Source organism: Triticum aestivum, chromosome 1A, assembly GCF_018294505.1.
Source record: "Triticum aestivum cultivar Chinese Spring chromosome 1A, IWGSC CS RefSeq v2.1, whole genome shotgun sequence".
In the NCBI taxonomy this organism is placed as follows: Eukaryota; Viridiplantae; Streptophyta; class Magnoliopsida; order Poales; family Poaceae; genus Triticum; species Triticum aestivum.
Genome location: NC_057794.1, coordinates 197,242,392 through 197,314,480, shown reverse-complemented (window position 1 = coordinate 197,314,480; position 72,089 = coordinate 197,242,392).

Below are 72,089 nucleotides of genomic sequence, written 5' to 3'. Positions count from 1 at the left end.
GAAATAATTGATCTCTCATGCTTCACTTATATTATTTTGAGAGTCCTAAACAGCATGGTAATTTTCTTTGGTTATGAATTTAGTCCTAATATGATGGGCATCCAAGAAGGATATAATAAAAACTTTCATATAAAGTGCATTGAATACTATGAGGATGGTAATATTAGAGTCATGCTAGTGAGTAGTTGCAAATTTGAGAGATACTTGTGTTAAAGTTTGTGATTCCCGTAGCATGCACATATGGTGAACCGTTATGTGATGAAGTCGGAGCATGATTTATTTATTGATTGTCTTCCTTATGAGTGGCGGTTGGGGACGAGCGATGGACTTTTCCTACAAATCTATCCCCCCAGGAGCATGCGTGTAGTACTTTGTTTCGATAACTAATAGATTTTTGCAATAAGTATGTGAGTTCTTTATGACTAATGTTGAGTCCATGGATTATACGCACTCTCACCCTTCCACCATTGCTAGCCTCTCTAGTACCGCGCAACTTTCGCCGATACCATAAACCCACCATATATCTTCCTCAAAACAACCACCATACCTACCTATTATGGCATTTCCATAGCCATTCCGAGATATATTTCCATGCAACTTTCCACCGTTCCTTTATTATGACACGCTTCATCATGGTCATATTGCTTTTCATGATCATGTAGTTGACATCATATTTGTGCCAAAGCCACCGTTCATAATTCTTCCATACATGTCACTCTTGAGACATTGCACATCCCGGTACACCGCCGGAGGCATTCATATAGAGTCATATTTTGTTCTAAGTATCGAGTTGTAATTCTTGAGTTGTAAGTAAATAAAAGTGTGATGATCATCATTATTAGAGCATTGTCCCGGTGAGGAAAGGATGATGGAGACTATGATTCCCCCATAAGTCGGGATGAGACTCCGGACGAAAAATAAAAAAAAAGCGAAAAAAGCCATAAAAAAAGAAAAGGCCCAAATAAATAAAAAAAATAAAAAATGAGAGAAGAAGAGAGAAGGGGCAATGCTACTATCCTTTCACCACATTTGTGCTTCAAAGTAGCACCATGATCTTCATGATAGAGAGTCTCCTATGTTGTCACTTTCATATACTAGTGGGAATCTTTCATTATAGAACTTGGCTTGTATATTCCAATGATGGGCTTCCTCAAAATGCCATAGGTCTTCGTGAGCAAGCGAGTTGGATGCACACCCACTAGTTTCCTTTGTTGAGCTTTCATACATTTATAGCTCTAGTGCATCTGTTGCATGGCAATCCCTACTCACTCACATTGATATCTATTGATGGGCATCTCCATAGCCCATTGATACGCCTAGTTGATGTGAGACTATCTTCTCCTTTTTGTCTTCTCCACAACCACCATTCTATTCCACCTATAGTGCTATGTCCATGGCTCACGCTCATGTATTGCGTGAAGATTGACAAAGTTTGAGAACATCAAAAGTATGAAACAATTGCTTGGCTTGTCGTCGGGCTTGTGCATGATTTAAATATTTTGTGTGGTGATGATAGAGCATAGCCAGACTATATGACTTTGTAGGGATAGCTTTCTTTGGCCATGTTATTTTGAGAAGACATGATTACTTGGTTAGTATGCTTGAAGTATTATTATTTTTATGTCAATATTATACTTTTGTCTTGAATCTTATGGATCTAAGTATTCTTGCCACAATAAAGAGAACTACATGGATAAATATGTTAGGTAGCATTCCACATCAAAAATTCTGTTTTTATCATTTACCTACTCGAGGGCGAGCAGGAATTAAGCTTGGGGATGCTGATACGTCTCCAACGTATCTATAATTTTTGATTGTTCCATGCTATTATATTATCTGTTTTGGATGTTTATGGGCTTTATTATGCACTTTTATATTATTTTTGTGACTAACCTATTAACCCAGAGCCCAGTGCCAGTTTCTGTTTTTTCCTTGTTTTAGAGTATCGCAGAAAAGGAAAATCAAACGGAGTCCAATTGACGTGAAACTTCATGGAACTTATTTTTGGACCAGAAGAAGCCCACGGAGTATCGGAGATGGAACAGGAGAGTCTCAGGATGCCCACGAGGGTGGGGGCGTGCCCACCCCCCTGGGCGCGCCCCCCTGCCTCGTGGATAGCTCGGAGATCCACCGACGTACTTATTCCTCCCATATATCCCCATATACCCTAAAACATTGGGGAGCACAAAATAGATCGGGAGTTTCGCCGCCAGAAGCCTCCGTAACCATAGAAAACCAATCTAGACCCGTTCCTGCACCCTGCCGGAGGGGGGAACCCTCACCGGTGGCCATCTTCATCATCCCGGTGCTCTCCATGACGAGGACGGAGTAGTTCTCCCTCGGGACTGGGGTATGTACCAGTAGCTATGTGTTTGATCTCTCTCTCTCTCTCTCTCTCTCTCGTGTTCTTGAGGTGATACGATCTTGATGTATCGCAAGCTTTGCTATTATAGTTGGATCTTATGATGTTTCTCCCCCTCTACTCTCTTGTAATGGATTGAGTTTTCCCTTCGAAGTTATCTTATCAGATTGAGTCTTTAAGGATTTGAGAACACTTGATGTATGTCTTGCGTGGGATACCCATGGTACCAATGGGGTATTCTATTGATCCACTTGATGTATTTTTTGATGATCAACTTGCGGGTTCTGCCCATGAACCTATGCATAGGGGTTGGCACACATTTTCGTCTTGACTCTCTGGTAGAAACTTTGGGGCACTCTTTGAAGTACTTGGTGTTGGTTTGAATAGATGATTCTGATATTGTGTGCTGCATATCGTATAATCATACCACGAATACTTTAGGTGACATTGGAGTATCTAGGTGACATTAGGGTTTTGGTTGATTTATGTCTTAAGGTGTTATTCTAGTACGAACTCTATGATAGATTGAACGGAAACAATAGCTTCATGTTATTTTACTACGGACTCTTGAATAGATAGATCAGAAAGGATAACTTTGAGGTGGTTTCGTACCCTACCATAATCTCTTCGTGTGTTCTCCGCTATTAGTGACTCTGGAGTGACTCTTTGTTGCATGTTGAGGGATAGTTATATGATCCAATTATGTTATTATTGTTGAGAGAACTTGCACTAGTGAAAGTATGAACCCTAGGCCTTGTTTCAACGCATTGCAATACCGTTTGTGCTCATTTTTATCATTAGTTACCTTGCTGTGTTTATATTTTCATATTACAAAAACCATTATCTACTATCCATATTGCACTTGTATCACCATCTCTTCCCCGAACTAGTGCATCTATACAATTTACCATTGTATTGGGTGTGTTGGGGACACAAGAGACTCTTTGTTATTTGGTTGCAGGGTTTCTTGAGAGAGACCATCTTCATCCTACGCCTCCTATGGATTGATAAACCTTAGGTCATCCACTTGAGGGAAATTTGCTACTGTCCTACAAACCTCTGCACTTGGAGGCCCAACAACGTCTACAAGGAGAAGGTTGTGTAGTAGACATCACGACACATGAAACACATCGTGCACATTTGCGAAGTTGGATGGAAGCTCAAGTTGGTAGGCGAGATCGCCTCTTTTGCCAATGATCTTGAAAGGACCCATGTATCTAGGGGCAAGCTTCCCTTTGATACCGAAGCAACGAGTGCCTTTCATAGGAGAGATGCGGAGGTAGACATGGTCTCCGATCTCGAAAGCCAAGTCACGGTGCTTGCTATCATAGTAACTCTTCTGGCGCGATTGCGCGGCTTTGAGATTTTCGCGGATGACTTTACACATTTCTTCAGCTTCTATGATTAAGTCATTGCCAAGAAGTTGGCGTTCACCACTCTCTGGCCAATTAAGAGGGGTACGACACTTTCTGCCATAGAGAATCTCGAATGGGGCCTTGCCCGGACTTGCTTGGAAGCTGTTGTTGTAGGAGAACTCGGCATATGGAAGACAATCTTCCCACTTCATAGCCATAGAGAATCTCGAATGGGGCCTTGCCCGAACTCGCTTGGAAGCTGTTGTTGTAGGAGAACTCGGCATATGGAAGACAATCTTCCCACTTCATACCGAAGGAAATGACACAACCCCTGAGCATATCTTCAAGGATTTGATTGACTTGCTCGACTTGTCCACTAGTTTGAGGATGGAAGGCTGTGTTGAAGCGAATGTTGGTGCCCATGGCCTTCTGGAAGGAGTCCCAGAACTTAGAAGTAAAGATGCTTCCATGATCTGAAGATATCAATTGCGGAATGCCATTCAAGGAGACAATCCTGGAGGTGTATAGCTCCGCCAGCTGACCTGCTGTGATAGATTCTTTGATAGGAAGAAAATGAGCCACTTTAGTAAGCTTGTCGATGACAACAAAGGTAGCGTCATTTCCACGCTTGGAATTGGGAAATCTAGTCACGAAGTCCATCTCAATATGGTTAAACTTTCGTTCTGAAATGGCGAGAGGTTGGAGGAGACCAGCTAACCGTTGGTGTTCTACTTTCACCCTTCTGCAGACATCACATTCATTCACGAATTGAGCAATTTCTCGCTTCATTCGAGTCCACCAATACGACTGCTTGAGGTCATGGTACATCTTTGTACTTCTAGGATGAATGGATAGGAGGGAATTGTGAGCCTCGTTCATAATGACTTTCCTTAGATTGCCTTTAGGAACCACAATTCGATCTTCGAAGAAAAGAGTGTCTTTGTCATCAATGCGATAGCACTTGTACTTGGGTTGGCTCTTGGCAATCCCATTTTTCACCTTCTTCACCATGGCATCAAGAAGTTGAGCCTCACGAATTTGATCTTCCAAAGTAGGAGAGACTTGTAGGTAGGAAAGGAAGCCTTGAAGAACAACTTGGAGGTTCAGTTTGCGGAAAGCTTCACAAAGGTCCGGTTGGAAGGGCTTGAGAAGTAGGATGTTGCAGTAAGCCTTCCTGCTCAAAGCATCTGCAATGACAGTGGCCTTGCCTAGAGTATATTTGATACTCGGATTGTATTCTTGAATCATTTTTACCCAACGAGTCTGTCTGAGGTTGAGGTTGGGTTGAGTGAAGATGTACTTGAGGCTCTTATGATCAGTGAAGATGTCCACTTTCCTTCCCAACAATAGATGTCTCCACGTTAATAGAGCATGGACAACTGCCGCCAACTCGAGGTCGTGAGTGGGGTAGTTCTTTACGTTGGGCTTCAACTGGCGAGAGGTATAAGCCACAACTTTCTTCTCTCGCATTAACACAGCACCGAGACCTTGCAGGGAGGCATCACAGAAAACTTTCGAATGGTTTGGATTCATCAGGAGGAGTCAGAACAGGAGCTGTGACTCACTTCTCTTTGAGGGTCTTGAAAGCGATGTCACATTCAGGCGTCCAGACATACTTGACATGCTTTTGGAGGAGGTTGGAAAGAGGCTTTGCAATCTTAGAGAAATTCTCAATGAATCTTCGACAATAGCTTGCAAGCCCAGGAAAGCTGCAGAGTTGCTTGACATTCTGAGGCGGTTCCCAATTCACAATAGTAGACACCTTCTCAGGATTAACGGTGATGCCCTTGGCTGAGATGATATGGCCAAGGTAGAGAACCTCATCAAGCCAGAACTCACACTTTGAAAACTTCGCATAGAATTGATGCTCTCTGAGTTTGTCGAGTACCAATCTCAAATGCTTGGCATGATCATCCTTGTTTTTGGAAAAGACCAAGATGTCATCGAGATATACCAAGATGAAATCATTTGTGTAAGGGTTGAAGATGAAGTTCATCATGCGAGAGAACGTTGGAGGAGCATTAACAAGGCCGAAAGACATGACAGTATATTCATAAGAACCATTGCTTGTTCTGAATGTTGTCTTGGGAATATCTTGTTCACGAATGTGAACCTGATGATAACCCATACGGAGGTCAAGCTTGGAGAATACTTGGGCACCCTTAAGTTGCTTGAAAAGCTCATTGATGTTGGGAAGTGGGTACTTGTTCTTTATTGTTTTCTTGTTCAATGGATGGTAGTCGACGCAGATTCGTTCCGTTCCATCCTTCTTCTTGACAAAAAGAACACCACAACCCCATGGAGTTGAACTCGGTCTGATCAGACCCATGCGCTCTTGTTCATCGAGTTGTTTCTTCAACTCCTTCAACTCTTCTGGTCCAAGCTTGTAAGGACACTTGCAAACAGGTTTCGTGCCAGGCCCAAGATCGATAACGAATTCAACTCGCCCAGTGAGGAGGCATTGCCGGAAGCTCTTCTGGAAAGATGTCTTGATATTCACACACGACTGGAATCTGAGAGATGGCATTCAACTCGCCCTTCTCATTGAGAGAAAACAGTCGAATAGTATCATCACAAGTGGCATAGATGATCACCTCCTCAAAAGAGTGTGTCAATTGAATCTGCTTGGCAGCACAATCAAGCTGAGCCTTGTGCTTAGAAAGCTAGTCCATGCCTAGAGTTAGATCAATATCCGAGTGGCCAAGAACAATTGGAGAGGACAGAAATTTATAGTCACCCATCTTGATAGAAACATCCGGAACCATGGAGTTAGCGTTCATGCGTTTACCCGGTGAGACAACTGTAACGGACTAGGCAAAACTTGGAAAGCCAAATCATGCTTTGATGCAAATGGTCTTGAGATGAAACAAAGCGATGCACCAGTGTCAAAAATAACTTTTGCAGGAATATCTTTAACAGGAAGATTACCCATGATTACTTCTGAAGAGTCCTTTGCCTGAGATGCGTTCATCATGTTGACCTTTGCAAACTTGGAATTATGCTTGACCACTACATTGCTAGCAGATCTCACAGCAGGAGGAGGCGGAAGGCACCGTTGGTTGAAGCATTTGTTTGCATAGTTCCCTTTCTGCTGACACTTGTTGCAAGTAACCTCTGAGAGCGGACGGTGATAAGGAGCACTTGACCTTGGAGCATGAGATCGAGCTTTGTTCTGATAGCCTGGGTTGGGTGGGTGGGAAGATCCATTGCCACCCTTACTCTTCTGCTGGTAGGGCTGACGGAACGGAGGAGGAGGAGGCAACCAGAACTACTATTGCTTAGCTGCCATTTGAGTTCAAGAAGAAGATTGAGCTGCATCCCTGACTCTCTTCTTAGAAGCATCACACTTGGGCTGAGCAGCTTGTTGCTTTAGTTCCATGTTGTAGAATTCATCATACTTAGTCGGCTCAAGAAGCACGAGAGCTAATTGCAGATCTTCTCTGAGGCCACCTCTGAATTGATAAATCATGCTCTTTTCATCAGGGACGTCTTGTTTAGCGAAGCGAGCAAGCCTCTGAAACAGGATACTATATTGATACACAGACATGCTGCCTTGCTTGAGATTGCGAAACTCCTCATGCTTACTCTCAGCAACACTTTGTGGAATGTGGTGAGCTTTGAAGTCTCGGCGGAATTGATCCCAGGTAATCACATGACCTCCTCTGGAATCTTTGTATTGTTGAAACCACTCAGCAGCTTGGTCTTTGAGTTGGAACGAAGCAAACTTGACAAAGTCCTCAGGCCTGACATTGCTACACTCAAAATGTTTGCAGATATCCACGAGCCAGTCGTCGACATCTATGGCCTCGACATAGTTGCTGAAGGACTTCGGCTGGTTTTGCGAGGAACTGATTGAGGGTAGCAAACTGAGGCTGATTGTTGCCTTGGCCTTGATTTCCTTGGTTGTCTTTCCCTTTGTTGCGCTCTTGCAAGAGTTGCAAAAGCATCTGAGTGTTGGCGTTGGTGGCTGCCACGACAGCTTTCCATGCCTCCGGAGGTGGAGGTGGTGGCGGAGGGTCCGGATTATGACGCGTTGGAGGAGCCATCCTGAAGAAGTTGACATCCGTTAGCATCTTGATAGACATATATTCAAGCTGATTCAACGGATCAAAATTCCAACATATAGCCTTAACATTCGAACAAGAATGAACGAATGAATTCCAAAGTAAATCATCACACTTTCCATAAATTGAGAATCCACTTAGATAAAGGTAGATGAATAAAGCAACAAGGTATGGATATGAACAAATAATTGGTAAGGATTACCCAATCAAAAATCATGTATCTGCGGGAAGAAATACTAGAGCTACTTGAATTCCCACCTATGAAACTCCCGAAACTTTCTGGTTATGCAATCAGGTGTTGGGGATACAGGGGAAGCATAATATCTCACCCAATACTAGCAAATCCTACATCCAGGTGTATCCATCCTTCAACACATAACCAAGAAAGCTTCGGAAATCATTTATCTCAACCTTCGAAAAGCATCCATTATATGAGTTATGGCAATACTCCTGAACTCCCGCCCCAGTACTGGGTGGCGTAGAGGTTATCTCACCAACAACTACATAAAAGAAATTTTCGATGTCGGCGAACTCAGGTATTCCAGAACTGCGACGATAAAATTGTGGCGACAACACCTCGGAGCTCAACTCCCTGGGACACTGCCCCAACCCCTAAATGTCAGGAGGCACCAAGAACAATGTTCTCGTCACAAAACCATTGGAACAATTCCAAGATACCCACGTGATCCTAAGAAAATTTCGTGAAATTTAAAGAGAGAAGAGTGAAAACTCTATGTCAGGAGGGCTCACCAGAGCGACGAAGGGATTGAGGAGTAAAAAGGATCCTACTCTCCGATATATATAATCCTTAGACTCAAAACATTTTGTTCTAGACTCAACAACGTCAACGATTCAATCAAGCAGGGGGCTCCTAAGTCGGCGAAGGCTCTGATTACCAACTTGTAACACCCACAATGCGGCTATATCTCCCATGTGTCGGGGCACGACTTAGAGGCATAACCACATGGTAGGCATGTCGAAAGAGGGGTGATCTTTACACATCCCATGTACTGAATAAGAAAGGGATAAAGAGTCGGTTACAATCGCCACTTCACACAATACATAAATATAGCGTACATCATCCAGAATACAATCAAGGTCCGACTATGGAACCAAAATAAAAAAAGACAACCCCAAATGCTAGATCCCCGATATCCCCAACTGGGCTCCTCTACTGATCATCCAGAAAAGAAACATAGTAACAGCCTGAATCCTCGTCGAACTCCCACTTGATTTCGGTAGCGTGCCCTGCACTGGCATTATCGGCACCTGCATCTGTTTGGAAGTATATGTGAGTCACGGGCACTCGGCAATCTCACACCCTCGTGATTAAAACTATTTAAGCTTAAGGGTAGGAAAAGGGTAGTGAGGTGGAGCTGCAGCAAGCACTAGCATATATTGTGGCTAACTTACGCAAATGAGAGTGAGAAGAGAAGCAAAGCACGGTCGAGAAGCTAATAACGACCAAGAAGTGATCCTGAAGCTACTTACATTCAAGCATAATATGAGACCGTGTTCTCTTCCCGGACTCCGCCGAAAAGAGGCCATCACGGCTACACACGCGGTTGATTCATTTTAGTTAAGTTAAGTGTCAAGTTCTATACAACCGAACATTAACAAATTCCCATCTGCCCATAACCACGGGCACGGCTTTTGAAAGTTCAAAACCCTTCAGGGGTTTCCCAACTTAGCCCATCACAAGCTCTCACGGTCAACGAAGGATATTCCTTCTCCTGGGAAGAACCGATCAGTCTCGGAATCCCAGTTACAAGGCATTTCGACAATGGTAAAACAAGACCATCAAAGCCGCCCAAATGTGCCAACAAATCCTGATAGGAGCTGCACATATCTCGTTCTCAGGGCACACCAGATTGTCCAAGATTCCAGTAGGCCAACCCAGATTTTCCCCTGGTGGCCACCGGCGGCTGACAGGTTGGACCAACACTTAGAGAAGCACTGGCACAGGGTTTAAAATAAAGATGACCCTTGAGTGCGCGGAACCCAAGGGAAAAAGGCTTAGGTGGCAAATGGTAAAACCAAGGTTGGGCCTTGCTGGAGGAGTTTTATTCAAGGCGAACTGTCAAGGGGTTCCCATTATCACCCAACCGCGTAAGGAACGCAAAATCAAGGAACATAACACCGGTATGACGGAAACTAGGGCGGCAAGAGTGGAACAAAACACCAGGCATAAGGCCGAGCCTTCCACCCTTTACCAAGTATATAGATGCATTAAAATAAACAAGATATAATAATGATATCCCAACAATACCTATGTTCCAACACGGAACAAACTTCATCTTCACCTGCAACTAGCAATGCTATAAGAGGGGCTGAGCAAAGCGGTAACATAGCCAAACAAAGGTTTGCTAGGAAAGGTGGTTAGAGGCTTGACATGGCAATATGGGAGGCATGATATAACAAGTGGTAGGTATCGCGGCATAGCAAAAGAGCGAACAACTAGCAAGCAAAGATAGAAGTGATTTCGAGGGTATGGTCATCTTGCTGCAAAGTTCTCAGAGTTGACGAAAGCTTGATCCTCGTTAGCATACTCAACAGGTTCCTTGATCACGTACTCGTCTCCCGGATCTACCCAAAGCAAGAACACAAGCAAAGGAACCAACAATCAATCATGGGGCAATGCGCAAGCAACATGATGCAAGCATGGCATGATATGCGAGATGTGATATGCAATGCATATGCGTGCTCCGGAAGGAAAAGATTGAACCAGGTATCAACTTGGCAAACCAAGTGTGCCGCTGGAAAGATGAGATGATTTCGGTCGAAATCGATATAAAGATCACTGGAATCGGATGCACGGTTTGCAAATGGCAAGCAAAACAAGAATGGCACAATTCTGCGATTAACAGCACTATGCTACCTAGAATTCAACAAGAAACTAATCTACTGCACTCCAACATAACAACAAAGCACATGTCAGTGATCTACTTCAAATGCTTGACAAAACATGAACACTGAGCTACGGCTAAATCACACAAGAGCAGGTTCAAACAAGCATGGAAAAAGTGCAAAAGATATCAGCTTCACAGACTTGGTGAAAATACTAACATGCCAGGAATAACATCATGAAGCCATGTTTATAGGAAGCTAACAACAAGCTACAGGAACATCATAGCAAAACAAGCCATGGCATGAATCTACTAAATGATAGAACAAAAGTCCCTCACTGATCATGAGCCAAAAAGGCACATAAGATATGATGGCACCCATGTAAACATAGCAAGTTTTATTAACAGATTCAGACTTAGCAGAAAACTGAGCATGGCATAAACAGAATTATGAAGGTATCTTTGCGAGCTCAAATCTCTCATCACAAGGCATTGCATGACAAGCTAAGCATACCAAAAGCAAGAAGACATGTTCATGAAGCTAACCATGGCAAGAGAAAGTTCATAACATGTATGGATCAACTACAACAACAATAGAAAAATTGATTAACATGTAAACAATCTGCCAGGAACATTTTATAGCAAAAGTAGAGCAAGATTAAGACATGCAAGGGCACTCCATAATTGCAAAAAAGGGACATGGATGGATAGAGCATAACCATATATCCAAAACATCCTTACTGAAGCAACTCAAAACAAGCATGGATCTCACTGTAGCATCTAGTTTACATGGCATAAAAATAACAAAAGGAAAAGGACTTGGCAAAATCCAAAGTCCCTGAAATCAGCAATATCACGAAGGCTACTTTGCATGCCTGTTCTAGTCACAAAAATACATGGCAAGCACCCCTGTAAATACGGCATGGCATAGATGACAACGCATGTAGAGCTCATGCCCATATGCAGCACACAACAAATGTGACAAAAAGACAAATCCTCATAATCTTCTAAGTAACAAGAGGAAACATTTTATAGCACTCTTGAATCAACTATTTGGGCATAACGATGGAATAAAACAAGCATGTCACAATGGAATGAAATGAATAGCATATCCCAATGAACATTTTGATATATCATGCACATGCAATAAACATGGCATTAAAATGTTAGGGGAAATCAGGGACTTGGAAGAAATAGACCTCGCCCAGATCTAGGGTTGGCACGAAATTCGAGGCACGGACGGGGTTCTCGTCGGAGCACGACCGGAGACGGAGGCGATGGTGGCTAGGAACGATGCAGCTCACCGGAGAGGGCTCGGGGGAGCCGGATCAGCGAGGAGGCGGCGGCGGGACGACGACCTGCGACGAGACAGCGGCGGAGGAGTGCGGCGGGCGCAGTCGCCGGCGAGCGGAGCCACGGCGGACGAGGGCACATGGGCGCGAGCCGGTTCGGGCCCGGCGGGCCGGATCTGGGCCCGCAGGAGGCGGCGAAGTGGGCGCGGGGGCGGTGACGTGTCGCGCTGTGGTTGATCGCGGGCGGCGGCGGGTTTTGTCCGACAGCGGCGGATGTGTCCGGTGGCGGCGGGGGCGATTTGATCTAGGGTTTGGACCCGAATTTGAGGAGGGGTGCACATATTTATACCTAGAAGAAGGTAGGAGTGTGCAAATGGGGTGTAGTTTTCGACCACGCGATCGTGATACAATGGCAGAGGACATGGAGATGGTTTGGAAGGGTTATTAGGCCGTTTTGGAGGGGTGTTGAGCTGCAACACACATGAGGCCTTTCTAGTTACCCGGTTAACCGTTGAGGTATCAAACGGATTTCAAATGGCACGAAATTTGACAGGCGGTCTACCGGTAGTGTACCAAGGCCGGTTGGAAAATCTCGGTCCATTCGGAGAATGTTTAACACCCGCTCACGAAAAGAGACAAAAGGGGAACGCTGGTACACGTAGGAGTGCCGGATTGCAAAACGGACAACAGGGAAAATGCTCGGATGTATGAGACAAACACGTATGCAAATGAGATGCCCAAGATGACATGATATGAAATGCATGGCATGAACAAAATGCAAAATGAAGACAAAACCCAACAATGAAGGGAGATCTCATAACTTAAAGCCGAAAATGGCAGAGTCGAAGTTACAAATATGGCAAGTTACATCCGGGGTGTTACACCATGATAGCCTCTAACCTTTTCCACCATCCTAGCAAACTGTTGTTTGGCTATGTTACCGCTTTGGTTAGCCCCTCTTATAGCATTGCTAGTTGCAGGTTGTTCCATGTTGGGACATGGATATTATGGGATATCATAATATCTCTTATTTAACTAATGCATCTATATACTTGGTAAAGGGTTGAAGGCTTAGCCTTTTGCTTGGTGTTTTGTTCCACTCTTGCCACCTTAGTTTCCGTCATACTAGTGTTATGTTCCTTGATTTTGTGTCCCTAACATGATGAGGGTTTGTGGGCCCCTCTTGACAACTCGCTTTGAATAAAACTCTTCCAGCAAGACCCAACATTGGTTTCACCATTTGCTCGACATCATAACTAAACATGATAATAAACTTGACGGATAGGGAGTTAGCGCTACCCGAGGTTCATTATTCAACATAATACAGGGGGCCAGTGCTAATGGTGTTGGTCCCAAACTAGAGCAGCTTGCGGCATCGCCCCTTGGAAATTTGGGGTATTTGGTTGCTGTAACCATAGCTCATCCATTGTGGCCTGAGACGAGGTACACGAGGCTTCTATCAGGGTGTCGGCATGACGGGAGGACTTGCTAGACTTGCCTTACCATTGTGGAAATGTCTTGTGCACTGGGCTTCCGAGTCTGATCAGAGGGTCCCGAGACGGAGGATTGTCTTCGTGGATCGTGAGCTTGTCATGGGCTTAGTTGGGACACCCCTACTGGGTTTAAAATTCCAAGAGTCGTGCCTACAATTATGTGGCAGATGGGAATTTGTTAATATCCGGTTGTAGATGACTTAAACTTTACTCAATTAAAATACACCAACCGCGTGCGTAACCATGGTTGTCCCTTTTCTAGTGCGTTCGAGAAGAGCACACGGTTGGGTTATGTTTGAACGTAAGTAGTTTAGGATCACTTCTTGATCATTATTAGTTTGCGATCATTTGCGTAACTTATAATCTTACTCTTGTACTCGTAGCCACCATACAATGCTTAGTCGCTTGCTGCGACCTCACCATTTATCTAGTCCATACCCATTAAGCTTTACTAGTCTTGATACCCATGGTGATGGGATTGCTGAGTCCTCGTGGCTCACATATTACTAGAACAACAGTTGCAGGTACAGGTAATGCGTTAATCTAACCAGAGAGCGATGCTTGATTGCTTTGCAGTTCTTCTTCTTCGATCAAGGGATAGGTTCCGGGTCGGGAGCCTGGGATTAGCAGGGTGGATGTCATTCTTTTTTTTGTTTGATTTCATCCGTAGTTGGATCTTGCTCTTGTGTATGATGATTTCTATGTATTGATGAACTATTGTATTGATGTTGTAGCTTGTGGCGAGTGTAAGCCTTTATCTTGTATTCTCATCTATTCAATACATGGTATGTTGTAATGACATCCACCTTGCTAGGCGCTCGAAATGTGGTTGTGCCCCAATCATGAATTCATCACGTGATTGGGATAGAATCGCATCTAGGGAGTTACAGCATCGTCCAGGGCTATCTGACACAAGAGTGCATCTCTTTCTGTGATAATTTTCTGCATGGCGTAGACTGGCCACCTGGTTTTGGTTTGCCCGTTAACAAATACGATGGGAGGCCCGAATGAGAAGGTCACTCCAATGGTCACAGGGAACTACATGTGGCCTACTCAAATCGATGCAACGACTTTGACAGAGCAAACTTGGTAGTGCTACAACACCTACAACAGGTAGATCCTTTCGCGGCACTGCACAAAGAAACAATCGCAAAGAAGTATCGTGACCAGGGGGTATGCAGGACAGACGCCGAAGTTACTAGAGAGCACAACTCAACTTTCCTTCATTGGTTCAAAGAGCATATTATTGCTAATCCCCCGGAAGAGGGCTCTAAGGATGGATTGCTCATATACGCCTTAGCACAGGCCCCTCGCCCAACCTCGTCACCTATCAGGCATACGATATCAATGGATACACGTTCTACACGGAGGCCAAAGATATGGATAGTGATGATCAGAACTCAGGGGTGACGATGGAATACATGACCGGCAACGACAACGGCGCAACTGAGAGATTTTACGGAAGGGTCGAGGTGATATGGGAGCTTGACTACTCTGGACTGCATAACATGATGTAGGGTGGAACCCTAGATGGCCGATCTTTCATGAAAGGAGCGGATCCCTACAAGGAACACGAAGAACACGTGGGGGAAAACGAGGGGAAAGACAAGAGAAACACACAACCAAGAAGGAATAGATCACACATGTGCTAGATCCTCGAAACACAAAGAGAGATACATGATCCAAAGTCAACAACGGACGATACATGATAACCGGTTCTTCTCCGTGAGGAGGTCCTGAATCCATAGGGGGGATCTTCCCTTGGAAAGGGGGCTTGAATCCAAAGGGATCTTCTCCGTAGAGGCCGCGGTCTCTCTCGTGGAGTAGATCCGATATGGATGAGTGTAGCTCTATCTCTCAAATGAGCTATCACAACGCTAACCCTAACTAGAAGGAGGTGGATGAGTATATATAGTCTAGGTCCATGAAGGGGTAAGTGGGAGAGGGATACATGGGCCTCGGGCCCGATCTCTGTACGCAGACAGGTACCGGACGTCCAGTGGGGACCGGTCGTCCGGTGGCTCATGGGCTTTCGGACGTCTGGTAGTCACCGGACTTCCGCTCACTTTGGCTCGGTTGAGGTGGCACCGGACGTCGGGTAGCTGGCGGTCGTCCGGTCACCGGTCGTTCGGTGTCGCCGGTCAAGTAGTATACCATCCTCGAAGGGGTCAAGTGAACACGTGTAAAGGAGATGATTCACCTTTGTGTATGTGAAGTGGGTGTCGAACGTGTCACTTGCCAAACGGACTCTTGACATGGTGATGTACGTAGGATGCTCTGCATCATCTCCCCTCCCTTGGGGAAGATCCGACCACGGATCGAAATCCAAATCACCATGGGAAAGAGATGGCGTCGCCATGTAGGAGTGGTCGATCACCAAGTTCTCATCATCTCGAAGCTCGAAATGGGCACTCTCCAATGTGGCACCGTCTTGTGAGTCCTTCAAAAGGAGCAAGGAGAACAAACAGTTGGAAAAACAAATGCGGTTAGCATTAGTGCAAAACCAAGCATTCAAGAGGTGATTCACCCAACAAGTGTTGTCATCAAGCATAGCATATGGTGTGACAATGGATTGTGACATGGCATGTAAGCACATAAATTGAGCATAATCAAGGATATCATGGGGACAAGCATGTAAATGTGAGGTGGTGATGCAAATATGTGTAACAAGAGAATAAGCATCTACCTCAAGATCATAGCAAGCATGGGAAAATTGCTCAATGAAAGGTCTATGGTAGGCATAGGACTCATTCACAACACCAAATAAAATGAAGTGTCTAAACACATGGGTCAAGTGCAAGACAATCCAAGCATAATGTGCATTGGGTGTAGTGAATATCGTGTGGCACTCAACACAATGGATAGAGAAATTGTTCATCATGTGTGAGGCAATCAAGGAAAGCATGTAGCAGTCAATGGGACATGGCATATGTGAAGAGATGACATTGTTGCAACCAAACATGTGATAGGAGCAAGGAATCCAAGAATTGGATGCAACACACAAGGCATATATATCATGATGCATGGAATTGTGAAAATGACAAGTGGAAGCAAGATCTCTAACATGTGCGCATGAAAGGGGTCCAAGATGACAAATAAGTCGCATGGTGAAAGCAACACAAGTAGTATGATCCACAATATGCATGCTCATGGTTTGGCGGTTCTCAACAGAGAAGGATATCACCTTGAAAGCATGTTCTTGTGCGTCCTTTACAATGCCGAAGTACAAGCAAGTGCAATGTAGAATTGTCGTGGTAGAAGATGGTTCGCTCTCAAGAGCTCGGATTGTCAACTCACGTGACGTGGAAGTTGACACGAAGTCCAAGTATCCTACACATGCACATAACAAAAGAAAGAATGTATGTGCATGGTAGATAAACACATCATCCATCATGATGGTTCTCTTCTCTTGCACATAACCATTAGAAGCACAAGTGCGTGAAGAATATGATGCAAAAATGGCAATATTCATGGCACTAGGTATATGGTGCAAAGAGGTAAGACAAGCATGCTTCATAAGGAATATGTCAAAATATCCAAATATATGTGAGAATGCTATGGGGGCAAACTCATTATCAAGACTAAATGCATAATTGCACTCAATACATGGCAAATCATCTACCATGAGAGAGGCAACATATGGAGAGATATGAAAAGAAGCAATAACAATCATGTCGTGCAAACTAGTGGAGCGAAGATGCAAGACACTAGAGGAAATCATGGCAATGATGTCATGTGAGTAAATAATAGGCATAGGCAATGCACATGACATATCGCAAGCACGAACACAAAGCAAGATCATAGTATAATCATAGGCATGGGGTACAAAGCAAACATGGCAATGACAAGTGATATCTCCACCAAGCTTGCAAATACACATACAAGTATGAGAATCAATCATCATGTGTAATGCAAAGCATGGGTCACAAATGCATGGCAAAAGCATGTGAATGAGCATATCATGCAAAGTGAACATGGCAAGATGGGCAAAGGATATATAATGGACAACAACCCATAGCCAAGTGAGGGCCATGTAGAAGAAATGCGCGAAGTATTTGCGCGAAGAGAGCGGTGGGAAAGACACTCCATGGGATCCCAAGCCATCATTGCTCTCTAGAGCTTGTTTTGTCAACTCGTGGGATTGCGAGGTTGACAAGAATTCATGGGTACCTACACAAAAGAGACACAAACGGAAGAAATTGTGTGTGTGGTAAATGTACACATCATCCATCATGATGTGTATGTGCATGTGAGAGTTGGCACAAGATAAGCATCGCTCAAAGAAATTTGATGCATGGTATAAGAACATGTCATCCATCATGAAGGAATAGTTATTTTGTATAACATGATGGGGATGCAAATTGAGCATACAAGTATAAGGGTCATGCAATGGATGGGAGTGATCAAAATCTCCTAAAATGTATGAGGAAACTATGGGGGTCTCCTCATGAGCAATATTGGAAACATCATATGGAGAAAATGGACAACATCCAAAACAATGCATATCCGAAGCTAGGTGGTCATGGCATGGCATATGGGATAAATGATGCAAAGGGAGCATATCAATATCATCACAAGAAAAACAAATGAAAATAACCATGGGCTTGTCATCTATGCCATATGTGCAAATTGGGTTCATTTTTATAGCATATGCATAGTCACTATGAAGAGATTGCAAATATGACATATTATTGATCTCATGCATAGCATATGACAAGTCAAACGGATTGGCAAACATGATGTGACCTAAGGAATTGTCACAAGAGATCCTATTCAACATGGCATCACAACTAATAGACTCCACATGGCAATCATCATACTCATCATAAATGGGTAAATCATCGCATGGGGAAATCATACTAGCATGAAGCATGTCAATAGGGGGATCAACATCATGCAAGCAATCAATGTCATGAATGTCCACTAGTGGGACTAGAGCATCACCTTCACCTATGTTACCTTGTTCATTCCACTCAAGTGGTGTAGGTGAGGTGGGAAAGACCAAATGGTGGTCAAGATCATCATTGGGATGGAACCATGTGGGGGTGCATCATATTCCACCATGGCCATCGTCTTGTCCAAAGGAAGGACAAAGTCGTCAAGAATCGGTGCGTCATCATATAAGGGACCTAGCACCAAATGAGAAGACACAATAGAGGTAGAGGTCAAGTCATTAGTGTTAAAAGTGGCCTCACATGACCTATCAACTATCTCACTCTCTCTATGTGGTGGTTCACTCACTCCCTCAAAATAGGTGCACTCAAACTCACATATGGTGGAGTCACTCATCTCACTCAAGTGGTGGGGGTTGTGGCTCTCCTCACATGGGAATTGTGGCAACACATATATGTGGCTAGTGGTGAAGTCACTCTCACTCTCAATATGGTGGCACAAGTCACTCAAGTCATCATACGTCACCGTGGTCGAAGGGAAAATCCCATGCTCAACCATCTCGTCTTTGTCGCCGTGGATGAAGGCCGAAGATGGCACATCATCACTCTCGCCTCCTAATATGGAAGCATCATCCTTGCTCGTCACCATGTCGCTCGCCTCCAAAGCTTGGTCCTTGAGGGTCTCCATAGTCGTACTCATCGCCGTACCGTCTTGAAAAAGAGTCATGGAGGACTCGGCATCGTCAATGCCACAAAGTGGGATGGCGTCAGACTTGGGAGTATCGTCTTGGAGCTTGTCGGGCTTGGACATCTTGGTGGTACTATCCTCATGCTCTTTCTCATGGAGCTTGGTCGTCGCGAAGTAAGCTTGGGGTAGAGAAACTTTGGCCATCATGATTTCTTGTTCCGCCTTGAGAGCACCAATGTAGTTGTCGTCGAGGGACTTGTAGTTCTCGAGGAAGATCGTCTTGTGTCACGACCGGTTTTTCCGGGTAATAAATTTCCAGAAAAGACCGTCGTGCTCATCAGCCCTAGGATTACTGTTAGCTGATGAGGCTCCAACTTGATACAGAAATTCCAAGCAAAATACAAAATATGCCGTACAAGACCATTCTGGCCTGTGAGTACAACAAATGGTTTCTAGTGGTTGATGGCGGAAGCGGGTTGCGAAACATCAGTGTCTATGGGACTCCATTTCCCACGGGAACAGCTGACCAGGTTAATTCCTATCTTCGCGAGGCTGCTATCTCCATTGTGTGGGTTCCGGGGCTGGCATCGCGTCGCTCCTCTCCGTGCAAGAAAATCTGGCCAAGACAATAGCCAGGGACAAGCCAGTGAGTACTTTGAATGTACTCGCAAACATTATGAACACAGGTATAATATAACAATGATGTGCTGAAAACATTTTATGCTCATGACGTCAGTCGAAAATAGTAAATAAATTTCTGATGCGTGCCTACGGTTATTTATAAAATTGCAATAACATAGTAGTATTAAAATTTATGAAAACGAATAACCAGCAATGCCACAGTCGGGCGTCTTAGCGACACCACATAAAGGGCTTAAAAAGAAATGCCACAGTCGGGCGTCTGAGCGACACCACAAAAAGGGCTTTAAAAGAAATGCCGCAGTCGGGCGTCTGAGCGACACCACATAAAGGGCTTTAAAAGAAATGCCACAGTCGGGCGTCTGAGCGACACCACATAAAGGGCTTTAAAAGAAATGCCACAGTCGGACGTCTGAGCGACACCACATAAAGGGCTTTAAAAGAAATGCCGCAGTCGGGCGTCTGAGCGACACCACATGAAGGGCTTTAAAAGAAATGCCGCAGTCGGGCGTCTGAGCGACACCACATAAAGGGCTTTAAAAGAAATGCCATAGTCGGGCGTCTGAGCGACACCACATAAAGGGCTTAAAAAGAAATGCCGCAGTCGGGCGTCTGAGCGACACCACATAAAGGGCTTTAAAAGAAATGCCACAGTCGGGCGTCTGAGCGACACCACATAAAGGGCTTTAAAAGAAATGCCGCAGTCGGGTGTCTGAGCGACACCACATAAAGGGCTTTAAAAGAAATGCCGCAGTCGGGCGTCTGAGCGACACCACATAAAGGGCTTTGAAAGAAATGCCACAGTCGGGTGTCTGAGCGACACCACATAAAGGGCTTTAAAAGAAACAATCATAATGAATATCCCGGAGGTAGAACCATCCCAGAGATACTTGATAATAGCAATAATATCACGGGTTAGTCAACAATAATAATAATCATAGTTCTCACAAATCACAAGCAGTATTTCTGGTTAACAGTTTCACCTCCGAAGACCGACACTAAGACCGACACCTGACCCATCCCAGACTGAAATCCTTAACCATGGACACGACTATTCGAATAGGTTTATTCTCTGCAGAGGGTGTACTCTTTACCCACGAGTAACGGATTTCTTTAGTCCATCGGGACTAATTCCGTCTACGGTCTTTTTGTTGAAAACACACCTAACTTGCACACACCAGCTTAACTCACACGTGTCTGGAATCACCCACGACACCTGTTAAGCAACTCTAAGTGGGGAGGCTACAACCTCGCGTAGCATGGGATCAAACTTATATCGCGCGCTCTAAGGGGTGGCCTCCCCTCTCGGTCCCAACCGGAAACACCCATGCCCCCGGACCAGGTGGCCTGCCTACCAGCTACAACCGGTATCATCCACCATGGCCTCTCTGTACGGTGTGTGCTAGAAAGAGGTTGACAACTTACTGAACCGTACTCTACTTTCTGTAGAGACGAGTGGTAGTACGAGACAAGTATGAGGGTTACTGGAACAAGACTCGATCTACGGTCGACTCTGGAGGTTCAAGTATTCTCTGCATGATTAGCATGACGAATATAATTCATCCATCAGAGTCACCTCTCATATCGCCTTACCATGCCATACCAGACATAACCGTCCCGACGGAGACCGGCGACAAACTCAAGCCTACCCAAGGCAGAGGTTTTTCCCGGGTTCCTGCCGGTATACATGCAAGGCATATGAGGGTGATTATCATCACAAGTAATTCCATTTCCAACAGCATGGGAATCAACAAAATGCACCCATGCATATGATCATATCACATGAAATAACAAGTCCTTCGAAATGCGGTGGTGTTATAAATGCATCAACGATCACACCAAAATATTATGCCGGGATTCAGAATGCTTGCCTTCAATGTGTGGAAAGGCAGGGTGCTCTCCAAACTTTTGAAAGTTTCTTCTCTCTTCAAAAATCCTATTTTAGCAATATAAAAGAATTAACACACAAAATAAAAACAGCACCAAAAGTTGTTTGAAAAAACTTTCAAATAAATCTTAAAATAAACTAGACCAAATTTGAGGAAGGTAGGAAAAAGAATCAACTCATTTGGAGTTATATTTAAAAAGTTATAGCCAGTCAAAGTTCTGGTCAATATCTGTTTTTAAATTAAAACAGAAAAGAAAACGTTTTGAAGAGATTACGCTTTCGCGCAGAGAAGACGTATTACGGGTATGACGCCTCCACTTACTCCAGCGTGGACGGCGCGGGGTCGCTGACAGTGGGTCCAGGGGGCCACTGGTCAGGTTTGACCAGTCGCCGCGCGTCGTCTCCCTCCTCTGCCCGAGCGGAGCGGGGCTCCGGCGATCGTCGCCGGCGTTTGGATGCTCCTCGCGGGCCCCCGAGGGTGGGGATGGATCCGCGAGACCAAGGCGGTCTTCCTGGTGGTTGTTGGGTCGACAGGGGTGGAAGAAGTCGTCGGCAGTGATCTTCGCGGCGGAGGGAGCTTCGGGAGCAAAGTGAGTTTGTGGTGGCGATGGCTCCCGATCAAAATTAAGTAGGGGGTTGGGTTCGCAGGGGAATGAGGAAGTTACTGGCGAAGAGAACGGAGAGGGGGAGGTACTAGAGGTGCCGGATTGGCCGGGGCGGTGGCGGCGGCAGGAGTTGCCGGAGATGAGGAAGGAGGCCTCCTCGGGTCGAATGCGAGGTAGGGGAGCGCCGTGGGGGTAGCATGAGGTCGCCTGCGTTCTCGGGGAGGCTCGGGGGCCTCCATTTATAGCTCGCCGAGGTCGGTTCCGCGGCGGTGGATAAGGGCGGCCGGCGAACCGTCGTTCTGTAGCAGCAGGGCATCGTGGCGGCGACGAGCGCTAGAGGACACACTCGCGGATGAGCACGCGCTGTTCCAGGGGCCAGGTGGCGAGCGTGAGAGGCTTTGGCGGCGCCGACATGGGCAGAGGCTGCCGGGCGGCGGCGGCGGCTAGCGCTTGGCCTGCCGGGCGCGGCGGGGGCTGCTTGGCGCGTTGCTGCGAGGAGGGGAGTGCGTGGCGTGGTGCTGCAGAGCGGGCCAAAGTCGTGGGGCCAGCGTGTCGGCTCGGGCGCGTGGCTGCAATTGGCGCGCTCTGGGCGCGTCCAGTGCACGCACACCAGATGTTCGACACAATGCCGTGGCATGCTACAGGTTGCAGGTGAGGTTGGGGTTTACTAGATCGAGGTTAGGAGCAACTGGGAGTCTAGTGGACATGCTTGTTTGATCAACGGTGCAAGCTCACAGTGCAATGCCACAATTCATGTCAAAACAGAACATGTCCGCAGGGTGTTTGACAAAATGCCAATGGCACTTAGGCAAGTCTTGGAGTGGCCAAAAACTCCAGATGGGGGTCTCTGTGGATGAAAGAGAGGGTGGTGATGTTAGTTGCTGAAATGCACAAACTTGTTAGTGCCAGTCTAGCAGAATTTCAATTCTGGACAGGAAATAAATGGCATTATTTCATGAACCAAAATTAATCTAATGGGTGCATGCTCCTGGATTAAGGGGTTTAACATGAAGGACTACAAGTAGGAGAAATAACCATGGATATAGGAGCAACTAAAATGGGTGTTGCTGTACAAACCATCAAATTGGACCAGAATGGAAAAGAGGTTGATTCACTCAAACTTTTCAAAGAACAACCCTGGATTTTTGCACAAAGTGGAATAATATGTTCCTACTGACCTCCCTTAATTTTGGTAGAAGTTTTAAAGAATTATTTAAATGGGTTGCAGTGCAAAATGCACTCTGGACCAGAGAAGAAAAATTGAGTGCAGGGTCTCAAAATATTTCATGAATGAAATATATTTTTGCATAAAAGTGATTTAAAAACATAACCTGACATCTCCAAATTTTTGTGGAAATTTTAAGTGAATCTATCAAATGGTTGTAGTTCAAATATGGCCATTTAACCTTGAAAAACTATTTTCAAGAAAGTAAAGATCAAGCAATTAATTTAGTTAATTAGTTACACTGATAAAAGGAAAGTTTTTCTTGAGAGGTTAAACAAGTCCAATAACATATTTGAAAAGTTTTCTCTTTGGGAAAAACTCATCATAACAGGGAAGGAAATGATTTAAAAAAAATCAAAATGGAGCTCAGAAATCCAAAGTTTTAATTCCTGGCAAAAAATTTAATTTAATAAAACAAGGCCAAATTTTTGGGGTGTCACAATACTATCCCCCTTAAGAAAAATCTCGTCCTCGAGATTTGCTAAAAGCGATGTTAGGAAAATATTTACGCAATAAAGACGTGGCTACAGTGAGAGGGCAATAAGTGGTGAAAAACCATAGTGTGAAAACTGGTGCCGCGTGGAAAAGTCTATGGTTCGGGACAAAAATCGGGTGATTTCTACGCTGGATAAAAATTTAGAATAACCTAAATTTAAATATACGTTGGTCGTACCCGAGAGCACAGTGCTCTCTCTGGCCGACAGGTGGCCGGTGCAGCGTGCACTCACCTCGCGGGCCAGCGCGCTGTCGGCACTGCTCGCGGATTCGACTCCGAACACTGGCGATCGGCGACGAGCGGCGTTGGTGGACTTCGCCCACCATACACCGAGCTCGAGCTACAAAAACGGCCGGGGTGACTCTCTCTTCTTCCTCACATCTGGCCTCACTACTCCTCTTCCTTCTTTCTCCATTACTACTTACAGAAGCTTGGGTGAGGCTCTAATAGCGGAGGCGATGCCGGACTGGTTTGTGATCCTGATATGCGGAGGGCTGGCGACACTGCTGGGGCTCTCTGTGCTCCTGTGCGCGATGATCTTCGACGAGTATCGCGACGCTGCGGCTCGGGTGTTGGCTCTCCGCGGTGGTGGTGATCATGAAGAGTAGATGGAGTGTGCCGGGTGCTAACTGTAGTTAGGGGGTGATTAGCTGGATGTAACGCCGTTGCAAAGTTTTGCAAACAGTGTATGTGTCCGAATGATTATGGTTGTGAGTCTGCGCGTGGTGCTGAGTGAAATTAAATAATCCACGTCGTGAGAAGGGGCAGGTGTAGCAACTCAGGGAAAAGAAATCTCGCTCCAGGATTTCGCGAGGGAAAAACAATTAATTTAAAGGAGCATAAACCACAATAAAAACTACACACATTAGTAGAAGCCAAATAATTGACTTGCCGTACAAACTCAGGGTATCACGCATAAGTCACATACTTAAATAAATGCTGCAAGGAACAAATACAATAGTGACGTCTAAAATGAAAACGGTAACTGGGCGGAGTCCCGATAAAATGTCTCTGGTAAAGGAATACATTCTTCTTCAATTGGAGGCAGTGGATTGACCAGTCGATGTATGCGTCTCTCTGGGTCGGGTCTCAGTGGTCTGCCGATGGCAATCTGAGGATTTAAATCTGTGAGGCTCTGGAGATAATCCATCACTCGCTGGTTTAAATGCTCTTGAGCAATGATGTGCTGGATAAGGTTGGCCATAACTGGGTCTCTCTCTCAATACGTCCACCGAGAAAAGATGTTACTTCTCCGGGTGCTGCATGACTCGGAAAGTAATAATATCCTTGTTCGCGGGCATAGGGTACTGCGGATCGAAGACGAGCAATCGCTTCTTTCGCAGCAGCTTCTATGGCCAGGTGTGGGGTTGGCATGGATTTCCCCATGAAGGAAATTTCCGTTGGATCTTCGTTGGGGTCTACAGGAGGAATGTGTACTGCTGCCCAATATTCCGAGGTGGATGGAGTGATCCTCGACTTGAACAGCTCGTACTGGGGTGGCTGGGTAGAACCCATGGTACTGCGGGTAAAATCCCACAATATTTTGACAAAGCTACCTGGGGTTGCATCTGGGGTTCTCAGATGAATGCTGGGGCTCGGCATGACAGGAAAAAGCGTGAGTGTGGTGCACAAGGTGAGGGTTGCTGGGTAAGGGCACAAGATGGCCTTTATATAGCAATGGGGCTGGATCATTTTACCGTGGTGAAAGGTAATAAATTTGCCAGCTTAGCTCCAAAGGTCGGGTCAGTGTCAGAGATACACATATCTCATAAAGAGACGTGTTACTGTGGTTGTCGTCGGGTTGGTTTTCGGTAGTTGTGCTCGGAAAAATATGCAACTATGCGCTGACCAAAAATGCAAGGCTACTATTAAAACAGAGGCACAACGACAGGCTGCGTTAACATATATTGTCGCATGATTACAAAGCGAGGATACACTGAGGCTCGGTACTACTCATACGGCTTAGTCTACCTCGTTTATGTCTAAACGGGCGTGCCTGGTGGATGTCGAGGCTTCTCCACGTGTCTCATTGCCGGGATTAGTCGGAGATGGCGGGGGAACTGCAGGGTCGGGGTAGTGATGATGACCATCGCGGGGATTGTTGGCCACAACCCCGTTGGAGTGTGCTCCCAAAATGCGACGAAGCACCTCTGGGGTTATCGCAGCACCTTGGCCGATGGCTGGGGCAGACCTCGGGGTCTCGATCGGTTGTCCAAACAGCACGACTGGGTTGTCGGCGTTGGGCTCGTTTTCTCCTCTCGCCGGGGCTCGACGAACCAGCTCTCCACGAGCTGCGATCAGATCAATAGTGATCTGGTCGAACAGTGCCTCCAGTGCACTTACATAGCGCACTAGGTGCAACAATGCGGGGTCCGTCTCATGATCTCCGTTGGCAACTTGGGGTGGTCTACCATATCCTTCACGTCTGGGGTAGTAGTGGAACGAGCGACAGTTAACTCTGGGCGATAACTGCCTGAGATGAACTATAGCCTCTCGAGCGGCTAGTTGGATGGCTTGTGGCTCAAAGGAAGTTGTCCTTCCAGTGAACCTGTAGGGGCGCTCGGGTGCTAGACCCCTACCGTAGATGTGCAAAGTGGCCCAGAATTGAAGGTCTTCACCGCTCATGGGTCCTTGATACACAACATATTCTGGTGGCTCCTCTAACGCGTAGGCACGACGGGTGAGGTTTGCGAGGATGGTCACAAAACCTCCAAGGTTGGTTGCTGTGGTTTCGTTGTGCACTATGGGTCCAGGCATTGCGGCTCGGTTTGGGGTAGCGGCTGTGCTGTGCTGGATTGAGGCTAGCGTGCCCTTTTTATAAGAAAAAGGGGACGGAGTCTTCTTTCGCACGCTTGCGAGAAAGGACAATTTAGGGGCCGGTCACTGGCGCATGAGTGACAGGTTAGGTTGATAGGTTGGGCACCGACTGCCAAAAGGTGTTGGGTCACTGTGTGGCTATCTTGCACGAGAAGCTTGGCTGGGGTTTGGCTAAGGTCTAGTGGGTTGGTTTGCCTAAGTTTATTGACCTGGCTAAGATAGGATTAGCCAATGGTCAGCCTGGCTCTGATACCAAGCCTGTCACGACCGGTTTTTCCGGGTAATAAATTTCCAGAAAAGACCGTCGTGCTCATCAGCCCCAGGATTACTGTTAGCTGATGAGGCTCCAACTTGATACAGAAATTCCAAGCAAAATACAAAATATGCCGTACAAGACCATTCTGGCCTGTGAGTACAACAAATGGTTTCTAGTGGTTGATGGCGGAAGCGGGTTGCGAAACATCAGTGTCTATGGGACTCCATTTCCCACGGGAACAGCTGACCAGGTTAATTCCTATCTTCGCGAGGCTGCTATCTCCATTGTGTGGGTTCCGGGGCTGGCATCGCGTCGCTCCTCTCCGTGCAAGAAAATCTGGCCAAGACAATAGCCAGGGACAAGCCAGTGAGTACTTTGAATGTACTCGCAAACATTATGAACACAGGTATAATATAACAATGATGTGCTGAAAACATTTTATGCTCATGACGTCAGTCGAAAATAGTAAATAAATTTCTGATGCGTGCCTGCGGTTATTTATAAAATTGCAATAACATAGTAGTATTAAAATTTATGAAAACGAATAACCAGCAATGCCACAGTCGGGCGTCTTAGCGACACCACATAAAGGGCTTAAAAAGAAATGCCACAGTCGGGCGTCTGAGCGACACCACAAAAAGAGCTTTAAAAGAAATGCCGCAGTCGGGCATCTGAGTGACACCACATAAAGGGCTTTAAAAGAAATGCCACAGTCGGGCGTCTGAGCGACACCACATAAAGGGCTTTAAAAGAAATGCCACAGTCGGACGTCTGAGCGACACCACATAAAGGGCTTTAAAAGAAATGCCGCAGTCGGGCGTCTGAGCGACACCACATAAAGGGCTTTAAAAGAAATGCCGCAGTCGGGCGTCTGAGCGACACCACATAAAGGGCTTTAAAAGAAATGCCAGAGTCGGGCGTCTGAGCGACACCACATAAAGGGCTTTAAAAGAAATGCCGCAGTCGGGCGTCTGAGCGACACCACATAAAGGGCTTTAAAAGAAATGCCGCAGTCGGGCGTCTAAGCGACACCACATAAAGGGCTTTAAAAGAAATGTCGCAGTCGGGCGTCTGAGCGACACCACATAAAGGGCTTTAAAAGAAATGCCACAGTCGGTCGTCTGAGCGACACCACATAAAGGGCTTTAAAAGAAACAATCATAATGAATATCCCGGAGGTAGAACCATCCCAGAGATACTTGATAATAGCAATAATATCACGGGTTAGTCAACAATAATAATAATCATAGTTCTCACAAATCACAAGCAGTATTTCTGGTTAACAGTTTCACCTCCGAAGACCGACACTAAGACCGACACCTGACCTATCCCAGACACAAATCCTTAACCATGGACACGGCTATTCGAATAGGTTTATTCTCTGCAGAGGGTGTACTCTTTACCCACGAGTAACGGATTTCTTTAGTCCATCGAAACTAATTCCGTCTACGGTCTTTTTGTTGAAAACACACCTAACTTGCACACACCAGCTTAACTCACACGTGTCTGGAATCACCCACGACACCTGTTAAGCAACTCTAAGTGGGGAGGCTACAACCTCGCGTAGCATGGGATCAAACTTATATCACGCGCTCTAAGGGGTGGCCTCCCCTCTCGGTCCCAACCGGAAACACCCATGCCCCCAGACCAGGTGGCCTGCCTACCAGCTACAACCGGTATCATCCACCATGGCCTCTCTGTACGGTGTGTGCTAGAAAGAGGTTGACAACTTACTGAACCGTACTCTACTTGCTGTAGAGACGAGTGGTAGTACGAGACAAGTATGGGGGTTACTGGAACAAGACTCGATCTACGGTCGACTCTGGAGGTTCAAGTATTCTCTGCATGATTAGCATGACGAATATAATTCATCCATCAGAGTCACCTCTCATATCGCCTTACCATGCCATACCAGACATAACCGTCCCGACGGAGACCGGCGACAAACTCAAGCCTACCCAAGGCAGAGGTTTTCCCGGGTTCCTGCCGGTATACATGCAAGGCATATGAGGGTGATTATCATCACAAGTAAATCCATTTCCAACAGCATGGGAATCAACAACATGCACCCATGCATATGATCATATCACATGAAATAACAAGTCCTTCGAAATGCGGTGGTGTTATAAATGCATCAACGATCACACCAAAATATTATGCCGGGATTCAGAATGCTTGCCTTCAATGTGTGGAAAGGCAGGGTGCTCTCCAAACTTTTGAAAGTTTCTTCTCTCTTCAAAAATCCTATTTTAGCAATATAAAAGAATTAACACACAAAATAAAAACAGCACCAAAAGTTGTTTGAAAAATTTTTCAAATAAATCTTAAAATAAACTAGACCAAATTTGAGGAAGGTAGGAAAAAGAATCAACTCATTTGGAGTTATATTTAAAAAGTTATAGCCAATCAAAGTTCTGGTCAATATCTGTTTTTAAATTAAAACAGAAAAGAAAACGTTTTGAAGAGATTACGCTTTCGCGCAGAGAAGACGTATTACGGGTATGACGCCTCCACTTACTCCAGCGTGGACGGCGCGGGGTCGCTGACAGTGGGTCCAGGGGCCCACTGGTCAGGTTTGACCAGTCGCCGCTCGTCGTCTCCCTCCTCTGCCCGAGCGGAGCGGGGCTCTGGCGATCGTCGCCGGCGTTTGGCTGCTCCTCGCGGGCCCCCGAGGGTGGGGATGGATCCGCAAGACCAAGGCGGTCTTCCCGGTGGTTGTTGGGTCGACGGGGGTGGAAGAAGTCGTCGGCGGTGATCTTCGCGGCGGAGGGAGCTTCGGGAGCAAAGTGAGTTTGTGGTGGCGATGGCTCCCGATCAAAATTAAGTAGGGGGTTGGGTTCACAGGGGAATGAGGAAGTTACTGGCGAAGAGACCGGAGAGGGGGAGGTACTTGAGGTGCCGGATTGGCCGGGGCGGTGGTGGCGGCAGGAGTTGCCGGAGATGAGGAAGGAGGCCTCCCCGGGTCGAATGCGAGGCAGGGGAGCGCCGTGGGGGTCACATGAGGTCGCCTGCGTGCTCGGGGAGGCTCGGGGGCCTCCATTTATAGCTCGCCGAGGTCGGTTCCGCGGCGGTGGATAAGGGCGGCCGGCGAACCGTCGTTCTGTAGCAGCAGGGCATCGTGGCGGTGACGAGCGCTAGAGGACACACTCGCGGATGAGCACGCGCTGTTCCAGGGGCCAGGTGGCGAGCATGAGAGGCTTTGGCGGCGCCGACATGGGCAGAGGCTGCCGGGCGCGGCGGGGGCTACTTGGCGCGTTGCTGCGAGGAGGGGAGCGCGTGGCGTGGTGCTGCAGAGCGGGCCAAAGCCGTGGGCCAGCGTGTCGGCTCGGGCGCGTGGCTGCAATTGGCGCGCTCTGGGCGCGTCCAGTGCACGCACACCAGATGTTCGACACAATGCCGCGGCATGCTACAGGTCGCAGGTGAGGTTGGGGTTTACCAGATCGAGGTTAGGAGCAACTGGGAGTCTAGTGGACATGCTTGTTTGATCAACGGTGCAAGCTCACAGTGCAATGCCACAATTCATGTCAAAACAGAACATGTCCGCAGGGTGTTTGACAAAATGCCAATGGCACTTAGGCAAGTCTTGGAGTGGCCAAAAACTCCAGATGGGGGTCTCTGTGGATGAAAGAGAGGGTGGTGATGTTAGTTGGTGAAATGCACAAACTTGTTAGTGCCAGTCTAGCAGAATTTCAATTCTGGACAGGAAATAAATGGCATTATTTCATGCACCAAAATTAATCTAATGGGTGCATGCTCCTGGATTAAGGGGTTTAACATGAAGGACTACAAGTAGGAGAAATAACCATGGATATAGGAGCAACTAAAATGGGTGTTGCTGTACAAACCATCAAATTGGACCAGAATGGAAAAGAGGTTGATTCACTCAAACTTTTCAAAGAACAACCCTGGATTTTTGCACAAAGTGGAATAATATGTTCCTACTGACCTCCCTTAATTTTGGTAGAAGTTTTAAAGAATTATTTAAATGGGTTGCAGTGCAAAATGCACTCTGGACCAGAGAAGAAAAATTGAGTGCAGGGCTCAAAATAGTTCATGAATGAAATATATTTTTGCATAAAAGTGATTTAAAAACATAACCTGACATCTCCAAATTTTTGTGGAAATTTTAAGTGAATCTATCAAATGGTTGTAGTTCAAATATGGCCATTTAACATTGAAAAACTATTTTCAAGAAAGTAAAGATCAAGCAATTAATTTAGTTAATTAGTTACACTGATAAAAGGAAAGTTTTTCTTGAGAGGTTAAACAAGTCCAATAACATATTTGAAAAGTTTTCTCTTTGGGAAAAACTCATCATAACAGGGAAGGGAATGATTTAAAAAAATCAAAATGGAGCTCAGAAATCCAAAGTTTTAATTCCTGGCAAAAATTTTAATTTAATAAAACAAGGCCAAATTTTTGGGGTGTCACATCTTGGAGATGTCATTGTGCAATCCCATCATGAAGTGGAACTTCATCTGTAACGCTCTCGATGCGGCTATATCTCCCACGTGTCGAAGCACGACTTAGAGGCATAACCGCATTGAAAGCAATGTTGCAAGTGAGGTAATCTTCACACAACCCATGTAATACATAAGGGAAAGCGATACATAGTTGGCTTACAATCGCCACTTCACACAATACATGAATAAAGCATTACATCATCCAAATACAATCAAGGTCCGACTACGGAACCAAAATAAAGAAAGGACCCCAAATGCGACAAAGCTCCCCGATCAACCCCAACTGGGCTCCACTACTGACCAACTAGAACGAAACAACACAAAGGACAAGATCTTCATCGAGCTCCTCCTTGAGCTTGGTTGCATCATCTGCACGGTTCAACGGCACCTGCAAGCTGGTTTTTGAAGTATCTGTGACCCTCGGGGAGTCAGCAATCTCGCACCCTCGCGATCAAGACTATTTAAGCTTATGGGTAAGGTAAAAGTTATGAGGTGGAGCTGCAACAAGCGACTAGCATATATGGTGGCTAAAATACGCAAATGAGAGCGAGAAGAGAAGGCAAAGCACGGTCGATAAAAGTATGATCAAGAAGTGATCCTATAACAACCTATGTCAAGCACAACTCCAACACCGTGTTCACTTCCCGGACTCCACCAGAAAGAGACCATCACGGTTACACACGCGGTTGATGTATTTTAATTAGGTCAACTTCAGGTTTTCTACAACCGGACATTAACAAATTCCCATCTGCCCATAACCGCGGGCACGGCTTTGGAAAGTTCAAATCCCTGCAGGGGTGTCCCAACTTAGCCCATGACAAGCTCTCACGGTCAACGAAGGAATAAACCTCCTCCCAAGACATTCCGATCAGACTCGGTATCCCGGTTCTACAAGACATTTTGACAGGGTAAAACTAAACCAGCAACACCGCCCGAATGTGCCGACAAATCCCGATAGGAGCTGCACATATCTCTTTCTCAGGGCACACTCAGATTGTCCTAGGTACGGGTAGGCCAGCCCAGAGTTGCCCCTCGTGGTCACTGGCAGCTGACAGGTTGGACCAACACTCAGAGGAGCACTGGCCCGGGGCGGGGGGGGGGGGTAAAATAATGATGACCCTCAGGAGCGCGACTCCCAAGGGAAAAGAAAAGGCTAGGTGGCAAATGGTAAAACCAATGTTGGGCATTGCTGGAGAAGTTTTACTCAAGGCGAACTGTCAAGGGGTTCCTATAAGAGCCCAACCGCGTAAGGAACGCAAAATCCGGGAACATAACACTGATATGACGGAAACTAGGGTGGCAAGAGTGGAACAAAACACCAGGCATAAGGCCGAGCCTTCCACCCTTTACCAAGTATATAGATGCATTAATTAAATAAGATATATTGTGATATCCCAACAAGTAAACATGTTCCAACAAGGAACACCATCTCCATGTTCCAACAAGGAACAAACTTCAATATTCACCTGCAACTAACAACGCTATAAGAGGGGCTGAGCAAAGCGGTAACATAGCCAATCAACGGTTTGCTAGGACAAGGTGGGTTAGAGGCTTGGTTCAACAATATGGGAGGCATGATAAGCAAGTGGTAGGTATCGCAGCATAGGCATAGCAAAAGAGCGAGCAACTAGCAAGCAGAGATAGAAGTGATTTCGAGGGTATGATCATCTTGCCTGAAATCCCGCAAGGGAGAAGAATGATTCCATGAAGAAGACAAATGGACGTAGTCGAACGGGTCCTCACAAACACGACGTTATCGGAACCAACCCGAAGAAGCACACACCGGAAAGAAGCACACAACATAGTAAACAACCAACACAAGAACATGGTATGATATGCGAGATGCGGTATGCGATGCATATGCATGATTTGCAAAGGAATGAATGAACCTGGTCTCAACTTGGAAATCCAAGAGTGCCACTGGAAAGGTGAGGTTTCGGTTGAAATCGATATAAAGATCACCGGAATCGGAGTCACGGTTTGGAAATGGCAAGCAATTCAAATATGGCACCGGTCTGCGATAAACAGCAAGTAGCCATCTAAATGCAACAAGTTAAATATGCTACAACACTCAAAAATGGCAACAAAATACATGGCAGGGATCCATTCATGATGCTTAACAAAAGATGAACACTGAGCTACGACCAATTCATCCATTAACAGGTTCAAACAAGCATGGCAAAAATGCATTTGGTAAACAGTTCTCAGACTTAGTGAAATTAACACTTGTCTGGAATTTCAGATCAGGTAGCACACTTTGGAGCATGAAAACTATATGCTACAGGTAGTGAACATGGCAAATTAAAGCATGGCATGGATATACTCAAAGAGCTTAACAAAAGTCCCTTAGTGACCTTGAGCCAAAAGGGATCAGAAAATACAATTGCAAGCATGTGAACATGGCAAAATCATAATCAGATCACAGACTTAGTGAAAACTGGGGCATGCTGAAAACAGATATCAAGTAGGCATGTTTACGAGCTCGATGCACTCACTATGGAGCAAGTCATGACAATCTAAGCATACTCCCGTCAAGAATACACAAAATACAAGCTAGACATGGAAAGAACAATAACATAGCATGCACGGATCAACTACAACATCCTCGGCAAAATTGCTAACAAGTAGACAATCTGCCCAGATTCACGAAATAGCAAAAGTAGAGCTCGATTGACTCAAGCTAGGGTGCTCCATAATTGCAAACAAAGACATGGATGGATAGAGCACTACAAGATTAACAAAACATCCTTACGGATCATCCTCAAAAGAGGCACGGATCACTAGGAAACAACATGAACATATGACCATATTAGATAAACAGTTCAAGGACTTAGTGGAAAAGCTAAGTCCCTGAAATCAGCATTAACGAAAGCACCACTTTTCAAGTTTGTGCTAGTCACCACACACATCACAAAAATACATGGGTTGCACCTCTGGAAAGATGGAAAAACCCTTAACAAAACACATGTAGAGCTCATGGGCATATCATGCACACAATAATCATGGCAAAAATGACAAATATCTAAATGGAGCAGTAGATCTGACAATTAACTCAAATAGCACTCTTCTAATAGCATTTCAGGCATCAAGATGAACTCAAATGAAAAAGATGCAATGAGATGAAAAGATTTGCTCTCTGAGACGAACATTTTGATATGCTATATGCTCAAATCGGAGCCACGGATGCGGAGTTATGACATGATGAATATGGGCATATGAATCTGGGAATTTCGGGGACTTAGTGAAATTATACCTCCGCGAAAAGTCAACGCGGGATCGAGCGGAGTGGGACGGCGCGGTGCGGGATGGATCCGGCCGTTTGGTTGGAGGGATGGGTGGATCTCGTCCATCTTCACCAGAGCTGGGTCAACCCCGACTCTAGCGAGTCCTAGGCTCCGGTGATCGCCGGAGAGGATGGAGGAAGACACGAGGCGGCGCGAGGAGGTCGGGGCCGGCCGAGTGGCATGGTCGCCGATGAGAGGCGGCGGCGAGGGAGCTTGGTGGAGGCACCAGAGCGAGGCGGACGGCGGCCGGGGCGCAATGTGCAGCGGGCGGTGGACGGTGGCGCGGGCGTCGGCGAGACGCTCTGCGGCGGCGCGGTGGCGGCGGAGAACCGGTGGGTGGTGGCGTGAATCGAGGAGCCAGGCGGCGGGGTGACTCAGGCGCGTGGCGGCGGCGGTTCGGGCCCCGCGGGCCCGCGGCGGCGGAGGAGAGAGGAGGCCAGCTGGCGCACGGGGATTGGCCTGGAGCGGCGGCCGGGCGATGTGGTGATCTTCGATAGGCCGGAGTGAGGTGGCGGTGACGGCGGACATGTCCGGCTGGTGGTGGGAATTTTGTCCGGCGGCGCGAGGAGCGGGACTAGGGTTTGATCTGTGCGAGATTTTTGGAGGGAGGCACATATATATAGGTAGAGGGAGCTAGGATAGTTCAAATGAGGTGCGGTTTTCAGCCACGCGATCGTGATCGAACGCTCTAGATGATGGAGAGGGTTTAGGTGGGTTTTGGGACAAAATGGAGGGGTGTTGGGATGCAACACACACGAGGCCTTCTCGGTCCCTCGGTTAACCATTGGAGTATCAAACGAAGTCCAAATGGTACGAAACTTGACAGGCGGTCTACTGGTAGTAACCCAAGGCCGCTTGGCAAGTCTCGGTCCAATCCGGAAAAGTTTAATCCCCACACACGAAACAAAGGTAGAAATGACCACCGGAGGAGAACAGAGCGTCGGAATGCAAAACGGACAACGGGGAAAATGCTCAGATGCATGAGACGAACACGTATGCAAATGAAATGCACATGATGACATGATATCCAATGCATGACACGCAAGCAATGACAAGGCAACAACAGCGAATAACTGGAGGACACCTGGCACAACGGTCACGGGGCATTACATCATCGAAATGGGGTCGTCCACGCCGGCTCGTCACAAGGCAATCTTCATCTCCTTGAAGTACTCATCGATGGACTTGGATCCTTGGATAGTGTTCTTCAATTGGCGTTGAAGTTGTTCCGTGTAGGTTGGAGGCACAATCTCTCGCCGCAAAGCTCTCTTCGTCTTGGGCCAACTCATGTCGTAGGTCTCCGAAGGTGCGTGAAGCCACCATGTGGACGCGTAGTCGTGGAAGTTCCTTGTGGCGCACTTCACTTGATCTTCGGGAGGAACTTGATGTAGCTTGAGGTAGTCGTCCATCAAACGCTCCCACTCGAGATACTCCTCGGGTTCTTGAGTCCCATAGAAAGGAATTGTGTGGTCGGTGTCGAGGTCGTAGTAGCTCGTGGAAGTCGCGGACTTGAGCTTGGGGAGCTTCTCTTGAGCGTAGTCTTGAGGTGCTTGTTGGCGAAGATGCCATATATCCAAAGGCGAAGATGCCTTGAAGTCGATTGGCGAAGATGCCAAAGTGGTTGGTGTAGCCGTAGCGCCGTCTTGGTGGTTCTTGTCTCGCGGTCTTCTCTTGTGGTCATGAAGTTTAGACTTGGCGTGAAGTAGGGCTTGTTGCGACTTGTAGGTAGGCGCTTGTGGAGCATCATCATGATGATGGTGTCATTGTCGTGCTTGAGCTCGTAGTAGATTTCATTCATCGTCGTCTTGCACATGTCGCTTGGAGGTGAATTTCCCTTCATGACGAGGTGGATCACGAACGTGATGGTGGTCGCCATGGAGATGTGGACGAGGACGACTTGTGCTTGCATCATTTTTGCACTCTGAAGACATGTGACTTGAACGTCGCCGCCTTGAGGATGATGAAGGGGAAGAACGGTTGATCAACAAGGTCCGAATCTCCTCCATCCTTGCATCTTGCTCCTCCTTTTGCGCGGAAAGCTTGTTGTTGATGTAGTTGTACACGATGCCGTTGTTGTGGAAGACCGGAGATGAAATGCCTTGTCTATCCACCACAAGATTCGAGCCAATATGAGTGGAGAAAGAGAAGAACGAATACCAAATGTACCTTGACCGAAGTTGAAAATGGATCAATGATCACTCCAATGTGGACAAGGAAATAGCATAATTGGTACCAATTCTTGTCGGTTTCTCACACCTACACAAGTAAGGCTTATGGTGGAGCTCGGTGAGGATAGTGGCACAAAAATTTGATGTAAAATGTTAGCAAGAGTCAATAATGTTGAAAGAGATTCACAAATTCGCAAGTGAAACAAGTAGACCAATAGAATATGGGTGGCACACGGAAACACACACACGGATAGATAAATGGGGTCGTGCAACCAAGGATGAGCTCAAAATGTGGAATCCACGGAAAATGCTCTTGTTGCACAACTCTAGAGAGATGCTAGCACGATTTCTCAATAGGCGGATACGACACTTGTGCACAACCTATAGGAGACAAAAATGCAACGAATTCTATCCCAAGTATGCTATGTATATATGGTTCTTGCTGTTATGATCCAAGATGATCTTATATGACAATGTGGTATGATGCTATGGCACTTGCTTACAAGCTTCTTTACTCTTTCTCTTTTGCTTAAAAGCTTATTCTCTTTTTTTTGTATGGCCACTTTGTGAAATGCACAAACCAAGGTAGCAATTGTATATATGTGGGAACAAACTTGAGGCACACAAGATGATATGATGATACCAATATGATATGGTATATATGCAATGTATGGTGTAGATCACTAATGTGCACAAGTAACGTTGCCGGCAATACTCAAATGCTAGTCTCGATAGGCAAGTAATGCAAAATGGGCTAGGGGTTATCAATGCAATGGCAAGGGAATATACAATGGAGGGATACCATGATACCAAGATGATATGGAGGTTACCGTCCTCGGTGATGATGAGTGGCGGTGATCTTGATGGAGATACCAAGATGATGGAGACTCGTCCCTAAGTAGCCAAAACACCTTAGGAAACGGAGAAACCACAACTCAAAATCTCAAGGTCAAAAGTCAAATGGTGGTAGCGGGAAGTGGTGGTGTTGCACTAGGCAATGCGAAAGTGGAGGTTATGGTGGTGGACTATATACGGTGTTGGAGTTGAAAGCACGGTCCCTAAGTAGCCGAAACACCTCAGGAGACACAACTCACAACGCAACCAAAATTGGGTTAAGTTGGCGTGGCGGAAGTGTATAGTGGTCAAGCCTATGCGGAAGTGGTGGTGGTGGTTGAAGAAGAAGCAACCGTCCCTAAGTAGCCTAGACACCTTAGGAGACTCAAATCACTCCTCTAGCAACCACTAATGCGATTGGGAACAAAATTGGTTAGGTTGCGGGAGTCAGAGATGGTGTAGCGGATGATGTGGTGGAAGCCCTAGGCAAAGATGCCAAAATTGTCAAAATTTGATGGAGCCAAAAGATGTTGGTGGTATTTTTGTGGGAAGGAGGATGTCAAGAGCTTCAAAACGAGCTAAAGAACGTCAAAATCGGAGTTCGGATGAATTATTTATGGGCAAAACAAAAATCAGTCGAAGTTGATATCTACAGGTAGCGGACATCCGCTAATGGACGGATGTCCGGTGGCCGGACATCTGGTGAGCTCGGAAATCTGCTCATTTTCATCCGGGTTAGGGGTTCCGGTCATCCGGTGGATGACGGACGTTCGGTCGTTCCAGGGGCTCCGGACGTCCGGTAAAGTGACGGTCGTCCGGTTGTCGGGGTCAACGCGAGATTTCAGATCCGGGACGCGATTTTGGGCGGAAAATGGGGATTTTGGGGTCAAAGTTGATGAGATTCGTGGATGGAAAGTGGGGAAAATTGGGGAAATGCTAGATCCACTCGAAACCAAGCAAATCCATGGAGCAAAATCAACAAAACTTCATCATACCATCAAATCACAAAAAAAATATGGGGCTATTTTTGGTGGGGATTTTCGAAATTGGGGAAGAACACAACAAAATTAGGCTAGAAAACACAACGGGGAGGCTCCAAATTCATGATAAACCTAAGATCTGATGCCAAGATGATGTAGGGTGGAACCCTAGATGGCCGATCTTTCACGAAAGGAGCGGATCCCTACGAGGAACACAAAGAACACGTGGGGGAAAACGAGGGGAAAGACAAGAGAAACACTCAACCAACAAGAAATAGATCACACATGTGCTAGATCGTCGAAACACAAAGAGAGATACAAGATCCAAAGTCAACAACGGACGACAGACGGTAACCGGTTCTTCTCCGTGAGGAGGTCTTGAATCCACGGGGGGATCTTCCCTTGGAAAGGGGGCTTGAATCCAAAGGGATCTTCTCCATAGAGGCCGTGGTCTCTCTCGTGGTGTAGATCCGATATGGATGAGCGTAGATCTATCTCTCAAATGAGCTATCACATCGCTAACCCTAACTAGGAGGAGGTGGAGGAGTATATATAGTCTAGGTCCACGAAGGGGTAAGTGGGAGAGGGATACATGGGACTCGGGCCCGATCTCTGTACGCAGACAGGTACTAGACGTCCTCTGGGGACCGGTCGTCCGGTGGCTCATGGGCTTCCGGACGTCCGGTAGTTGCCGGACTTCCGCTCACTTTGGCTCGGTTGAGGTGGCACCGGACGTCCGGTAGCTGGCGGTCGTCCGGTGTCGCCGGTCTTCCGCTGATTTGGCTCGGGTGTAGATGTGCCGGTCGTCCGGTGGGGGCCGGACGTCCGCTCGCTGAGAGGGGCCGGTCGTCCGGTGTCGTCCGGACGTCCGCTCGCTGGAGCTACTTTGGCAGCTCTTCTTCTTGCGTCTTCGTTTCCATGCTTCCGTGGCGGATGGTGTAGTTGTACACTTGCGCTCGCACTCCTCCTCGTCGTCCATAGCTTTCCGAAAATACCTATGCATGCACACGAGTGGAGTGTCAAGTAGTATACCATCCTCGAAGGGGTCAAGTGAACACGCGTAAAGGAGATGATTCACCTTTGTGTATGTGAAGTGGATGTCGAACGTGTCACTTGCCAAATGCACTCTTGACATGGTGATGTCCGTAGGATGCTCCGCATCACAACACGACGATGTTCCGTGTCAGATGGGCTAAGAATGTCGAAAGAGAAAATAGGTATTTCACTACCATGACTATACCCGATGCCAAGAGCGCTACTATGAACGCTATCGCAAAAAATGAGCCATGGGTACCCGCTAAGCACGTGACACAATGCTTCTTCATAACCGCCCCGTGCAATCCTAGCCGTGTTGTCGTGAGGAGAGGCAAAAGGAACATCATTGGAATGGATGGAGTCGCCAACGAGGATGTAGTGCCCAAGATGCAATTCTATCCCAATCCTGTGATGAATTCATGATTGGGGCACAAACTCTTGTCGAGCGCATAGCAACGTGGATATCATTACAACATACCATGTACTGAATAGATGAGAATACAAGATAAAGGCGTACACACGCCACAAGTTACAACATACATTCAACAGTTCATCAATACATAGCAATCATCATACAGAAGAGCAGGATCTGGCTACGGAGGAACACAAATGAAAAAGAAGAGTGACATCCACCCTGCTAATCCTAGGTTCTCTGACCCGGAACCTATCCCTTGATCGAATAAGAAGAAGAAGCAGAAGAACTCCAAACAAGCAAGCATTGCACTCGCGTCAAATCATCGCATTACCTGTACCTACAACTGTTGTTGTAGTAATCTTCGAGCCATGAGGACTCAGCAATCCCATTACCATGTGTATCAAGACTAGCAAATCTTAAAGGGTATGGAATGGATAAGTGGTGAGGTTGCAGCAGCGGCTAAGCCATGTATGATGGCTAACTTACGAGTACAAGAATAAGATGAGAAACTACGCAACAGTCGCAAACTAGTAATGATCAAGAAGTGATCCTAAACTACATATGTTCAAACATAATCCAACCATGTTCTCCTCTTGAACTACCCCGCAAAGAGACAGTCATGGTTATGCACGCGGTTGGCGTATTTTAAAAGAGTTTACTTCAAGTCCTCTACAACCGGATATTAACGAATTCCCATCTGCCACATAACCGTGGGCACGACTCTCGAAAGTTTAAACCCTGCAGGGGTGTCCCAACTTAGCCCATGACAAGCTCACGATCCACGAAGACAATCCTCCATCGCAGGACCCTTCGATCAGACTCGGAATCCCGGTGCACAAGACATTTCGACAATGGTAAAACAAAACCAGCAAGACCGCTCGATGTGCCGACAAATCCCAATAGGAGCCTCACGTATCTCGTTCTTAGGGCACACCGGATGAGCAAAGAGTACATGATCCAAATACCCCAAGTTGCCTAGGGGCGGTCCCCCACAGTGCTCTAGGTTGGACGAACACTTAGAGGAGCAGTAGCCCGGGGGTTTGATTAATTATCCTCGGGTGCTATCCGGTCCCTATGCAAGTTTTAGTTGTTATTAGGCAAATGATAAAACCAATGTTGGGCCTTGCTGGAAGAGTTTTATTCAAAGAGAACTGTCAAGAGGGGCCCATAAACCCTCATCTTGTTAGGGACGCAAAATGAAGGAACATAACACCGGTATGACGGAAACTAAGGCGGCAAGGGTGGAACGAAACACCAGGCAAAAGGCCGAGCCTTCCACCCTTTACCAAGTATATATATGCATTAATTAAATAAAAGATATTTTGATATCCCATGATATCCATGTCCCAACATGGAACAACCTGCAAGTGCACCTGCAACTAGCAACGCTATGAGAGGGGCTGAGCAAAGCGGTAACATGGCCAAACAACGGTTTGCTAGGAAGGGTGAAAAGGTTAGAGGAGGTTTCATGGCATATTGGGAGGCTTGACAAACAAGTGGTAGGTAGCATGACATAGCGATAGCATCGAGACAACTAGCATAGCAAAGATAGTAGTGAGATGCAGAGTAACGGTCATCTTGCGTTAAATTCCACTAGGAAGAAGACCGAATCCATGAAATAGTCGAACAACATAGTCGAATGGATCCTCACAATCGTAACGTTACCGGAACTATCAAGGAGAAGCGCAACCGGAAAGAAGCAAACAACATGGTAAACAACCAAGCATAATCATGGCATGATGCATAAACAAGTATGATGCATGTCCGATTTAATGATTCATGGCATGGCAAAGTGCAACAAACAACACTACAAATTAAGTGGAGCTCAATATGCAACGAGTTGCATATCGACGAAGCAGCACATCAATTATTTAGTTCTCTCATGTTATGAACCCAACAAGTTTAAATGTTCTTAACATGGCAAGAGGAGAAAACTACCTATCTAGACAAGTTTAAATGAGGCCGGAAACAACAAACGACAATTCCCGAAGATCCCCATATGCATATTTTGGATTTGGTACAGTTCTGCCCTAAAACATATTTTAGATTTGTTAAACATGCAAAATAAGTACACCATGTTAATCTATGCATTTTTCTACCCCATTTATATATAAAGTTTATTTAATTTGGAGCTACGGTTAAATAGTTATTAAGTAAAGCATTTTAGCATGTCATTATGCAATTTAATTGCAAACAACAATTTAAACATTTTTAACATGAATGAAAGTTGCATATTTTGAAACTAGATGAAAATCTAAGCTTTTTACATGTTTAAAATATTTAAAATGGATGCACGGTTGAAGAGTTATTAATGCATGAACATGGAGGGTTTTTCTGCAAATCTGGCATTCTCTAGAAAATAGGTAAATTCACAGTGACTAGAAAAACCAGGACATGGGCCGAAACTCGCTACAGGCCGAAGCAGTGGCAGGCTGCACAGGGGGGTGCTGGAGTGCTCACCATGGGCTACTGGCCTAGTGGGTGGGGGAGGAGGCTAGGCCTGACGCTGAGCTGGGCTGGAGAGGTCCACGCGGCGGTGGGGTCGTTGACCGCAGCGGTCAACACCTGCGTGGTTGTGGCGTGTTCGAACGAAGCACGGGGTCAATGGGAACGCACACATGAAGCAGAGGTAGGGCATGGTCAATGCACGCGGTTGTGCAAGCAGGAGAGGCGAGGGGCGTTGCAGACGGTGGTCAATGGCTGCAATGCGATGCAGGAGGAGGAAGACGAGGTCCGACGGGCATGGGAGGCTCGGATCAGCCGGATCCAAGGCGCGGTGTGAGATTGTAGACGCGCGGAGGAGCGGTGCGGTCGTGGCTGTAGCGGGGCGACAGAGCTCCGAGGCGGCGGGGTGTCCATGGCGATGCAGAGGATGGGGATGGCCTGGAGATGGAGGCTTTGCCTGCGGGAGCTCCGAGAATGAAGGAAAACAACAGGAGGCGGCATCCACGGGTGGCCATCCATGGCACTCCTGCTCGGTGAAAGAAATATGAGGGAGAGAGATTAGCGGAGGCGGGAGGAGCAAGGGAAGAAGGAAAAGCAGCAGGGACAACGCTCATCTACTGGGTGCGCCGGCGACGTGACTGGCCCGACAGAGGTGCCATGGACTAAGAGGATGGACCTTGCATAGACATCTCCGCCCCTCAGGAGCCAACCTAGGGAGGATGCCCCTAAGGAGGTCTTCTGATAGAGGCAAAGGTGTCCCGATGTTTCGATGAGATGGTGGCTATCGTTTCTGTGGGAGTTGACCTTGACGATCCGACTACGAACATGCGAGACGTCGCGCCTTAGCAGTCGCTAAACCATCTTCCGAGGGGTTATTGACCACGCCGGAGCACGATCAACCTGACCACGAGGGTCTGTTTCCTACAAGCAAACGAAGAACACGTAAGAAACTGAGATTGCAATCTGGATATTGCGAATATAGGATGAAAACTTTATTGATCAAGGTGGGGTTCTGTGATGTCTTGGTCTGGTCATTGGACACAAACGAAGTACGAGAAGTTCCAGCTATGGCGAACTTTTAATCTAAACAAAACCCAAAGTCTAAACGACGCCCTAAGGGCTGTATATATGGAGGAAGAGGGGGGGGGGCATTTCGTGGCCCTTGAGGGTGGGGTCCGAAACCAACCCTAACTCTTGTTTCCCCACACATACAGACTCTAAAAATAGCCTATACTTAAGTATTTCGAAATTACATGGGCCTGGCCCAATAATAAGGTGACGCAGCACCTAGAATAGCCTAATGACGAATATTATGAAGTGGCAACTTGTATATTTCGTCCAACGCTTCATGCACTCCTTATGGTGGCTTCAAAGTCCTGAAATCATCACGTGTAACTCCGTTCTTGATCCCCTTGCGCATGCCATCAACTCCATGCGTGTTCTTGCTCCAATGTTCATCCTTCTCCAAGCTAGGCCCTTCATTTGTAAGCAAAATAAATGTATCCAATTTAGCCAGCATCATATTCTCATGAACATTAGAATCATTACCAAGAAACGAAAGTACCTGGTAATTTAATTGGCGTGCGCGAGCTCTAGTAATTGGTCCAGTATATGTAACAGTAGGGGATGTGGATGTAACAATGGTATTGATGTCCTCATCATCCTCCCCTTCTTGAAATGAAGTCGTCCTCGACGGGAGCTCATCTTCCTCACCCAAATAAGGCTTCAAATCTGCAATGTTAAAAGTGGGACTAACCCCAAAATCTGCAGGTAGCTCAAGTTTATATGCATTATCATTTATTTTTCTCTAACACCTTAAAAGGACCATCAGCACGTGGCATTAGCTTTGATTTGCGCAAATTAGGAAATCTATCTTTACGCAAATGTAACCAAACAAGATCTCCAGGTGCAAACACGACATGTTTTCTACCCTTATCTCCATCAAGTTTATATTTCGCGTTCATACGCTCAATGTTTTCCTTAGTTAACTCATGCATTTTTAAAATCAATTCAGAACGTTCTTTAGCATCAAAATTAACCTTCTCCGAAGATGTAAGAGGCAACAAATTAATAGGTGCATGAGGTAGGAAACCATACACAATTTCAAAAGGGCACATGTTAGTAGTAGAATGAAATGAACGATTAGAAGCAAATTCAGTATGAGGCAAGCATTCTTCCCACATTTTCTTATTATTCTTCAAAACCGCCCTAAGCAGAGTAGACAATGTTCTATTGACTACTTCAGTTTGTCCATCAGTTTGTGGGTGACAAGTAGTACTAAAAAGCAGTTTAGTCCCCAACTTAGCCCATAAACATCTCCAAAAGTGGCTAGGAAATTTAGTATCATGATCTGAAACAATAGTATTTGGCACACCATGCAAGCGAATAATTTCACAAAAGAACAAATCAGCAACATTAACAGCATCATCGCTTTTATGACATGGTATAAAGTGTGCCATTTTCGAGAATCTATCCACGACAACAAATATGCTATCCCTCCCCTTCTTTGTTCGAGGTAAACCTAAAACAAAGTCCATTGATATATCCTCCCAAGGAACACTAGGTACAGGCAAAGGCATATATAAACGATGAGGATTGAGTCATGACTTAGCTTTTTGACATGTAGTGCAGCGAGCAACAAAACGCTCAACATCCCGTCTCATCTTTGGCCAAAAGAAATGTGTAGCAAGTACGTCCTCCGTCTTCTTCACGCCAAAGTGTCCCATTAGTCCTCCTCCATGCGCCTCCTGCAACAACAAAAGACGAACGGAGCTAGCTGGAATGCATAGCTTGTTAGAACGAAACACAAATCCATTATTAACAACGAACTTGTTCCATGTTCTACCTTCTTTACAATTCTGCAATACATCTTCAAATTCAGCATCATGCACATATTGATCTTTGATGGTCTCCAAACCAAATATTTTAAAGTCAAGTTGTGAAAGCATAGTATAACGACGAGACAATGCATCAGCAATAACATTTTCTTTACCCTTCTTGTGTTTAATGACATAAGGGAAAGTCTCAATGAATTCAACCCATTTAGCATGTCTACGGTTCAGTTTTGCTTGACTTTTAATGTGTTTCAAAGATTCATGATCAGAATGTATAAAAAATTCTTTGGGCCATAAATAATGTTGCCATGTTTCTAAAGTCCGAACAAGAGCATATAATTCTTTATCATAAGTAGAATAGTTCAGACTAGGCCCACTCAATTTTTCAGAAAAGTATGCAACAGGTTTGCCATCTTGTAATAACACACCTCCTAATCCAATTCCACTAGCATCACATTCAAGCTCAAAAGTCTTATTAAAATCAGGAAGTTGGAGTAAAGGAGCATGTGTCAACTTATCTTTCAATACCATGAAGGCTTCTTCCTGTGCGGTACCCCAAACAAAAGGCACATCCTTCTTTGTAAGCTCGTTGAGAGGTGTTGCAATGGTGCTGAAATCTATCACAAAACGCCTATAGAAACCAGCGAGGCCAAGGAAACTCCTCACTTGTGTGACCGCTTTGGGCTGCGGCCAACTCTCAATAGCTTCAATCTTGGCTTTATCAACTTCAATTCCCTGTGGAGTAACAACATAGCCAAGAAAAGATACTTGGTTGGTGCAAAAGGTGCACTTCCCAAGGTTACCAAACAAACGTGCATCACGTAGAGCGATAAAAACATCACGTAAATGTTCCAAATGTTCTTCCAAAGATTTGCTATAAATCAGTATATCATCAAAATAGACTACCACAAATCGTCCAATGAAAGCACGTAAAACTTCGTTCATTAGTCTCATAAAAGTACTAGGCGCATTAGTTAACCCAAAAGGCATGACTAACCACTCATATAAACCAAACTTAGTTTTAAATGTTGTTTTCCATTCATCTCCCAATTTCATATGAATTTGATGGTATCCACTACGCAAATCAACTTTGGAGAATATTGTAGAGCCACTCAATTCATCAAGCATATCATCAAGCCGAGGAATAGGATGACGATAACGAATAGTAATATTACTAATGCCTCTACAATCAACACACATACGCGACGTACCATCCTTTTTAGGCACTAGTATAATATGAATAGCACAAGGACTAAGAGATTCGCGCATATAACCTTTGTCGAGCAGCTCCTGTACTTGACGCATAATCTCCTTCGTCTCCTCTGGATTGGTACGGTATGGTGCACGGTTGGGTAGCGAAGCACCGGGAATTAAGTCAATTTGATGCTCAATCCCTCGAATAGGTGGTAATCCCGGTGCCACGTCTTGTGGAAAGACGTCAGCGAACTCCTGCAAAATGTTAGTGACAGTAGGGGGCAAATAGGAAGGCATGTCCTCGAATGAAAATAATGCCTCTTTGCACACAAAAGCATAGCTAACAGATTTGCTAAAATCTAGCTCATCAATATCATATTTGGTGGCAAGTAAACATGCACTTTTCAATTTAATTTCAGAAACAATAGTAGATGGTTTATTATTAGGCTTCATTTGGTGCTCAAATTCTTTTGCCACAATCTGATTTTCACTCTTATTTGTCTCCTGTTTTCCTTTATTAGCTCTATTAATATCATCTTTCAAAATGGAATCAGGAGTCATAGGAAGCAAAGTAATATTTCTATCATTATGAACAAGAGTATACTGATTGTTTCTACCATGGTGTACAGAATTTTTATCAAATTGCCATGGTCTACCAAGTAATAAGGAACATGCTTGCATAGGTACCACATCACAATCAACATAATCAGCATATGTAGAGATACTAAAATGCACATGAACAGTACATGTTACCTTAACCTTGGCGCTGTTGTTGAACCATTGGATGTAGTAAGGATGTGGATGTGGTCTTGTGGTGAGAGATAGCTTCTCCACCATCTCCATGCTAACCAAGTTGTTGCAACTCCCTCCATCTATGATCACGCGAACAGAACGTTCCTTCACAACTCCCTTGGTATGGAACAAATTATGCCTCTGATTTTTCTTAGCTTGTGTAACCTGCACACTCAAAACACGTTGAGCAACTAAACATTCGTACCTGTCAGCATCTTTAGGAGCCATGTATTGCGTCTCATGATCAGAATCGTCTCCACCGTGTTCATCACGTGTAATAAGAGCCAAAGTCTCCTCATCATAGTCACTAGCGGACTCATACCCACCATCCTCAGTAACAATCATCACACGCTTAGATGGGCATTCTCTCGCATAATGACCTCCACCCTTGCAACGTCGACAAATAATATCATGTGTTTGCCCTGTTGATGCCATGGATGAAGAAGAGCTCTTTGCAGGCCCAGAAGGTGTGCTCTTGGCAGATAGTGGTGATTGTGCTTGCTTTATTGTATCACGGTTGGAGGTGGCAGCCGACGAAGGTGCCGGTGTAGCAGAACGTGTGGAAGTAGATGATGCATGTGGTGTCCAGGATGAAGGTGAACCTGCAGAAAAGTTAGTACGCGCCAATGCCTGTCGATCCTGCACTTCACGTTCAGCTTTACAAGCAAGATGGAATAAACGAGTGATATTAGTATACTCCTTATACTGTAGAATGGTCTAAATCTCTCTATTTAATCCACCCATAAAACGTGCAAGCACAGCTTCATTCTCCTCAACAATACCACATCTAATCATGCCAGTTTGCAATTCCTGATAATATTCTTCTATAGAATTTTTTCCTTGTCTTAATCGCTGCAATTTTTGAAGTAATTCACGTTGATAATATGGTGGAACCCAACGAGTACGCATAGCAGTTTTCAAAGCAGCCCAAGTAGCTGGAATAGGATATAATCTACAATGCTCAGACCACCAAACACATGCAAAACTAGTGAATGCACAAACAGCAGCAGGAACATGTCTCTCCTCGGGATATTGTAAACATGTAAATCGTTGTTCAGTTTCTAACTCCCAAGTAAGATATATATCAGGAACATATCTACCCTCAAATGGTGGAATATTCAATTTTAGTTTAGGGAGATGGTCATGATCTCGTACCTGAGGGTGAGCCCTACCATTGCCATTATTTGCATGTGGACGACTTGGTGGTTGTTGTGCTAGTGGTGGCACGTAGTTCTGATTTTGATCAACCTCATCCTCGTAATCTCCCACATAATCATCCTCCTCCACATCAGCAGTAGGAGCCACAGAAGTATCAACAGCAGCACCAACAGTTTGGCCCGGCTGAAGAGGGACACGGCTCGCTCGGCGGAGGGCTGTTTCCCGACGTGGAGGTAGTCGGTGTTGTTGCCGTTGTTGCAGAGGTGCGGCAGGAGCAGCCGGTGGTGGTGGTGGTGGAAAACGCGAAAGCAATTCAGCAAACTTGTTCTCGAGCTTTGTTTAAACGTCTTCTCCATGCCATCTATCTTCTCCATGGCCTCCTCAAATCTATTTAGCACATCTTGCACCTGTCCACTCATCATTTGCTGAAACTTATCATGAAGCTCCTTGTTCATCAAGTTCTCCCAGTCAGTCTCGTCGGCTTGTGATCCTGGCATGGTTAGCAGCAATAGAAACACACAAGAATATGATCCTACAGACTACTAACAAGTAGTGGTGGTGGCGGGTGTCACAAATTGATAGAGGCGAGGGTCTCCTGATGTTTCGATGAGATGGTGGCTATCATTTTTTGTGGGAGTCGACCTTGACGATCCGACTATGAACGTGCAAGACGTCGTGCCTTAGCAATCGCTAAACCAACTTCCGAGGGTTATTGACCACGCCGGAGCATGATCAACCTGACCACGAGGGTCTGCTTCCTGTGAGCAAACGATGAACAAGAAAGAAACTGAGATTGCAATCTGGATATTGCGAATATAGGATGAAAACTTTATTGATCAAGGTTGGGTTCTGTGACGTCTTGGTCTGGTCGTTGGACACAAACGAAGTACGAGAAGTTGCATCTATGGCGAACTTTTAATCTAAACAAAAACCCAAAGTCTAAACGACACCCTAAGGGCTGTATATATGGAGGAAGAGGGGGGGGGGGGATTTCGTGGCCCTTGAGGGTGGGGTCCGAAACCAACCCTAACTCTTGTTTCCCCACACATACGGACTCTAAAAATAGCCTATACTTAAGTATTTCGAAATTACATGGGCCTGGCCCAATAATAAGGTGACGCAGCACCTAGAATAGCCTATGGATGAATATTATGAAGTGGCATCTTGTATATTTCGTCCAAGGCTTCATGCACTCCTTATGGTGGCTTCAAAGTCCTGAAATCATCACTTGTAACTCTGTTCTTGATCCCCTTGCGCATGCCATCAACTCCATGCGTGTTCTTGCTCCAATGTTCATCCTTCTCCAACCTAGGCCCTTCATTTGTAAGCAAAACAAATGTATCCAATTTAGGCAGCATCATATTCTCATGAACATTAGAATCATTACCAAGAAACGAAAGTACCTGGTAATTTAATTGGCGTGCGCGAGCTCTTGTAATTGGTCCAGTATATGTAACAGTAGGGGATGTGGATGTAACAATGGTATTGATGTCCTCATCATCTTGGCATCGTTTGCCTGGTGAGGCTTAGCCGCTCGTGAGGGTCTTGAATGGTTGCTGATGAAGATGGACCATACCAGGCCACTGGTGGAGCCACGCTGATGTAGGGTGGAACCCTAGATGGGCGATCTTTCACGAAAGGAGCGGATCCCTACGAGGAACACGAAGAACACGGGGGGAAAATGAGGGGAAACACAAGAGAAACAATCAACCAACAAGAAATAGATCACACATGTGCTAGATCCTCGAAACACAAAGAGAGATACAAGATGATCCAAAGTCAACAATGGATGATACACGGTAACCGGTTCTTCTCCGTGAGGAGGTCTTGATGGGGCCACCCAAGAGGGGGTCTTGAATCCAAGGGGATCTTCTCCGTAGAGGGGCCGCGGTCTCTCTCATGGAGTAGATCCATAATGGATGAGCGTAGCTCTATCTCTCAAATGAGCTATCACAACGCTAACCCTAACTAGGAGGAGGTGGAGGAGTATATATAGTCTAGGCGAATGAAAGGGTAAGTGGCTTCGGCCCAACACACGGGCGGGCGCACAGGCGTCGGACGTCCGACAGGTACCGAACGTCCGGTGGCTCGCGAGGGCCCGGTCGTCCGGTTCATGTCGGACGTCCAGCGTTTTGGCTCTGGACAGGTGGTGTCAGACGTCCGATCGTCGTCGGTAGTCCAGGCGCTGGAGAGTGTCGGACGTCCGGTGTCTGGCAGTCGTCCGGGCGCTGGGAGTCGTCGTACGTCCGGTGGCTCCGGTCGTCCGTAGATTCGGCTCGGGTCCTCAGGGGCCGGACGTCCGGGCTGGGCTGGTCGTCCGGTGGTTGTAGCTTCACACAGCTTCTTCTCTTGGTCCTTGTACTTGGCGTCCTCCCTAGCTGTTCCATTGGATGTGGTGACTTCGTGGCTTTCCCCCAAGTACCTGATCATGCATAGAACACACGTTGGAGGTAGCATCCATATCTCACATGTAGAAAGTGATGGTTCGGAGAGGAGCGAGTCCACCTTATGTCCAATGGCATATGTTCGAGGTCTCGTCATATGTCCACTTGGGGTTTGGAGAGTAGTCGGAGTGTACATGGGGATGAACGTGGGATGCTCCGCATCATCTCCCCCCCTTGGGAAAGATCCGACCTCGGATCGTGATCCTCATCACCATGGAAACGGTAGTCGTGGACGGACTTGTAGCTGGACGGAGTGGAAGACGTTGCGCAATCCAAGTACTCCAAGGTGTCGCCGGAGTGGTATACATGCAAAAAGAGCAAACACAAACGACACTCGGAAATACAATGGTTAGAGCACACAAAGTGTCCATCATGTAAGAATGAGTCCATGCAACAAGATTGATCATGACAAGGTCCATGAAGCTTATCCAAAAGATATGGAAATGTATGCACAACATTCATGGTAGCAAAAGCAAGAATATGATGAATGCAGCCATGGTGCAAAATGATGTCATAGTGAGACGGTTTATCAAAAGCATGAATGTGGTAATGGATGCTCATTGTGATGTGATCATGCAATTGATGATGGGCAATATGATCATGATGTATGAATATGCCATCAAGAAAGATCACAACAAATATGCTAAGGAAATGCACAAGTTCATATATCATGGATGACATGGGAATACAAGATGCAACAAGGCAATCGTAATGGGAGTCAATCCATGCATGAGATGCAAATTTTCCATATGTGTAAGATGTCCAATGAGCATGACAAGTGTGAGAACAATCAACAAATATGGAGGTGTTGGTGTACCAATGCTCGATGTTGTGGCATGAGTGGAGGTTTGAAGGTGCATCCAATAAATCCGAGCGCTCCTCAATGCGAAGGTCCATAGAGCCAATCTTCAATGTCGGTCCTCCATCCAATAGGTGCAACATGTAGACAAGAAGAAGGAGAAAACAATGAAAGAATGACCCATCCAATATGCGTATTTAAGGATGGCTCAAAGGGAAGGAGTTCACTTTTAGGAGATTCTCGCAAATTTTGGTGTTGCACATCGTGTATGCCTTCACATGACCAAATTGTGTCATGACGGTATGGCCTTGTAAATCCTTCAACATGAAAGAACATGACAAACACTCGGAAAAACAAATGAGGTTAGCGGAAAACCTATCATTCATGCGGTAAAATACCCAACAAGTGGATGCATCATGCTCATCATAAGAAAGGACAAGGGAGCATTTCATAGTATGAAGGCATATGTCGTTAGAACAACCAAATAGAATAGGCACAAGCAAGCAAGCATGCATCACAAGATGTATCATGTGAGAGGCATGAACATATACGTCATCAACCCAAGAAAGCAAGTAAGAGTTGAACATGGGTGATGCGACAAAGCAAGCAATCATGGTGATCAATTCAAGTAAGCTAGTAGTGCGAAGATGCAACGTACTAGAAGGAAGCATGTCAAGTATGTCATGTGTGCAAATAGGGGTCATGAATAATGCACAAGACATTTCACAAGCATAAAGGCAAGATGTGAGCAAAATAGCATCAATAGCATGAGGCACATGATAAACATGGAAATAGCAACAAGGATCGCCACCAAGCATGCAAATACACATAGGAGTAGCATAATGGTGAATCATGGGTAGATGCAAGCAAGGGTCACAATTGCATGGCAAAGGCATAGGAGTAAAAATAACATGCAAAGTGAACACGGGAAAATGAGCATAAGGTGACAATTGGTAAATAGCCCATAGCCGTGTGAGAGAAAAGTAAAAGAGATGCGCATAGTCCTTGCGCAAAAGGAATGGTGGGAATGAACGTCCACGGGATCCCAGGTCATCATTGCTCTCAAGAGCTTGTTTCGTCAACTCATGGGATTGAGAAGTTGACGAGTATACGTGAGCACCTACAAAAAACAAAGACAAAGGGAAAATTGTGTGTGCGTGGTAGATGTACACATCATCCATCATGATGCGCACATGCTTGTGTTGGTTAGCACAAAATAGCCAATGCTCAAATAAATGAGATGCGTGATATAGAAACATGTCATCCATCATGATAGGTTTGTTATTATGTATAGCATAATGGAGACTCAAATTGTGTAATGCATCACAAGAAATATGTAGAGCATTGTTGTTCATGGAATGCATATGGTGCAAGCAATTATGGGAATCATGCAATGTATGGAATGCATCAAAATCTCCTAATACGCATGAGGAAACTATGGGGGTCTCCTCATGAGCATGAGTAGCAACATCGCATGGAGAATATTGACAACATCCAAAACAATGCATATTTGGAACAATGTGATCATGGCATGGTATAGTAGATGAATTGCGCAAATCATGTAAAGGAAGCATGGCAATATCATCACAAGAGAAGCAAAAGCCAATGACCATCATCTCGTCATCTATGCCATAAGTGCAAATGGGATGTATTTGAATGGGGCATGCATAGTCACTATGTTGAGATTGGAATAATGTAATATGGGATATCTCACTCATAGCATATGACAAGGTTAATGGATTGTCAAACATGATGTGACCAATAGAATTTTCACATGATATCATATGGAGAATAGCATCACAACTAGGCAAATCAACATGCTCATCATCATATTTATTATAAATAGGTGAGTCATGACATGAAGAAGTCGCACTAGCATGAAGCATGGGAATAGGTGTGTCAACATCATGCAAGCAATCATTCGTGAAATAGTCCACTAGTGGGACAAGAGAAGCACCATCACCTATGTTACCTTTGTAGCATCACTCATGTGTTGTAGGTGAGGTGTTGAAGACCGAGTCATGGTCATCTTCATCTTGATGGAACCATGTGGGGGTGCATCATCGTCCACCATGGCCATCGTTGTCTCCATTGGAGGCATGGACTCGTCGAGGATAGGCATGTCGTCATGTAGGAGACCTAGCACCAAAGAAGAAAACACACTAGGAGTAGAGGTTAAGTCGTTAGAAATCAAAGTGGCCTCACATGCCGTGTCAACTACCTCACGCACTAAGTGTTGTGTCTCACTCACTCCCTCTCGGATGCTCTCACTCATATGGTTGGTGGAGTCACTCAAATGGCACTCAACCTCACATAGGATGTGTGGCATGCTCTCAAGTGTGGGGCTAGTGGTGGTTACACTCATCCTCGCATAGGAAATGCTCTCAATGTCACGTGTGGTGGAGTCACTCATGTCACTCATGTGGTGGTGGCTCTCCTCACATGGCAATTGGGGCATCTCGTCACATGTCGTTGTCGGAGAGATGTTGGTGCAAATGTCTCCATGCTCAATCATGTCGTGGTCGTAGCCGTGGATGAAGGCCGAAGATGGCACATCATCACTCTCCTCAAAGACCAAAGATAAAGTCTCATGAGCGGTCTCGTAGCTTGACTTGGAGTATGAGTCCAATATGGGCGCCAACTTCATGTTCTTGAAGAGGTTCGTGCTCGTTGCCGTGGTCGAAGGGGATGGCCCTAGGTCGACCTTCTTGTCGCCGTCTTGTTGTAGGAGGTCCATATGATGTGGCACCTCATAGCTCGTCTCCATGACCGAAGGGAAATTCCCATGCTCGGCCATCTTCCTTGAGGGGCTTCCGAAGATGGAAGTGTTGCCCTCACTTGTAGGTGGTCGCCTTGGACTTGATGAAGTCAATGTAGGCGTACTCGTGGGAAGTAAGCAAAGATGCCGTACGTCCAAAGGCGAAGATGCCTTGATAGCACTTGGCGAAGATGCTGAAGTGGTTGTTGTAGACGTAGCGTGCTCTTGGTGGTTCTTGTCTCGCAGTCTTCTCTTGTGCTCATGAAGCTTCGACTTGGCATGAGGTAGTGCTTGTTGGGACTTGTGCACTTGCGCTTGTGGAGCATCTTCATGATGATGATGTCGTTGTCGTGCTTGAGCTTGTAGTATTTGTCGTTCATCGTCGTCGTGCACATGATGCTTGGAGGTGACTTGCCCTTCATGACGATGTGGATCACGAACGTGATGGTGGTCAACATGGAGATGTGAACGTGGACGACTTGCGCTTGCATCGCTTGGGCGCTCCGAAGACTTGTGGCATGAATGTTGCCGCCTTGAGGATGACGAAGGGGAAGCAGACTTGATCAAGGCTCTAATATCCTCCATCCTTTCATGTTGCTCCTCTTTATGTGCGGAAAGCTTCTTGTCGATGTAGTCCCTTTTCCTTGCTTCGGAGTGATGAACGTCGATGGAGATGTTCTCGATGCGCTCTCGCAATCTTGATTGTGCGCCTTGCATTTTTTGTTGTAGATCGAAAATTGACGCTTTGGTGATGTAGTTGTTCACGCTGTCATTGTTGTGGAAGACCGGAGATGAAATGCCTTGCCTATCCATCATAAGATTCGAGCCAATATGAGTGGAGAAAGAGAAGAACGAATACCAAATGTACCTTGACCGAAGTTGAAAGTGGATCAATGATCACTCCAATGTGGACAAGGAAATAGCACAATTGGTACCAATTCTTGTCGGTTTCTCACACCTACACAAGTAAGGCTTATGGTGGAGCTCGGTGAGGATAGTGGCACAAACATTTAATGCAAAATGTTAGCAAGAGTCAATAATGTTTAAAGAGATTCACAAATGCGCAAGTGTAACAAGTAGACCAATAGCAATATGGGTGGCACATGGAAACGCACACAGGGATAGATAAATGGGGTCGTGCAACCAAGGATGATCTCAAAATGTGGAATCCATGGAATATGCTCTTGTTGCACAACTCTAGAGAGACGCTAGCACGATTGCTCAATAGGCGGATACGACACTTGTGCACAACCTATAGAAGACAAAAATGCAACGACTTCTATCCCAAGTATGCTATGTATATATGGTTCCCGGTGTTATGATCCAAGATGATCTTATATGACAATGTGGTATTGATGCGGAGCATCCCAAGGTCATCCCCATGGACCTACCATCGTCTCATCAAGTGCCTACTGGACCAATGACACGATCACGTGCAAGAGCCTTTGAAACCGAGGCGACATCTCTCCTCTCACATTTCCACTTCGATGCGCATGAAGCATCGCTACTACCTCATATGGATACTTTGTCCATACTCAGGTACAATAGAGAAGCTAAGGAGCAAGGACAAGAAGAAGAGGAAGATGGACGAGAAGACGGAGAAGAAGAAGAGACAGGCGTCAACTCTCTAGACAGCCCGGAACTTCCGGCCAGAGCCCGGAACTTCCGGCTCCCGGACCTTCTGGCCGAACCGGAGCTTCCGGCCTCCGACGACTCCGACCAGCCCAAGCGTGCCAACTCTCGGGTTAGCCCGGACCCCGCCCCGGACCTTCCGGCGCCCGGGACTTCCAGCCTGCTCGGACCTTCTGGCCCCTGGATGCCAGCACAGCTCCACCGCGCCATCTCTCTAGTTAGGCCGGACCCTCCCCGGAACCTCCGGCGCCCGGAACTTCCGGCCTAGCCCGGAACTTCTGGCCCTGCCTGCGCGTAGCCACTCGGGCCCGAGGCCCATGTACCCCTTCACTTCGTCCCCCCTTTTGTACTTAGACTATAAATAAACCCCCCATTCATCCTAGCTAGGGTTAGCGTTGGTTTAGCTCATATTTAGAGATAGAGCTTCGCTCATCCATACTGATCTCCTCCTCGAGAGAGACTGCGGCCCCTCTTCGGAGAAGATCAACTTGGATTCAAGACCCCCCTCTTGGGCGGCCCCATCAAGACCTCCTTCTAGGAGAAGAACCGGTTACTTGTATCGTCCTTTGTTGACCTTGGATCATCGTGTATCTCTTTGTGTTTCGAGGATCTAGCGCATGTGTAATCGAATCTTGTTGGTTTGAGTGATTCTCTTGTGTTTTCCCTCGTGAATCCCCCTCGTGCTCCTTTCGTGAAAGATCGGCCATCTAGGGTTTTACCCTACATCATCTTGGTATCTAGAGCAAGGTTGATCACGATTTCGGAGCCCCCACTCTTCGTTTTTCTAGCTTGATTTTGTTGTTTTTCGTCCTAATTCGAAAATCCCCAAAAAATGGCCCCAAATTTTTTTGTGATTTGTTTGTGTGTTGAGATTTTGTTGGTTTTGATCCGTGAAGTTTGTGTGTGGCTCGTATATCTAGCCTCCCCACCTTATTTTCCTCCAATTTCTTCTTCTTCCCCTTCGGATCTGGGCTTTTCCCCAAGTTTTTCCGCCAAAATCCACGAACCCTAAGTCACTATTCTTGGCAGAATCCCGACCCCCGGAACTTCCTGTCCAGCCCGGACATTCCGGTCCCGGACCTTCCGGCCTCCCCGGAACCTCCGGACCCCAGACCCTCCGTCTTGCATGGAACTTCCGGTGCTCACCATCTCCACCCAAATTCACCCAAATTTGTTCCGGTGCTCACCATATACCATATATACTTCCGCATACCTCCACCATTCCGCATAACCCAACTATTTTTGGACGCTCTCCGACACATTTGCTATTTTGAGGTTTGAGAATTTGAGTTGCGGTACCGTATCCTTTTGTGTTTCGGCTATCTAGGTACGGTTCAGCATCGACACCACCGCCGGTCATTTTCGCCACGGACGCGTTATCAACACCGGTCATCAACAACGACCACCTCGACTACGACTTGGTATTTGTGCCACCATTTTGACACCACACCGGAAGCAAGACCGGTAACCTCATCTTGGTATTGGACATATCACTCTTGCCATTACATTGATAGCCATCATAGCCTTACTCCTTTGCGTTGCTTACCCATCGAGACTAGCCATTGAGTATTGTCGGCAACAAGACTTGTGCACATTAGTGATCATACTTCCCATAGCATACATACATACATCATTGTTGCCTATATTGGTATCATCACTTGTGTCACAAAGTTGTCATCGCATACTCACTTGCTATATTGGTTCGTCAAGCATTGCATGAGAAAAGAGCTCAAACATCAAAGAGCCAAACAAGCTTTTAAGCAAAGAGGAAAGATAAGCAAAGAGCTTTTAAGCAAGAACAATAGCATCATACAACATTAAGATTTTCATACTCGATCATCTTGGATCATATCATAGCAACACCTTGCATACAAAGTATTTGGGATAGAAGTCGTTACATTTTTGCTAAGTAGGTTGTGCACAAGTTCTTGTATCCGCCTATCATGCAATCGTGCTAGCGTCTCTCTAGTGTTGTGCGACAAGAGCATTTTCGTGGATTCCACATTTTGGCTCACCCTTGGTTGCACAACCCCATCTTATCTTTTTGCGTGTGTGTTTCCGTGTACCTTATATGCTTGGTCTACTTGTTACATTACATCTTGCGAATCTTTTCCAACATTATTGAAGCTCACTTACAATTACATCAGATTTTTTGCCACCATCCTAGCCAAGCTCCACCAAAAGCTTTTACTTGTGTAGGTGTGAGAACCGATAAGAATTGGTACCAATTGTGCTATTTCCTTATTACACATTGGAGTCATCTTTGATCCATTGTCAACATCGGTCAAGGTACATTTGATATTGGTTCTTCCCTTTCTTCCAATCACACTTGTCTTGGAATGATGGATAGGCCAAGTACTTCTACCAACCCGCTCTTCATGGAGCAAGACAACGACATGAACTCCTTCGTCACCAATAGTCACCTCTTTGGTGCACAACGTGCTTTGCATCAAGAGCAACAAGCTATGAGTGAACGCATCGACAACCTTGCCGCCGACTTACGACTTTCCGAGCAACGTACAAGGGACTAGTTTGACAACAAGCTCGACGATCACACGAAAGAGAATGGCGCAAGGATGGACGAGATTCGCGCTTTGTTGCTCAACCGCTCTTCTTCCACTTCAAGAAGGAGCCGTTCAAGTTGACACTCCGACGACACCATCTCTGGTTCAAGTACACCATCATCGAACACTCTCCGTCGAGCCGCGCGCAACGAGCGTCAAGCACACCGCAATCCACTTCGAGACACCAACTCGCAAGAACATCGATGATGAGGACATCAATACCATTGTTACACCCACAGCCCCTGCTGCTATACACACTGGACCGATTACTAGAGCTTGCGCATGCCAATTGAATTATCAGGTACTTTCTTTTCTTGGTAACGATTCTAATGTTCATGAGAATATGATGCTGCCTAAATTGGATACATTTGTTTTGCTCACAAATGAAGGGCCTAGCTTGCACAAGAAAGATGAACCTTGGAGCAAGTTCAAGCATGGAGATGATGGCATGCGCAAGGGGAACAAGAACGGAGTTACAAGTGATGATTCCAGGACTCTGAAGCCACCATAATGAGTGCATGAAGCATGGGACGAAATATACAAGATGCCACTTCATAAATTTCGTCCAGAGGCTATTTTAGGTGCTGCGTCACCTTATTATTGGGCCAGGCCCATGTATTTTTGAAGTACTTAAGTATAGGCTGTTTTTAGAGTCTGTATGTGTGGGGAAACAAGAGTTAGGGTTGGTTTCAGACCCCTCCACCAAGGGCCACGAATTTCCCCCTCTCTCCTCCATATATACAGCCCTTAGGGCATCGTTTAGGCTTTGGGTTTTGTTTAGATTAAAAGTTCACCATAGCTGCAACTTCGCGTACTTCGTTTGTGTCCAACGACCAGACCAAGACATCACAGAACCCTACCTTGATCAATAAAGTTTTCATCTTATATTCGCAATATCCAGATTGCAATCTCAGTTTCTTGCTTGTTCTTCGTTTGCTCGCAGGAAACAGACCCTCGTGGTCAGGTTGATCGTGCTCCAGCGTGGTCAATATCCCTCGGAAGTTGGTTTAGCGATTGCTAAGGCGCACGTCTCGCATGTTCGTAGTCGGATCGTCAAGGTCGACTCCCACAGAAAATGATAGCCACCATCTCATCGAAACATCGGGACACCCTCACCTCTATCAATCGACAACGTCAAGCCGAAGAAGCCTTTGCACTAGCTCGGGAATGGCAACGCCAACGTCAACACGAACAAGAGGAGCGAGTGCGACAACATCAAGATGCACAAGACGCCAAGGCGGAACGCCAAGAACAACAACTACGTGAAGCTCAAGCACTTGAAGCGCAATGTGCCCTTCATGAATCAAGTCGTGTCGTAGCCGACCGAGGCCGACAAGCTCGACTACATCAAGAAGCACTTCGCGATGAAGCTCAATAAAGAATTTATCAAAGACGTGTGCGTCAACAAGCTCCTCGTCCAGATAGACAAGCACCTCGTCAAGATAGACAAGCTCCCCCTCAAGCGAGACAAGAACATCAAGTCCATCGAGAACAAGAAGACAATGGACCCAATCCTCGACAAGAGCAACATGAGGAAGACTTCCAACTTCGTCAAGAGCACCACGAGTTGGACAATCATCTACAACATGGGCGACATCATCCCCGACCCCAACACAATGAAGAGCAATGCTACGGCAAGCTCAAGTTCACCACGCCCAAGTTCAACGGAAGCAACGATCCCGAAGAATACCTTTCATGGGCATTGAAAGTTGACAAGATCTTCCGTTTGCACAATTATGAAGAAGAGAAGAAGATCATGATGGCATCCCTTGAGTTCCAAGACTATGTCCATTTGATGGGAACAAGTCATTGAGCGCTGCGAGGCAAGAGGTGAACCACCCATCACTACATGGGCACAAATGAAGGATGTCATGACAGCACGATTCGTGCCAAACTACTACAACCGCGACCTCTTCAAGAAACTTCAACAACTCAAGCAAGGCACCAAGAGCATTGAAGAGTACTACAAGGAAATGGAGATTGCCATGATACGAGCCAATGTCAAAGAAGATGATGAGAAAACTATGGCAAGGTTCTTGAATTGACTCAATCATCCTATCAAGAAGATCGACGACTTTCAACCATACTCGAACCTCATCGAGCTAGTGCATCAAGCTACCAAAGAGGAACGGCAAATACAAGACGACTTCAAGTATGCCAAGTTCTCATCCAAGTCCTATGGCATCTCCAACAATCAAGCTTTGATGACTCCAACACCTTCTACCTCAACCAAGCCTTCTACAAGCAATGTCAACAAGTCAAGTTACAAGAAAGATTCGACAAGCTCAAGTCGTCCTCCTACTACAAGCAACTTCAAGAAAGCTCCATCATCATCTACTCCACCCGATGAGACCATCAAGACAAGTTCTATCAAATGCTTCACATGCGGCGGCCGAGGCCACAAGTCCTTCGAGTGCACAAACAAGCGCACCATGATCCTCAACGACGATGGAACCTATGACTCCATGAGTGAAGGAGAAATGGAAGCTCTTGAGCAAGTGGCCATGCACCGACAAGTGAACAATGAAGATGAAGATGACCAAGTATTTTGCGATGAAGATTCAAGCCCCGCTCTTGTCGTCTCCAAGGTCTTGACTCTTCAACATCAACAAGACGAAGATCAAAGATGCCATATCTTTCACACAAAGGCCGGCATCAATGGACGTTCCGTCAAGGTCATCATCGATGGAGGTAGTTGCCACAACTTAGCAAGTGAAGAACTATGCTCCAAACTCCAATTGGTCAAGATGAAGCACCCTCGCCCCTACAAGGTTCAATGGCTAAGCGACACCGGCACCATACAAGTCGAGCATAGAGTAAAAGTCTCTTTTAAGATCGGCGCCTATGAAGACACATTGGAATGTGATGTCCTTCCGATGACCGTTTGCCACCTCCTCCTTGGACGGCCATGGCAATTTGACCGAGGTGTCATTCACAATTGGCGTACAAATCACTATAGCTTCAAGATGAAAGGGAAAGAGTTCGTGCTACGTCCTATGTCTCCAAGCCAAGTGATCGCCGACAAGCAAGCCACCCATCATGGAGAAAATAGTGACAGAGCGATCCACCAAAAAGAGAGTGAGCGCCACAAGCCCAAATTGAGTGACTCCATGATGAGTGACAAGAAAAACTTAGTTCTCTTTGCCACCAAACGTGAGATGAGAGAAGTGTGTGAGAACCCATCAAGTGTCCTACACTATGTCCTATTGTGCAAGGACGAGGTCACACAAACTAACAACTCTCACGATCTACCTTTGGTGTTATCTTCTCTATTATAGGAATCCCAATATGTTTTCCCCGATGAGCTACCTCCGGGTCTATCTCCACTACGAGGCATTGAGCACCGAATTGATCTCATCCCCGGAGCGCCGCTTCCCAACAAAGCTCCATACCGCGTCAACCCCGAAGAAACCAAAGAAATACAAAGGCAAGTAAAGCATCTAATAGACCATGGTCATGTGCGTGAAAGTTTGAGTCCTTGTGCCATACCGGTCATTCTTGTGCCAAAATGTGACGGTAGCTTCCGCATGTGCTTCGATTGTAGACCTATCAATGCTATCACCGTTAGATATAGGTACCCCATTCCACGTCTTGATGATATGCTTGATGAACTTAGCGGTGCCACTATATTTTCCAAAATTGATCTTAAGAGTGGTTACTATCAAATCCACATACAAGAGGGTGATGAATGGAAAACCGCATTCAAAACCAAGTTTGGTTTGTATGAATGGTTAGTCATGCCTATGGGTCTCTCGGAAGCACCAGGCACTTTTATGCGCCTTATGAATCATGTCTTTCGCCCTTACATTGGTATATTTGTTGTGGTTTACTTCGATGACATTCTTAGGAAAGAGCGTCTCTATGCTAATATGGAGAAATGCCTTTTTGGTGTTGATAAGCTCGTTTTCTTAGGATTTGTTGTTTCTTCTAACGGTGTTCATGTAGATGAGTCCAAGATCAATGCTATTAAGACTTGGCCACAACCAACAAACTTGCATCAAGTGCGTAGTTTCCTTGGCCTTGCGGGCTTCTATCGTCGCTTTGTAAAGGATTTTAGCACCATTGCTTCACCTTTGCATGCTTTGAGCAACAAGAATGCGCCTTTTGTTTGGGGACCATCCCAAGATACCGCATTCAATGAGCTTAAGAAATTGCTTACTCATGCTCCCGTGCTTGCTTTACCCAACTTCGACAAGCCTTTTGAGATTCATTGCGATGCTAGCGGTAATGGCATAGGAGGTGTGTTAACGCAAGAGAAGCGCCCCATAGCTTACTTTAGTGAGAAACTTTCTGGAGCGCAACTCAACTATCCCATCTACGACAAAGATCTATACGCTTTAGTCCGCATTTTACATGAATGGGAACATTACCTTCGTCCCCATGAGTTTATCATTCATACCGATCTTGAGACCCTCAAGTATCTCAAGGGTCATACTAAGTAGAACAAGCGTCATGCTAAATGGAGTGAATTCATTGAGTCTTTTCCCTATGTCATCAAGTACATCAAGGGTAAAGAAAACATCGTAGTGGATGCTCTTTCCCACATATGCATGCTAGTCATGCAACTTGAGTTAGATGTCATTGGCTTCGAGCATATCAAAGAATTGTATGTGCATGATGATACTTTTGCCACTCCTTATGCCAAGTGTTTGTCGCATACATCATGGGAACACTATTACATCAAAGACGGCTATCTTATGAGAGCTAACAAACTTTGCATCCCCAAGTCGTCCCTTCGTTTATTGCTTTTGCAGGAATCGCATGGAGGAGGATTAATGGGACACTTTGGACGCGATAAAACATTCGCCACACTCTCGAAGACCTACTTTTGGCCAAAGATGTTTCGCGACGTCAATCGCTTCACCAACCGATGTTCGACATGCCGCAAAGCTCAGTCCAAAGCTCAATCTCATGGTCTCTATATGCCTTTACCAATTCCATACCAACCTTGGGAGGACATCAGCATGGACTTTGTACTTGGTTTGCCAAAAACTCGCAATGGGAAAGATTCCATATTTGTCGTTGTGGATCGTTTCTCCAAAATGGCACATTTTATTCCTTGTCACAAGATAGACGATGCTTCACATGTTGCTAATCTATTTTGTAGGGAAATATTGCGTCTCCATGGTGTGCCAAAGACAATTGTCTCGGACCGCGACGTCAAGTTCCTTAGCTACTTTTGGAAGACCCTATGCGCCAAGCTCGGAATCAAGCTACTCTTCTCCACGGCCTACCATCCTCAAACCCACGGCCAAACGGAGGTGACAAACCGCACACTCTCCGCTCTACTTCGAGTACTCATCAAGAACATCAAGTAGTGGGAGGAGTGTCTACCCATCCCCGAGTACGCCTACAACCGAGCAAGACATTCGACTACCGGCAAGTCCCCCTTCGAGGTCGTCTATGGCTTCAACCCATTGTCCCCATTGGACATTCTACCTCTACCTCTTCAAGAGCGCACAAACTTGGACGCAAGTGCCCGAGCCAACTTCCTCAAGAAGATGCATGAAGATACAAGAAACACCATCGAGCGCCAAGTTCAACGCCTTGCGACCAAGCTCAACTTCAACAAGCAACCTATGGTCTTCCACATTGGTGATCGAGTGTGGCTACACCTTCGCAAGGACCGCTTCTCACAAGAACGCAAATCCAAGCTTCGCCCATGAGCGGATGGACCCTTCAAGGTGCTTGCACGCTACAACGACAATGCTTACAAGATCGACCTTCCACGCGACAAGTACAACGTAAGCGACATCTTCAACGTCAAAGATCTCTCTCCTTTCCATGGTGATGAAGATTTTGATCCGAGGACGAATCTTCCCCAAGGGAGGGGAGATGATGCGGAGCATCCCAAGGTCATCCCCATGGACCTACCATCGTCTCATCAAGTGCCTACTGGACCCATGAGTCGATCATGTGCAAGAGCCTTTGAAACCGAGGTGACATCTCTCCTCTCACATTTCCACCTCGATGCGCATGAAGCATGGCTACTACCTCATATGGATACTTTGTGCATACTCAGGTACAATGGAGAAGCTAAGGACCAAGGACAAGAAGAAGAGGAAGATGGACGAGAAGACGGAGAAGAAGAAGAGATAGGCGTCAACTCTCTGGACAGCCCGGAACTTCCGGCCAGATCCCGGAACTTCCGGCCCCCGGACCTTCCGGCCGACCCGGAGCTTCCGGCCTCTGACGACTCCGACCAGCCCAGGCGTGCCAACTCCCGGGTTAGCCCGGACCCCGCCCCGGACCTTCCGGCGCCCGGAACTTCCGGTCTGCCCGGACCTTCCGGCCTCCGGATGCCAGCACAGCTCCACCGTGCCATCTCTCTGGTTAGGCCGGACCCTCCCCGGAACCTCCAGCTCCCGGAACCTCCGGCCCTGCCTGCGCGCAGCCACTCGGGCCTGAGGCCCATGTACCCCTTCACTTCGTCCCCCTTTTGTACTTAGACTATATATAGACCCCCCATTCATCCTAGCTAGGGTTAGCGTTGGTTTAGCTCATATTTAGAGATAGAGCTTCTCTCATCCATACCGATCTCCTCCTCGAGAGAGACTGCGCCCCCTCTTCGGAGAAGATCAACTTGGATTCAAGACCCCCCTCTTGGGCGGCCCCATCAAGATCTCCTTCTAGGAGAAAAACCGGTTACTTGTATCGTCCTTTGTTGACCTTGGATTATCGTGTATCTCTTTGTGTTTCGAGGATCTAGCGCATGTGTAATCGAATCTTGTTGGGTTGAGCGATTCTCTTGTGTTTTCCCTCGTGAATCCCCTCGTGTTCTTCGTGTTTCTCTTTGGGATCCGCTCCTTTCGTGAAAGATCGACCATCTAGGGTTCTACCCTACATCAGGTATGATGCTATGGCACTTGCTTACAAGCTTCTTTGCTCTTTCTCTTTTGCTTAAAAGCTTATTCTCTTTTTTTATGTATGGCCACTTTGCGAAATGCACAAACCAAGGTAGCAATTGTATATATGCGGGAATAAACTTGAGGCACACGAGATGATATGATGATACCAATATGATATGGTATGTATGCAATGTATGGTGTATATCACTAATGTGCACAAGTAACATTGCCGGCAATACTCAAATGGCTAGTCTCGATAGGCAAGTAACGCAAAATGGGCTAGGGGTTAACAATGCAATGGCAAGGGAATATACAATGGATGGATACCACGATACCAAGATGATATGGAGGTTACCGTCCGCGGTGATGATGAGTGGCGGTGATCTTGATGGAGATACCAAGATGATGGAGACTCGTCCCTAAGTAGCCGAAACACCTTAGGAAACGGAAAAACCGCGAACTCAAAATCTCAAACGTCAAATGGTGGTAGCGGAATGCGGTGGTGTTGCACTAGGCAATGTGAAAGTGGAGGTTATGGTGGTGGACTATACACGGTGTCGGAGTTGCAAGCACGGTCCCTAAGTAGCCGAAACACCTTAGGAGACACAACTCACAACACAAACAAAATTGGGTTAAGTTGAGGTGGCGGAAGTGTATAGTGGTCAAGGCTATGCAGAAGTGGTGGTGGTGGTTGAAGAAGAAGCAACCGTCCCTAAGTAGCCTAGACACCTTAGGAGACTCAAATCACTCCTCTAGCAACCACTAATGCGATGGGGAACAAAATTGGTTAGGTTGCGAAACGCTATGGTGGTGTAGCGGAAGATATGGTGGAGGGCCTAGGCAAACTTGCCAAATTTCCGAAACTTTGATGGAGTCAAAAGATGTTGGTGGTATTTTTGTGGGGAGGAGGATGTCAAGAGCTTCAAAACGAGCTAAAGAACGTCAAAATCGGAGTTCGGATGAATTAGTTATGGCCGAAACAAAAATCAGCTGAAGTCAGTTTTTACAGGTAGCGGACGTCCGCTAATGGACGGATGTCCGGTCGCTGGACGTCCGGTGAGCTTGGAAATCTGCTAATTTCCATCCGGGTTAGGGGTTCCGGTCGTCCGTTGGATGACGGACGTCCGGTAAAGTGACGGTCGTCCGGTGGTCGGGGTCAACGCGAGATTTCAGATCCGGGACGCGATTTTGGGCGGAATTTGGGGATTTTGGGGTCAAAATTGATGAGATTTCGTGGATGGAAAGTGGGGAAAATTGGGGAAATGCTAGATCCACTCAAAACCAAGCAATTCCATGGATCAAAATCAACAAAACATCATCAAACCAACAAATCACAAAAAAAAATTGGGGCTATTTTTGGTGGGGATTTTCGAAATTGGGGATTAACACAACAAAATTAGGCTAGAAAACACAACGGGGAGGCTCCAAATTCGTGATAAACCTAAGCTCTGATCCAAGATGATGTAGGGTGGAACCCTAGATGGCCGATCTTTCACGAAAGGAGCGGATCCCTACGAGGAACACGAAGAACACGAGGGGGAAAACGAGGGGGAAACACAAGAGAAACACTCAACCAACAAGAAATAGATCACACATGTGCTAGATCCTCGAAACACAAAGAGAGATACAAGATCCAAAGTCAACAACGGACGATACACGGTAACCGGTTCTTCTCCATGAGGAAGTCTTGATGGGGCCACCCAAGAGGGGGTCTTGAATCCAAGGGGATCTTCTCTGTAGAGGGGCCGCGGTCTCTCTCGTGGAGTAGATCCGTAATGGATGAGCGTAGCTCTATCTCTCAAATGAGCTATCACAATGCTAACCTTAGAAAGGAGGTGGAGGTGGTCTATTTATAGTCTTAGCCATGAAGGGGTAAGTGGGAGAGGGGTACAAGGCCAAAGGCCCGCGGCTGCACACAGGCAGGTACCGGACGACCGGTGGGGGTCGGAAGTCCGGTGGCTCAGGACGGACCGGACGTCCGGCGCGCGTCGGACGTCCGCTGATTCTCCTCGGGACAGGTGGCGCTGGATTTCCAGTAAGCGTCGGACGTCCGGTGCCTGGGACTTGTCGGACGTCCGGTGTCGTCAGTCATCTGGCGGCTGTAGAGGGTCGGACGTCCGGTGGCTTCCGGTCATCCGGTCGCTGAAGACTCTGCAGCTCCTTCTTCTTCCGTCTTCTCTTCCAGGCTTCCCTCGTGGATCGTGTAGGTGTTCTTTGGCGTTTGCACTCCTCCTCGTCATCTGTGAAGTTCTGACAATACCTATGCATGCACACGAGAGGGGTGTCAAGTAGTATACCATCCTCAAAGGGGTCATGTGAACACGTATAAAGGGGAAGATTTACCTTTAGGTATGCGAAATAGATGTCGCACGTGTCACTTGCCAAATGGACTCTTGACATGGTGATGCCCATAGGATGCTCCGCATCACCTTTGAAAACTTGCGCCGATTTCAGATCAAGCTCAACCCGGAGAAATGCATCTTTGGAGTACCAGCAGGCCAGCTTCTTGGCTTCCTGGTCTCAAAGCGCGGCATAGAATGCAACCCCGTGAAGATCAAGGCCATCAAGAGGATGCAGGTGCCCACCCGACTGTTGGATGTGCAAAAATTCACCAGTTGTTTGGCGTCCATTAGCCGTTTATCAGTCGGCTAGGCGAGAAGACTCTTCCTCTGTACCAGCTCATGAAGAAGACCACTTGTTTCGATTGGAACAACAAGGCGGATGAAGCTTTTCTCCAGCACAAGAAGATGCTGACCACTCCGCCTATCCTGGTGGCTCTGACTACTAAGGAGCCCGTGCTTCCCTACATTGCCGCCACCAGCCGGGTGGTCAGCACAGTCATAGTTGTGGAACGCAAGGAAGAAGGCAAAGCACTACCAGTCCAGAGGCCAGTGTATTACCTGAGTGAAGTGTTGTCCGCCTCCAAGCAGAACTACCCGCACTATCAGAAGATGTGCTACGGCGTACACTTCACCGCCAAGAAGCTAAAGCCATACTTTCAAGAGCACCCAATCACTATCCCCTACACCATCTACTACCAACCTCGCACCGCCGTCAAATCACAAGAACTGCCCGACTTGCTCGTCGACTGGGCTGAGACCCAGAACCTGCCGCCAGCGCCAGACTCCACCCATTGGCGGATGCACTTTGATGGTTCCAAGAAGCGCAACGGTTTGGGAGCCGTCATCGTCCTCACCTCTCCGGGACTGCCAGGACCCGTCCAGCTTGAGGTCGGAGATCTCGTTCACCAAATTTGCCACATCGGCAGCCGACATCTCCTTGGTACTCAGCCGATACGGGTCACGGTGCCCGCTCATCCGACAGATCAAATGAGGCCGGCCTTGGAGCGGGAGAACCCGGCGCACGATAAAGGCGACCAGCAAGTCGGACACTTTGAGGCCTTCGGCTTCGACCAACACCCGGAGTCAATTGATGGCGGCGGTGCCGTCTGCTGACACCGGCTTCGGCTTGTAGCCCGAGTTGGCCCGAGGCTCAGCCGGTGGGCTGACTCCGTAGGCTGGCAGGTTGATGAAGTCGACGGCCGGGTCAACGTACTCCACGTAGAAGTAAGATTTCTACCACATCTTGACCGACTGTGGCAGCTTGATGGTGGGGAAGACATTCTGCGGCGATGGTCGGCGCACCACGACGAAGGCACCACACTGGGCCGCCTTCTCCTTGGCGGAGGTGCCCAGCTTGGTGTAAAAGAGCACCACCCACAACTCGATGATGGGGAGGATGCCGAGGTAGCCTTCGCACATCGTGACGAAGGCGGATAGAAGCATCATGGTGTTGGGCGTGATGTGGTGAGGCTGGAGATGATAGAAGTCAAGGAATGAACGGAGGAAGCCACTCGTCGGCAGGCCGAAGCCGCGGATGTAGTGCGCGCGAAAGTCGACTTGCTCGTCCTCCCCCGGTGCCGGTGAAATCTCCCCCTCGAGGGGCACGCACGCCTTCACGTAGCCAGCGCCGGGAAGACGCTGCGTGTCACGGAGGAAGGCAATGTGGTCGTGATGTAGGGTGGAACCCTAGATGGCTGATCTTTCACGAAAGGAGCGGATCCCTATGAGGAACACGAAGAACACGAGGGGGAAAACGAGGGGAAACACAAGAGAAACACTCAACCAAGAAGAAATAGATCACACATGTGCTAGATTCCCGAAACACAAACAGATACACGATGATCCAAGGTCAACAAAGGACGATACAAGTAACCGGCTCTTCTCCTAGAAGGAGGTCTCGATGGAGCCGCCCAAGAGGGGGTCTTGAATCCAAGTTGATCTTCTCCGAAGAGGGGCCGCAGTCTCTCTCGAGGAGGAGATCGGTATGGATGAGCGAAGCTCTATCTCGAAATATGAGCTAAACCAACGCTAACCCTAGCTAGGATAAATGGGGGGTCTATTCATAGTCTAAGTGCAAAAGGGGAGAAGTAAAGGGGTACATGGGCCTCGGGCCCGAATCTGGACGCAGCCAGGTACCGGACGTCCGCTGGGGACCGGTCGTCCGGTGTCTCAGGAGCTGCCGGACGTCCGTGTCCTCCGGTCGTCCGCTGGTTCTTCTCTATGATGGGCGCGCCGGACGTCCGGAGGCTCCGGATTCCACTGACGTTGCCTCGGGTGCTGGTGCACCGGTCATCCGGTCCGGACCGGACGTCCGCTCATTCACTTCGGGTGAAGGGGCACCGGTCGTCCGGTCCGGGACGGACGTCCGCTGGCTGGAGCTCGGCTGACGCTTCAGGCGCCGGACGTCCGGTCCCGGTCGTTCTTCCGGTGGCTGGGAAATTTCCTGCAGCTCTTCTTCTTCTCCATCTTCTCGTCCATCTTCCTCTTCTTCTTGTCCTTGCTCCTTAGATTCTCCATTGTACCTGAGTATGCATAATGTATCCATATGAGGTAGTAGCCATGCTTCATGTGCATCGGAGTGGAATTGTGAGAGGAGAGATGTCACCTCGGTTTCAAGGGCTCTTGCACGTGATCGAGTCATGGGCCCGGTAGGCACTTGGTGAGACGATGGTAGGTCCATGGGGATGACCTTGGGATGCTCCGCATCATCTCCCCTCCCTTGGGGAAGATCCGTCCTCGGATCAAAATCATCATCACCATGGAAAGGAGAGAGATCTTTGACGTTGAAGATGTCGCTCATGTTGTACTTGTCGCGTGGAAGTTCGATCTTGTAAGCGTTGTCGTTGTAGCATGCAAGCACCTTGAAGGGTCCATCCGCTCGTGGACGAAGCTTGGATTTGCGTTCTTGTGGGAAGCGGTCCTTGCGAAGGTGTAGCCACACTTGATCACCAATGTTGAAGACCATAGTTTGCTTGTTCAAGTTGAGCTTGGTCGCAAGGCGTTGAACTTGGCGCTCGATGGTGTTTCTTCTATCTTCATGCATCTTCTTGAGATGTGTCACACGCTACTTGCATCCAAATTGATGCGCTCTTGTAGTGGTAGGGCAAGAATGTCCAATGGTGACAATGGGTTGAATCCGTAAACGACCTCGAAAGGCGACTTGTCGGTTGTTGAGTGTCTTGCTCGGTTGTAGGCGAACTCGGTGATAGGTAGGCACTCCTCCCACTCCTTGATGTTCCTCTTGATGAGTACTCGAGGCAAAGCGGAGAGTGTGCGGTTTGTCACCTCCGTTTGACCGTCGGTTTGAGGATGGTATGCCATGGAGAAGAGTAGCTTGATTCCGATTTTTGCGCATAGAGTCTTCCAAAAGTAGCTAAGGAACTTGACGTCGCGGTCCGAGATGATAGTCTTTGGTACTCCATGAAGGCGCAAGATTTCCCTACAAAACAAATTTGCAATATGTGAAGCATCGTCTATCTTGTTGCAAGGAATGAAATGAGCCATTTTGGAGAAACGGTCCACGACAACAAAAACGGAATCCTTTCCATTTCGAGTTCTAGGCAAACCAAGCACAAAGTCCATGCTAATATCTTCCCATGGTTGATATGGAATTGGAAGTGGCATATAGAGGCCATGAGATTGGGCTTTAGACTTAGCTTTGCGACATGTAGAACAATGGTTGGTGAAGCGATTGACGTCGCGATGCATCTTGGGCCAAAAGTAGTTCTTGGAGAGTGTAGCAAATGTTTTGTCGCGTCCAAAGTGTCCCATGAGTCCGCCTCCATGAGATTCCTGCAAAAGCAACAAACGAAAAGAGGACTCAGGGATGCAAAGTTTGTTAGCTCTCAGAAGATATACATCTTTGATGTAGTATCGATCCCAAGAAGTATGCATCAAACACTTGGCATAAGGTATGGCGAATGTAGGATCATGTTCATACAAGTCTTTGATATGCTCAAAACCAATGACATTCAACTCAAGGTTAGTGAAAAGCATGCATATACGAGAAAGCGCATCCGCCACAACATTTTCTTTACCCTTAATGTACTTGATGACATAAGGAAAAGACTCAATAAATTCACTCCATTTAGCATGACGCTTGTTCAACTTAGTTTGACCCTTAAGGTATTTAAGCGTTTCATGGTCGGTATGGATGATGAACTCATGTGGGTGAAGGTAATG